Source organism: Wolffia australiana, chromosome 7 (assembly GCF_029677425.1).
Source record: "Wolffia australiana isolate 7733 chromosome 7, ASM2967742v1".
Classification (NCBI taxonomy): domain Eukaryota; kingdom Viridiplantae; phylum Streptophyta; class Magnoliopsida; order Alismatales; family Araceae; genus Wolffia; species Wolffia australiana.
Window position 1 is genome coordinate 10,441,604 of NC_135841.1, and position 71,410 is coordinate 10,513,013.

The following is a 71,410-nucleotide window of genomic DNA, read 5'->3' on the forward strand; positions in this document are numbered from 1 at the left end:
TAAATAATTAGGTTATCTTTTGTACAATAAATATTGATCTACAGAAGAGGATGAAATTCAGAAAGCGAAATAAAGCCTGCATATGGAACATACCCAGGCGTCAATGGATTTGAATCTAAGATACAAAGGCAGGTATCATCTTCGTAAAGCTGCACAGCAGAAAACAGAAAAAATATCAGCCCCAAATTCTTGATTTTATTTCAACTAGAAAAGATAGAATACTTGCAGGAAGCAGTTACTTCTACTACATCAACTAGGGTGCAGAGGATGAAATGATCACACATTAGGAACTTATACAGGAGTCAAATAAACGAGTTATAGACTACCTATAGAAAGGTCTAATCTGCGTTATTTTCCTATACAGTTTTTCTTAAATAGAATGGTCTCTTCTTTTGCGTTCCTTACAGAAGTAAGGCAAATACATTAGACATAGAAAATCTCCAGATTAATAATGTCTGCTCCTCTCTTGTGAAATAATACCAACCAACCAACATTCATAGATGTGAGCAACCAACATTCATGATACAAAAATTCATGCGCAAAGACATGATAACGCGAACTATCACAGAAAGGCAAAATCTCTAATTATTGATATGAGCTGAATGCCCTCATGAACCGCGTTGGCGTCAAAATTACAAAAGTACTTTACCGGCGAGACAGATTAATAGAAAACATCTAAATACGGATTAAACTCCGACGCAAAAAGAGAAATCGATGATCAACAAAAAAGACGAGTAAACAAACAGTCGGAGAAGTGAAATTAAACCTTAAAAGCAGGAGATTCTCCTCGAGCGATCTTGCAGAAGATGCAGTTTCCCTTCCAGATAGTGTCCGCTGCCCTACCTCTTCTACTCGCATCGCCGCCACTGCCCCCTCCGCATGGAGACGAATGAACTCCACAAGAAGAGATCGAGGGATTACCTTGGCTAAGGTGTGACCGTATCACTGCCAGTCGCCGCCCTTCCATCTATACCTCAACACTGTTCCCCTTCTCCATTGCAGCTTCAATTTCAGCTTCGCGAGAGATCGAAATCGAGGATTTGATGAATTTGAGGTTGCTGTTCTTGTGTGGAATCGGTTTGGATTGGCTTCCGAGGAATCGATTTTACGATGGCCGAAAATTAAAAAAGAAATAATCCGCGATTAGCAAGGTTAGTATTTATCTATGAACATGTGGCCGGGCTCATCGCGGAATTTAACGGCTAATTTTTAAACAAAAGCCCAGATAATTCTGAGGATTACAATTTCACCCCAACAGAAATTGTTTCATTAAAAACGAAATGACGTGGGCCCCCCTAACAGATTGCATAAATGTGCGGAAAAATACACAAATAAGAACCAATCATGAAGAAAAAAGCAAAATAGTTTGGATTTGTAGATAAAAACTACTCCGAGAAGTACTAGAATAATATCATGTATTGGTTGGACTAAACGATATATGTATAATGTATAAGTGTGATAGATTGATAAGTTGACATTGTTGAGGCCCCACGCGTACATAATGAAAAAAGATTCTGACCCTTTTCATAAACATGCTTGCAAATACGACTAAGAATTTTATAAAATAAGCAGCTATGCAGCAGCTACAAAATCAGAGTTCCATAAACTAAAATAATAAATCCTTAAGAAAAAAATCGCATAAATAAAATAATAAATCCTAAAGAAAAAAGCAGAATAAATTGGATAGGAAGATAGAACTGCTCCTAAGGCCTCACTCATCGTACAAAATGGATACATTTATAAATTTGTGATCAAAATTCTGAAATTATTCCAACAGTAGGCTTAGTGGACCCACCACTATATGAAATAAATAACCGCAAAAGATAGTTACAAATAAACAGGCTGGTGGAGTAAATGCGGGCCCACCTGGCGCGGCTAACGGACGCCACGTGGCGTGACGCGCTCCATCTCGACGACGGCCTCCACGTCGATGGACGACGCGTCGTCCGTCTGGTCGTCATCCGTGAGGGGGATGTACGGCGGGCGGGCGATCTCGGCGACGGCGGACCAGTTAACGCCGGCGAAGAACGGGTGCGCCTTGATCTCCTTCACGTCAGGCCGCCGGCGGGGGTCCTTGCATAACAGCCGTCGGATCAGATCCCGGAGCGGGGTCAGCTCCCCGGTCAACGCCGGGGCGCGGTGGAGAATAAAACGGAACGTCTCCTCCCTATTGCGGCCGCGGAACGGAGTCCGTCCGTAGAGGAGCTCGTAGAGGACGACGCCGAGGCCCCACCAGTCAACGGCGGAGTCGTGGCCGGCGCCGGAGACGACTTCGGGGGCGACGTAGTCTTCGGTGCCGACGAAGGAGTTAGACTTGGACGTTGACCAGGCGGAGAGGTCAAAGTCGACGACCATGATGTGACCGTTCGACTGGATGAGGATGTTGTCGGGCTTGAGGTCGCGGTAGACGATGCCGTGGGAGTGGAGGTGGTGGATGACGATGACGAGTTCGGCGGCGTAGAAGCGGATGACGGAGTCGGAGAGGGAGAGGTCGGGATGACGGAGGGGGAGGGACGAGAGGGAGCCGCCGGGGCAGGGGTCGATGACGAAGCCGAAGATCTTGTCGGTGGAGAGGAAGGCGTGGAGGCGGGGGAGGAGGGGGTGGCGGAGGGAGAGGAGGACGTCGCGCTCGAGCCAGATCCGGCGGAATGGCTCGTCGTCGCCGGTCGCGGCTCGAGTCGCCAGGGCCGATCGCGACACGGCCTTCAGAGCCGCCTCGCGCCCAGAGGCTAAGTCCCGGACCAGGAAGACCACGCCCTTGCCGCCCCTCCCCAGCACGCGCTCCGCCCGCAGCCTCCCCAACTCCATCGCTGTGGAGCGGTTGGAGTTTGGGGGGAGGGAGGTTTCTTCCTGGGTAAGGGAATAGTTCATTAAAGGCCCCGTCATCGGCGCGTGTTGGGATGGGAATTTAATATATAGTATTTAAGTACTGTTTGATTGGGGATTTTAATATATAGAAATGAAACTTCTTTTTTGCAGTTTATTTAGTTCTTGTATTTTATAATTTGGAAATGGCTTAGTATTTTGGAGTTTTCATGATCGGTGCATGTTGGAATGGAAATTTAATATATAGTACTAGTGGGGCCCGCTCTCAATGCTCATTTCCGTAGATAGAGATGAGAGAGGAAGCAGGTACATCCTCATCCTGGGAGAGAAGAAAATCACTATCTTGAATTATTTAAATTATAAATGTTATCAATAAATCATCATCAGATTTTGAGAAACTTCAAAAATCAACAAAGAGGATAAACCTGTATAGAGAGAGAAGAGAGAGAAAGCAAGGCCATCCTCATTATGGGATATAGGAAAAAATTCCCATCTTCAGCCACTCATACGCACCGCACAGAATTGAAGCTCGCAGACGGACGACAGAGAAGAAAACAAACGAAGGCTCTTTTGTTTGGGTTACATGCCGGGGATAGCATAGACGACGGGTGACGGAGTAGACCTCACATGGTCCCTCTGCAACAATGTTGCCCATTCCTTCTTCTCATCCAAGCTTCTCGCTGTGGGCACCGGCAATGAAACTCTGTAATTCAGATCCCCCAAGAGAATTATCTGGATTCAAAAGTCATTAATGTCATTTTCGGAAAATTAGACTATAATATTACGATCTGTATTGGGTGTATCTTGTGTCTTGATTTGGCGAATGATTCTCACTCGTGCTCGACGGTTTTCCTTGGCTACCAGCGGAGAAGGCGAGGCGCGAGAGGATCTTAATACTTAAATATCAAGATGCATGCAGCATCTTCGCAGCAACGCGATTGCATTGCCGCTCGTCTCCGGCGGCCCCACCGGATGACAAATGGCAACAGACTAAACTCTTTTTATGAAGGAAGAAGCTCTTGATTCATTTTCAATCGAAAATAGATTCAGTAGTCATTAATGTCATTAAAATACATTAAAATACATTTTCAGAAAGCAGATTCAAAACTCATAAAATAGATACAGAAGTCAACAGAATCTGTCGTTGATCCATTTTCAGCAGGAAATAGATTCATTTTCAGAAAATAGATTCTAAATTTCAGCCAAAAATAGATTCAAAATCTTAGAAAATAGATACAAAAGTCAACAGAATCTGCCATTGATCCATTTTCAGCAGAAAATAGATTCAAAAGTCATTAATTTCGTTAAAGTACATTCAAAATTTCATTAAAATTCATTTTCAACAGAAAACAGCTTCATAATTCATTAATTTCGTTCAAAATAGATTTATGTGGATTTCAAATTATTGTATTGCAGTATTTCACTGCCAAACATGTGGGGTACTTGATGGACACAGGGGAAAAGAGGGAAAAAATGCAGTGTCGCAGATTTATTTTGCTGTTGTACCTGCTTTTTGATCTCGAGTGGGCTCAAACGGAAAAACAGAGATGAACTGTTCCAGGTCCGAAGTTTTTTGGGTTTGGTGTTGTCTTTTTTTTAAGCATTTGCAGATAAAGCTCCATCAAATTGACAACCATTTTTTGAATTGGAATCTTACTATTCATCCTTATCCTTTCCCAAGCACTTGTGTCAGATAGTTCACTCAATGTACCAACTTCTTTGTTTCGTTTGGATTTCATAAAGGGTAGTATATTAAACTGATGAACCTCAACAACGATGATCAGAGAGTTCTTTGAAGAATTCATGATAGAATAGAAAGGTGAATTTTTATGGAGGCTGAATGAATGTTTTGACAGATGGTCAAAATTCAACCATGTCTGCCATTGATCCATTTTCAGCATAAGACGGATTCAGAAGTCAGTATGAGCAACATACGAGGACAAATTTTGCATGGGGGTAAAACTCCACAGCCGCTTCTTCCAGAACTCTATGGAGATGCTTCTTGTAAGTGCATCTCTAGAGGTAAATTTGAAGTTTCCCTCCATAAATTCCAAAACTGTGACTATTGTGGGAGATCTCCCCTTGTCAGTTTACTAGGTTGATTGACTAAAGTTTGCCCAAATTTCAAACGATTCCAAGATCATGTCGATCTAAAATATTTGTAATTTCTCTTCGCAAATTCCAAACCTATGAATATCGAGGGAAGATTGCAAGTTTACCAGGCGTAGTATTAACTGCAGTTTGCCCAAATTTTACGCGATTCCGAGAACAATTTAATTTACAAACGTAAATTTCTCGCCGCAAATTCCAAAACAGAAAATTTTGGTGGAGGATTGGAAGTTCACGCGGCTCTGAGAATGCCACGATCTACAAAGATCAATATCTCTCCAGAAATGTGTTGAATTAGAGCAAGCTGCAGCCACTAACTCGCCTAGCATTTGTAAACTCATAATTTTCCCCCAAAAATCTCGGCATTCACCAATAAAATTAGGAAAACCTACAGCCACTAATCTGCCTCGCAATTGAAAGCTCGCCCCAAAAAATCACCGTGATCATCGCGATGCTGAAACACTGAATGCAAAAAATACCCCAGGCGGATCATTACGAATGTACTTGATCCGCTTTCCCCCCTTCCTTCACTAGTGAACAAATACCGCAGACGAGCATTGCGAGCGTACTTGATCCTGACAAACCTCCTAACAGTTAGGTTCTAGAGGCCTTGACGAAGTACCTTTCCACAGATTGCATCCGTGATTTCTTGGATCCTAGAGTGAGCCGAGTCGAGCTGCTCACCTGTGAAGCCTCTAAACGTATCCAGGCGATCCTCGTCACGTTGGATCTCCTCCTTCTCGTTGACGAGCCCCGTTCTTTCTCCGTTAGTGTCCTTACGTCGTCCCGATCACGTCAAGAAGGGAGAGGGGTGTTGGGAGAGTGGAGAAGAAGGGAAAAGGCCCCTGAACAATTCTGACCTGGGTGAATTTCATTTAGGGCCTTCCCCTATTTATACTAAGTGGGTATTTTTCATAAAAACCCCCAAAACTTAAGTATATCTTCCAACGTCCAAAAGACCATTTGCGTGTGACCCTCTAGGCCCATGTATCAGTCTAGTTAACAACTCTAGCAGCCCAATAACCTTTATTGGCCTTCCAAATTAATTAACTATATCATCATATAGATTAATTAATGTTGGATCGATTTAACCCAATCAATAGGTCGAGTCTCCAACACGTGGGGTGCCAAGCTACACCTCGTGTTCTAGAAGATACAAAGGAGTGTGTATCGACTCACTCATGGAACATGTTCGTTATCGGTTACCGTTTATGTATAATCCCTCATCCACTTGATGCTCCTTGGATGACTTAGTGTATGGTCAACTGTCAAACCCTAATCGGTCATCCGAGTTAGTACTGATGCATTCAGAAATCATCAGAGAACTCTTCTCCGATATTTCACTGCCTTGGCCAAGGATTTCATCGCATCATCTTCCTTGAGCTGTCACCTCTTATACCGAGGGTGGGCGATCCCATCTTGACCACTCAATCGTCTTCATGAACTTCTTGATGTACCTGAACAAAGATCGTTTGGAATCCCATGATTAGAGACTCGTTGGCCATAGCCAAAGTATAATCGTCGGTCCACAAGACGTCTTTGGTGTCTCAGGTCTAAGGATCACTTACACAATCATGACGTGAATCAACCTGATGGATAGTTCAGTATAATACCATTCAGGGATTCGTACGGATCAATTCACTGAGCTCTTTCCACTAAAGAGCACCCACTATCTATCCTTAGTGTCTCCACACTAATGGCTACGGGAACGACCATACTCATCATATGAGTGAGGCTAGATAGTGTTGTTCTATCCGGATACTTCGATGTCCTTATCCTGTGTCCTTCGAATAGGAATATTGAGACCACATGCTTAAAGACTAGTGATCTCCATATTATGATCTCATCGTAATTTGCTAAGTCCAATCATGTATTCATGGACTTCATTGTAAGCATCACAGGTGCACTATAATGAATATATTCTATTAATGAACATGGAACAAGATGTGGAATGTGTGATTGGCTTGCTGGCCACATATATTTCTATCACAGACCCCTACTCTCTTGTGCATGATGTAATCCCCCGACCTGAGCATATCGTTGAAGAAATGCTTCTCTCTCTTGTGCACGACCTAACCTCTAGAACAAATGGTTCTCTCTCTCTCTCTCTTCTCTCTCACTCTCTTGTTAGCCAATCAGAGGCCAAAAGGGTACATGTATTCCTATTATAATAGTAGAGATTTTATTATTGTTTGATGGAGATTTTAATATATAATAATGAACATTATTTTTTGCAGTTTATTTTGTTCTTGTATTTTTATAATTTGGAGATGGTTTAGTTTTTTGTTGATGTCGGTGTTTTTGTGCAGTTTGCGATTTATTTTGTTCTCGTATTTTATAATTTAGATATGGTTCAGTTTTTTGGTGTTCTGGGTTTTGGGATGTGCCTCTGGTTTCATTGCATCACTGCACCACTCACTTTTGTTGATGTTGGTGTTTTGTGCAGTTTATTTCATTGTCACATTTTATAATTTAGAGATGGTTCAGTTTTTTGGAGTTTTGGGTTTTGGGCTATTTTTTTGCTAGGCCTCTAGTTTAATCGCATCACTGTTCCACTCATTTTGTGGATGTTGGTGTTTTTGTGCAGTTTATTTTGTTGTCATATTTTATAATTTAGAGATGGTTTGGATGTTTGGTGTTTTGGGTTTGGGTTATTTGTCTATTGGGCCTCTGGTTTAATCACATCACCGCACCTCTCACTTTTGTTGATATCAGTGTTTTACGGCAGTTTATTTTGTTGTCCTATATTATAATTTAGAGATGGTTTCATTTCTTGGAGTTCTGGGTTTTGGGTTGTTTTTCTGTTGGGCCACTGGTTTAATCACACCACTCCACCACTCACTTTTGTTGATGTTGGTGTTTTTGTGCAGTTTATTTTGTTGTCATATTTTATAATTTTGAGATGGTTTCCTTCTTTTGGTGTTCTGGGTTTTGGGTTGTTTTCCTACACGGCCTCTAGTTTAATTGCACCACTGCACCACTCACTTTTGTTGATGTTGGTGTTTTTGTGTAGTTTATTTTGTTGTCATATTTTATAATTTAGAGATGGTTTGGATGTTTGGTGTTCTGGATTTTGGGTTGTTTTTGTGTTGGGCCTCTGGTTTCATTGCATCACTGCACCACTCACTTTTGTTGATGTCGGTGTTTTTGGGCAGTTTATTTTGTTGTCCTACATTATAAATTAGAGATGGTTTCATTTCTTGGAGTTCTGGGTTTTGGGATGTTTTCTGCCGGGCCTCTTGTTTAATCACACCACTGCACCACTCACTTTTGTTGATGTTGGTGTTTTTGTGCAATTTATTTTGTTGTCATATTTTATAATTTAGAGATGGTTTCTATTTTTTGGTGTTCTGGGTTTGGGTTGTTTTTGTGCAAGGCCTCTGGTTTAATCGCACCACTGCACCACTCACTTTTGTTGATGTTGGTGTTTTTGTAGTTTATTTTGTTTTCATATTTAACAATTTAGAGATGGTTTTGATGTTTTGGTGTTTTGGGTTTGAGTTGTTTTTCTGTAGGGCTCTGGTTTGATCGCACCACTACACCACTCACTTTTGTTGATCTTGGTGTTTTTGTGCAGTTTTTGTAACTCATGTTGTTGTCATAGTTTATAATTTAGATATTGTTTAGTCTTTTGGAGTTCTAGCTTTTGCGCTTTTTCTGGAGAGTCTTTGGTTTCATATCATCACTGCACCACTCACATTTGTGATATTGGTGTTTTTGTAGTTTGTTTTGTTTTCATATTTTCTAATTTATACATGGATTAGTTTTTTGGATTTCTTAGTTTTGGGTTGTTTTTCTTCAGGGCCTCTAGTTTCATTGTATCACTCCACTCGATTTCGTTTAACTTGGTGTTTTTGCAGTTTATGTAGGTGTCATATTTCATAATTTAGAGATGGATTATTTTTTTGGATTTCTTTTGGGCTGTTTTTCTATAGGGCCTCTGGTTTCATTTCATCACTACACCATTCACTTTTGTTGAACATGGTATTTTTGGGTTTTATTCTTAACATGATTTGTTACTCCTGAAGTTATAAATAAGTTAGATAACTAAGATAAAGTTATACTTAATGTTGGGGCATGTTGATTGTTCTTTAGGATGCTTCTGCCCCGGATAAAAAATTTGATTTGGATGTTTTGTATGACCCATATGTTATCCACTAAAAATATTCAACTGTAAAACTCCTTATTTTAGATAAATATTTGACGGCAAGCTGAAAGAATGAATAATTCTAAAAAAATTTATTTGGAAAATATTACCTCATTTTCCCACTGTGGTCGTATGAGTCTTCCCTTTTATTGAGGTGACATAGGATGCTTAATGGGATAGTATGAGGCATAAAGCGAGAACATTACATTGGAATATTAGAAATATAGATATGAAAAAGTATCTCTAGTTTGGAACATGGGTCACTTCTGTGGAAAGATAAATCACTTTCAAATAAGTATTTATTCTTCCCAAGCTTGTCTGTAGAAGAGTAGAAGAGGGCTCAAAATAAATATGCAAGTTTTTACTTTTGATAATCATGAATCAGATGGAACATACCATAAACGATAATATAAATATAATTGCGACTCTTGGATACAAGTATTGTTATGTAACTGTTGCGACTCTTAGGGTTTGATTTCATCAGAACTAACACTATACTGAGAGATTATCGTCCTATTCACTTAAACTGGAATGCAGATTTAACTCTCGGTTATGCAGTAAATTCATAAACTAAATGTGTAGTGAGTAGTCACATCAAAGAAGATTAGAATGAAGGTTTTCTTTAGCAAAATATTATCATAAAGGTGTGTCTTTACACAATCTTCAAGAAAGAAAAAATAATAAATTTATGTGTGCCAGAAAATAAAATGAGCATCAATCCATTCATAGAGTGAGTGATATCACCCATAACATTTGTCAGCAATCTTCATTGTAGTATATGACTGAATGAAATAATGCTTTTTATCATTCATTGTGCACATATTTACATTATTTGTGCACAATTAAGGAGGAAAATCATGATGTTATTTTTAATATCATTGAAAATTTAATTATCATGAATCAAATTAAATTTGTAAGCATATAAACTCACACAAATTTGAATACAAATGAGATCATCTCCACATGGACTGGCCTTTAGAGATAAATTTAAATTTTGAGCTAGGGTTAGGTAAAATAAGATGATGACATATGTAATAAGAGGAAATAAGTATTTACCATGACAAAAATAAGGGATGGCGTAACAGTAATGAGATGATATTGATATGGTAGAAGACATATAGCAGAAAATTATATTTAGATTTTGAATTATATATAAAATTAATAAGAAAGAGGGATATTAGTTAAGATACTCTTCTTACTAGTTGGTATTCTTAGTTTGATTGAAAATTTTAATTAATAAAAGATCATATGTAATATATGAGGGATAAATATAGTATGTAAAGGAATATTGAGATTTCGGGGGTTATTGAATTGACGTATTTATTTTAGTAGAAGATAAATGGAAGGATGGAGAAGAAATGAGATAAGAATTAAAGTAGTATTAAGGAAGAGGTTACTAACTACATATACATAAATAAAGTAGCTCAAGATTTATTTATGATAAGAGTTTAAGATTATGAGGTGTGAGAGAAATTATTTTTAATTGTTTAGGTGGAATATAGGTGTTGGGAATTTCAGGGCTCCAATTGACATGATATGAAATCAATTGCACAGCAGAATATCAAATTGAAAAGGGATCTAAAAAACCAAAACATACGAAGACCAAAAACATCCCCTTTCTTCATACTATTTTAATTCTTGTCTAATTTTGTTTTCCATATTTCTGCTTATCTTCTACAAAAATTAATACATCTATTCACTAACTCCTTTAACCACAATATTCCTTTAGGTACTATATCTATCCCTCATATCTTACATATAATATGTCATTATTTAACATTATAATCATACCAAGAATACCTCTAGACATATACATGTGATCCTCATAGCCCTAAATCTCATATTATTCCATTAACTTTGCTATTGGAAATATTATTTCTTCTTTATTTGGAGTTCATTGGAAGTAATACTTAAGGAAGAGGAATATAAGAAAGAGGGGCCACTCGAACTCACTCACATAAGTATCAAATGATGATACCCCATATATTTAGAGTGTTTGGGGAAATTTTCATGACCTCCATGGGAAAATTTCACGAATGTAACTATCCTGGTGAATAATTAATAAATGTCTCTAACAAATTTATATCCATCAATGTCCAAAACCCTAGTGTGTGTGACCTTCCAGGCACGTGAATCACTCTATTTGATAAGTTCAACGGCCCCGTAACCTTTATTGGGCCGACCTTATTAGTGAACTATATCACATATACATTAATTAATCAAGGATCAATATAACTCAATCGATTGGCTGAGTTGTTAGCCCATGGTGTGCCAAGCCACAACTCATGCCAAGAATATACAAAGGACTATGCCAGATCTCTCATGGAACATTCACCATCATCAGTTAAGATATATGTATAATTCCTCATCTACGTGAGACTCTCCAATGACTTAGGGTATAGTTAATTGCTCAACCGTAATCAATCATTCTAGGTAGTATTGATGCATGGTGAAAACATCGAAAAACACCTTCTTTGATATGTCCCCAAACCATGTAAGATATTTATTTGTATCATCTTCCTTGACTCAGTCTCCTCTAATCTATGCTCCACTTACACTATTATGACACAAATCAACAGTATTGATGATAGGTATACTATCAACGATGCATTCTTACGGATCTTTCAAGTGAACTCATTCCTTAAAGAGCACTCACTATATGTCTCTAATATACATTCATCACATGAGGAATACTAGACTATGATATTCTATCAGGATATTTTTATATCCTCCTCGCGTATCATTTGAATAAGAACGTTTAGAACACATGTTTAAAAATACACTTCATCATTTCACGTATTCATGGACTTCAACGATAAGAATCACATGTGCATTATGATGAGTATATATTACATCAATGAATATGGACACAAGACGTGGAATGTAAGATTGGACTATATGCCACATATTTCCAACAATAAGAACTTAAGTAGAGCGGGAGAGAATAATATAAGATAATAAGGACTAGTCAGTGTTATTAAGAGATAAGTATTTGTATTATTCAGTGGTTAGGAAGTAAATGATAATAATACATTATGGCTTTTGTATATTTATTTGGATCTTTATTTGGCCTTCTATTGGGCCTCTTCTTTGGGCTGCACTTGATGGAAATATATATGACCGGCTAGTCAATCACACATTTCATATCTCATTCCATATTAATCAATACAATATATTGATTACATTGCATGTGTGATGCTTATAATGAAGTCTAAAAATGCATGATTATACCTAGTGAATTATGATGAGATCATAATATAGAGATCACTGGTTTTTAAGTATGTGTTCTAAATATTCCTGTTTCAAGGACATCAAATTAGCTTGATATAATAACACTATGTAGCCTCACTTAAATGAAGAGTATGGATGGTCCCAAAGTCATTAGTGTAGAGATACTGAGGATTGGTAGTGTGTGTGATTTAGAGGAAAGAGTTCATTGGATTTATACGTATGAATCTCTAACAGTTATTATACCAAACTTATCAATCATTTTGATTCAAGTCATAGTTGTGTAACTTATCCTTTGATCTAAGACACCAAGACATCTTGTGGAAAGACAATTTTTCCTTGAATATGGCCTATGAGTTCCCAATCATGAAATTCTAAACCATCTTAGTTTAGGTACAGTAAGACCAAAATGAGATCATCCACCCTCAATATAAGAAGAGAAATCTCAAGGAAGACCATACTATGAAGTCCTCAACCAAATATGGGGAATATTGGAAAACTCTTTGATAATTTTTTAACACATCAGCTTGGATGATCGATTAAGGATTTACTCATTAACCAATGATAATATGTTCCATGAGTAAGTAGATACATACTCCTTTGTATCTTCTAGAGCACGAGGTGTAGCTTGGTTCTCCATATGGTAGAAAGTCGACTTATTGATTAGGTCGAATCAATACACCATTTTGAATGCCAATAAAGGTTATTAGGCCATTGGAGTTGTTAAATATACTGATACATGGGCCAACAAGATCACACACAAATAGTCTTTCGGACGTGGAAAGATATTCTTAAAGGTTTGAGAGTTTTGTGAAAAATTTCCACTAAGTAGAAATAATTGCAATGCCCTGAGAAAAATTCACCCAAGCCAAATTTGGCTCTTCCCCTTATTCTCCCTTCTCTCCATAGCTCCTCTCAATTCCTGATGCAATTCAAACGATGTTATGATGAAGGCAGAGTGTGAACAGAGCTCGTCAAGGTGGAGGAGATTCAATGTTCCAATAATTACATGGATATGTCTAGAGGATGCACGCTTGAGAAACTCAACACGTCTCAATCAAGGATCCAATAAATCACATATTCAATCTGTGCCTTGGTGATTCAATTAATATTTCTGTTGATGTTGTTTTGATTTCGCTCCTGGTCTCACATTTTCAGAATTTCCATTGTTTCATCTATAGCAAGGCCCTAGAACCCATCAGCATGTGTGCTGCTCGGCTTCCTTGGAATATTGCTGCTTACATGGTGGTGCTCGTCGACTTTTGGAATGCTTGAACTCTCTATGCTTCCCAACTTTGGGCTGGGTTGAGTGATGTTTTGCACATAGTTGATCGAAAAAAACCCCCCTTTATATTACATTATTATTTATTTAATTATAAATTTATTTCTTTTATTCTCTATTTAATTTTAAATTTATTTCTGTAAAAATATAAACAATAGACTTGAGAGAAAGATTAAGCTCAAAATTATTTTACAAGCCATTAAAGCTCACATTATTATAACACATTTTGCTTGAAAATTAATTGGGCCTTTAAATTCTATTAAAATCGAAATAAAATTTTTAGTTAAAAAAACATTCTAATCAATGTATGAATTTGAAATTCCCTTAAAATGAAGATAATTATAAATAAAATGATGCTAAAATATACTTAAAATATTTCTGATTGCATGCATCAAAGTGGATTCATCACACAACCACATCATTTAAAATTTTTATATTATTTTAGGGATAGCCAATATAAACTATTGTCCATGAAAGGAAGACCATAATCATTCTGAAAATTCCTTGAATCCTTTCATTTTATGGATATAATGGAGTTACCATATTTTTGGCATTTCGAGCACTAGTATCTATATCATTTAAGTAAACCAGTTTCTCATCAAGTTTAATTTTGCTCTTTAAAGAGGTTGGAAGGATTATCATATACGCATTTCAGGTAAATGATTTATGGATTGAACTAGAGATATCCAAAACAGTCTAACCCAGTTGATTTCACATGTGGATTACAATTCATTAGTTACAAATTTAGTTGAGGTAACTCAGCACAAGTTGACTGAACCCAAACATCTCCAAACTCTTTTGAGTTATTTCAGGATTAGATTATGTTGCAAATGCCAATTTTTAGAAGGCTTTCAATGCCCCCCCCCCCCACATGTTCTCTATTCACAATATTCCCAACCAACTCCGTTGTTATCATATATAGAGAGGGAGAAGGATCAGCTGTTGTAGTGAAACCAATTTCTTATAGGCTGAGATGTGACCCAAAGAAAATTTCATCCAAGGTGTGTGATAAATGAGTGTTGGGAAAGGAGGGGATATGTATTTCACCAGAATGATCTCATGACATTTAGAATTATAATATCTTTAGAGTTGAGGAAAATACACTTATGAAACATTTAGATCAATCATAGACATTGGGCTGGTTATACAGCTATTGCCTTTTGTTTCGAACTGTATTTTCTATATGGCTAAGAGTGAGATGAGCATTTAAAATAGATCTTCATTCCACTTCTTTGTCATCCCTACTAACAAAGTTGAACATTTGAGTCCTTCACTTTGTAATTTGAATATTCATCTGGAATTTATTTGACTTATTAATCTGAATATTCATATTCATTCACCTTTACATGAGCTACTATCTGAAATGATGAGAAAGGTGATTTATTAGTGGTAAAATAAGAATCATGTGTTTTTTGAGTCTGAAATGTGTGTGTTAGATATAAGTGTACTAGATTATGGATCATAAGATAGCACTTTAGTGGTATGAGTTAAATATATAATGAAATTTGAATTTTTCATTCAATGTTCCCTATTTTATAAATTAGAGGTACTGAGGTTGTTAGAATTTGGGCAATAAGAAACCATTTTAGAGGAACTCCAGTATAATTCCATCATTTATGACACATTAATCACAAAATTTATAATTAAAGGTTTTATTATGAACCAGATTTTTTACTTCCAATAATATAAAAAAATGGTTTAAAAAAACTCATAATTACAACATTTCCAATTAGCATACAAGCTTCTCATCATAAGGAAAAGGATTGAGCAGAGTTAGGTTTTTCATCATGACAATCAGTCATATATCTGGTCCCAATTTTTTATTTTAACATCTATATTCATCCTTAAAAGATGGATGGTTTGGAATCTAAAGAGTACCATGGTGTGATCCCATTTGGGATGGAATCGTTTAAGGATGGTAATGGTTTGTGGATGAGTTTTCTTAGAGACACAATCACAACCCTTCCATCGATTACATACTAATTCTTGAAGGGACAGGTGAGGAGGTGGTGTGTAGCTTGAGCTCAAAATTGCATGAGAGATGAGCTTAAGCTCCCTTAAGTTGATGTTGAATAATAGATAAGCCTCCAATGCAGCTCTAGAGACACGCTTGAGTTGTACATCAAGTCTGAGAATGTCACCATTTCTAGTGTGTTCTTCTCCGCTATTTTCTTGGTTAGTTAAGGCCATGCAAGCCCCCTTTGGCTCACTGTCCATTTAAGTCCCATACCATCTCATCCAAGGGTCAAGATGATGGGAAATCTGAACTGAAACTGTTTTCTCAGTAGGTACCATTTGGGATACATGTTTTAGGGTGAGAAATGGAAATCAATGGGTTGGTAGAATTATACGGCATACAACAAAATATATATTCATGTATCATTTGAATTCATGAATACAAATAATATTCATTATTATTCAGGTGCCATGTTTATAATCAAGTCCAAGTATGATGATATCATACTACGGTGATTATGTTTAAACACATCATCCAAAATACTTGTTTTCGTATGATACTTTGAGCCTGATATCAAAATATCCTACTCAAATGGCACAAGGCATTCTAGATCACATGATGCTTAGGGTTGATATTATAATCATTCATGTGGAGATATTATGAAAGGATTGTGGGTGCCCTCCCTTTGGGGAAGGATCAATGAATTGATCTGTTTGAATCCTAGGATGGTTTTAAACCAAAATATCAACTAGGTTGATTCAAGGCAATTTTGGAGAAGTCCTTAGATTTGAGACATTAAGTAGGGATAGTGGGTATTCTTTAGGAAATTAGTTCACATAATTAACCTAGATAGATATCTGTATTGGTTTATACCTAGCTGTCAACCAACTCGAATCATGCCACAATTATTTAAGTGATCCTCAGACCTGAGATTCTATTGATATCATGTCGATGTTCAATTTTATTTTGACTATGATCTACAAGTCTCTTATCACATGATTTGGGATAATAAAAAAATCGATGGATTGCTAACTGACTTAATATCTGTCTCATTCTTTCTTATTTTTCAGATGCCAATACTTGTCATATTTCTACAGAGTAGAATCCTCACTTGAGCATAGAATTCCGCCTAAATGAACCACCCCAATGACAATGAATAAATTCATTCATCTAGAATCAAGAGAACAACGATAATAGTTACCGATAATCAGCTAGCAAATTTGGTACTTATGTCTAGTAACTTAACAACATTAAGTAACATTAAGAATATTTATTTTAATCGTAGTTCATTCATGTGGAAGGATGAATAACTTAAAACATATATGATTGTTGACCAGAAATTTAGATTACATGAGTGATAACTTAAAAGCATTCCTCACTATTGTTTACTCCTGAAAATGATTGAGAATATAACACATCGATATTCCCAATCAGACCCCATTTTCATGAGTAAACAATAGCGAGCAATGTATTTTTTGTATCATAGAAATACTCTGAGTTCTAATAATATTCTTACTAAAATTATTTTATAAAATAACCATCCAATCAGACTTTCCAAAGCTGTGGAAAAAATGAAAATGTATTACAACGGGAGCTTTTTCTCAGAGAGAAGCATCTCCTTTAATCAAAAGTGGTTATTGAGCAAAATATTCAGGTATAGAAATATGGTTCTCTTTGTTGTGTTTTTTCTTTAATGTTTTTACTTTCATTACTTGTAACAATTAATTGCCTAGATGGGGGTTTCCTAAATTTTGAGATATGGAATCATCAAAGTATAAAAGAAAAGCTCCCTGGATATAATCAGACCCTTACTTAATATTACAATTACAATACTATTTTGACAAATGATTTGATCAGTGTTGTGACGGCATCACCACATTCCTATTTAAACATAATATCTGTTAATTCTCCCAGTTATTCAGCTCAGCCATAGTTTTTCTTCGGCATTCCTCTGATCCAAAAAGCACAGCTATTAAAGTGAAACTCCTCTAAGATAAAGATGAATCAAATCTGAGCTTCAAACAGGAAGACAGAAGTCTATTCCACTTGTTTTATAAGTCTTTTTCTTCGACCAGTCAAATTAAGGCCTTTGTTCCACTCAAACCAGGATAAATGGAGAATTTCAAAACAGACTTCTAGTGAATAACAACAATACTTTAGATGGCCAAACTATGTCATAATAATTGACCCCATCCATGTGGCGGTTTGCGCCGTCCATGCGAAGCCCCATGAATTGGTTCACTAGCTGACGCGAAAACTTGAACTAATTGCTAAATGGAGAGTGCACAGATCAAAGGAATGGGTCTCTGGCCAATGCGTTGACTACGGAAGAAAATGGGAGGTAGGCTGCACTACTCGGCCTTCTTCCGGGCAGAAGGCTTTGACCGTTCTGCCTGAGAGAAGAGGATGAAGACCTGCATGAGGGCAGTGACAAGAAGCAGGCCTGAGCCCAGCAAGGCCGCGCCCTTCCAACTGGACAGGAGTGATGTCAGATTGAGGAACCAGAAGGCCCCGAGGATCAACGACACCGACCACACCACAACCACCTGCCAAGGTCAACGGTCAAACCCTAGTCAAAAGGAAAGGGTTGACTCAGCATACCCACCAGCAAAGATTTCTTCGGGCGACCAATTGGGACCCGCACGGCATGAGAGAACGTGTCGTCCGCCACGTGTTGATCGAGCAGAGCATCCTGGAAAAGAGTAAAGTCAACGGCAGTTTTCTTAAATTGGGTTCTTGGGAATAGATTTGCGGCAGGAGGCGGGGGCATGCCTTGGCTACGAATACGTCTTTGCACCACTGCGATACCCCAGATTCCCCCTCTGGCAGCTCTCCCATTGAATGGCGCTTAAGGTGGACGTGGACCTGCGAGAAGCCGCCGATTTAACTCTTTAAGGTCAACGCCGAGGACCAAAGATCCACCCGAAGAACTCACCACTGAGGGCTGACCCTTGAGAATCCGAAGCATGGTGGGCGGGGGCGAGGTCTTCGGGATCGCCACTGTGATGTCATAAATAGCCGGAACGAAGGCGCGCATGTTGTTGACCGCGGACACGAATCCCTGGGGGGCAAAAGGATTTGACTTTAAGTAAATTCATTTCAACCCTAAATTAGCTAAAGTAAGAGAGTAATTACCTTTGTTCGAGGAATTAGAACGTTTCTTGGGACAGGGAGCCCCTGAGAAGCAGCGTACTCTTGAGCTGCTAAAAGCTTAGTCTGCGTGAAACGGGTTCCTTCCACAAACAGAGCCAGCCAGAATGGTCGGGGAAAGTCCTTCAGCCGTTGAAGTCCTGACTGCACATATACCGCACATATGAGAATTTAACAGTCAAATATATGGTCAACGGTCAAAGGTTTGGTCGACGCTAGGGGTTTGATATTTACCTTTAAAGTTTTCTCGTCCTTGGCCCAGCTTCTCTCCAGGAAAAGATACTCGGTGAACCACATAGACCATCCGATGACCTATAAGAAGAAGGAAGAATAGTAGGCATTTATCATTAGAGATAACGTTTTAGTTATTGCTTATCATGATCGTTATAATTAAACCCTTAACGACCATTAAGCCGTTATCATATATGGTTGTCTTGCACAATAATGTAATCGGCGCCATTCTTGTTAGCAGTATTGTTTTCAATTTACCAGCTGACGGATACCAAAGACAGAAAGATAGCAGTATCAATAACCGATATTGTTATCAAGCAAGACGAAAGTATACGATAACAGTATACAGATCGACTTATCAGATATGAAACATGAGGCAGAGTGAAGGCTTCAACTTACGGGAAGGAACTTGGATGATTTCTTCATGACAGCCAGAGCACTGCCAAGGCAACCAGAGCGCTGAGACAAAAAAAAATCAGTGATCATTAGAATTAAAAAAAATCCACTGAGAAATGAAGCTGATAAATAAGTTGTGCAATCTTCGATTACAGTGTAAAGCTAAAGAGAGCAAGGTGTAATGCACCTGAGCCAAAACCCAACCCACGAGCCAATCGATGTCGCTTCTGTGATTTGAAATGACAAGGGCGTGTTCCTTACCTGAAAATAAAGGAGAGCCAACATAGAAACTAGAGGATTAGAAATTTTCAGAGACCAAAATTTCAATTGGAAAATAATTTATACATTTGTGATGATAAATTAGAGAGATTCAAGCTTTAAGTAAGAAACTGCGCTCACCCATATGATTAAAAATGTTTGGATCGGCAAAAAATTCAACCTGCAACAAATATAAAAGAATGATCTCGATTAATAAATTACAGGGCGAACCAAATAAAAATAAGATGACGTCGATATCCTTCTCAGCATAGAGGCAAGTAATTTTTTCCGAGGGAGGTGAAGCGATATAATCATAATAGAATCGCTAATCTCGATAAATCTGGGCACTCTAAATAACGTCATACGTCAAAAATTAGTGCCTCTCAGCGAATGTCTAAAAACGTTAATCGTCAAATAATAAAAGGGTTGATAGAAGTGACGAATATCTGACAGACCCATTTTTTTCTCCAACACACAGATTAACCGCAAACTAAACTAAAAATTGAACGAGTCCAAAAAACATCACAATTTTTTTTTAAATTACAACATCACAATTTATAGCTTCAATGGACATCATCTTGAACACAACTTTCCGAATTCTGATGAATTTGCTTAAGTATATCGATGAAATACTTTCATTCCATGCAAATCAGATATAAACGAGGGAGCCGTGAAGTTTTCGAGGAGAGTGGAAGAGTAGAAAGAAAAACCTGAACGCCGGCCCACCAATCAAATATCCAAACGAGCTGCAGCCACAGTAATTCTGCAACGATTCTGTTCAATTTCCTGTACGTGCTCTTCGAGAAGGGTCTCACCGTGGCGAAGAGGATCGCCTGAAAACGAATGAAAATTGCGCAAAGTTCCGCTTTTTCAACATGATTCCAAGAGAAAAAAACAACCGACGGTGAATTCAGAATCGAAAACACGATCCAGTTACAGGAATTCGTCAGATAAAGAACAATCCTTGGATGATTGTGACTGCAATCAACGCTGCCCCTTTTACGGAAGGAAAACCCTAAAATCGAACGAAGAGAGATTCAACGCATGCGGCCGGCGGCACGAATTCTATACCTGAATGAAATTGACGACGAGTCCGGAGAGGAGGAAGAGAATGCCAAGAGGAACCACCACCAGCACCGCCGGAATCGCCATCACCAGGTCGAAAACTCGATCGAGATAGTGATGAAACAGAGACGAACGCGATGCAATCACCGAGTTCTCTTTCCAGACTCGTCTGATGATCTCCTCAGCGGCCCTCCCATCTGCGGAAGATCGAAAAGGAAGCGTTTTCACTAGATTCAAGATGAATCCCAGAGATCTACAGTAAAGAAAAAACTCAAATCCAGTTCTTTCACAGGGAGAAAATCGACACATACCAGCCGGTCAATCGTCGAATCTCTCGTTTGGCGCGGAGTCAGAGATCTGACCTCCGATCTCGCCACCACCACAGTTCCTCTTCCTTGCACGCAGAATAAGATCACGAAATTGCAGTAATAACGAGCCACATAGGTAGGAAAGTTAGAGAGAGACATAAATGCAAAAAGGGATAGTCGGAGAGAGACATAAAGCTTTAAATAGGGATCTTAGAGAGAGACATAACGGTTCAAACTTTTGAAGGAAAGTTAGAGAGAGACATAAAGCTTTAAAACGGAAACGCTCTTCTCGAAGTTCTTCCTCTCCTTCGCTGATCTATCGCAAATTTGAAATCCAAATATTCGATCGCCTTCAATTTCTTATTCCGTCGATCCGAGGAAGTCGGAGGAAGATGGAATTAGCGAACGGGGATGAAGAGAGCTGGTCGCGTGACGCGATCATTTACGTCAATGGTGTTCGTCGCGTGCTCTCTGATGGTCTAGCTCACTTGACGCTTCTCCAGTATCTCAGGGGTGAATTCTAGCCGATATCTTGTATTTTGCATGAATCAATTCGTGTCTGATGCGATGAATTTTACGTTTCCGCAGATATCGGGTTAACAGGGACGAAATTGGGTTGCGGTGAAGGCGGTTGTGGCGCCTGCACGGTGATGGTTTCCCGCTACGATCACTGCACGAACAAGTCAGAGTGAGTGCGGCGTCGTAATCTGTTTATCAATTTGAGTTCTTCCGGGGATTTTCGAGTTTATCGTACTGATGGAAAACTAATCTGTCGAGTTATTTACTGTGAATTATGAGATTATGGAATCTTTTAGGGTGGATTTGAAGAAGTTTTGTTGTTTCAAAACCAAATCGTTTTCATTGATTAAATAGCGCACCTTCTCAATGGCGCGATTGCTTTGTGCTGCAGGCATTATGCTGTAAATGCATGCTTGACTCCCTTGTATTCCGTGGAAGGAATGCACATAATCACAGTAGAAGGCATTGGAAGCCGTCAGCATGGATTGCATCCTGTCCAGGTTTATTTATTTGCATTTTTAAGCAAATCTGCATGTAATATGCTTTTTTGCTAATTTCGTCTTCTTATTACATCACCTCAAGCAACCGGGTTCTTGCTGTATCTCCTCTCTTGTTTCTTTCGGCCGCTGTTTTCATATCTGTTTCTTTATTATTCTGCATATTCATGTTTGACTGCCTCATGGTATCATTCTTTCTTCCTATATTTATTTCTCTTTTGATCTATAGTTTTTTCTTTCTGTTTCTTTTCCTGTCTCTCTCAAGGTCTCTATATCTCTGTGTCTCTATATCTCTCTTCCGTTACAACCGTTCACATGAAAGAGCCGTTGAATGACATGGAATACTTATTTTATCTGTTCACCATGTCGTGGACAGTATACATTCCTTTGTATTTTTGAGAGACGCGTTTCTGAACTTTTTTGCGCCAAATTGTATGCTGGATTGACTGATCAATTTACAATTTTTTTTATCCAAATCCTTATCCAGAAACATCTGGCCCAAGCCCACGGCTCTCAGTGCGGATTTTGTACTCCTGGCTTTGTCATGTCTATGTATGCCTTACTAAGATCAAACAGAACCTTACCGACAGATGAAGAAATAGAGGAGACTCTGAGTGGAAATTTGTGCCGGTGCACTGGTTATAGACCAATTTTAGACGCTTTTCGGGTGTTTGCAAAAACCAATGATGCCATTTACACCGCCTCATCTTCCCCAAGTAACTTTTCTAATGGATTTATATGCCCTTCTAGTGGTCAAATATGTGACTGTGGTGCTGGCAATTTTTCTTGTGAGAGGACTGTAGAACCTATTTCTCAAAATGAAACAGATGGAACACTGTACTCAGAAAAAGAGCTGATTTTTCCGCCTGAGCTCAGACTGAGAAAACTGATGCCACTGAAATTAAGTGGTTCTAATGGGCTTCAGTGGTTCAGACCTTTAAAACTGGAACATGTTCTGCGACTGAAACTGCAATATCCAGATGCAAAGCTCATCTCGGGAAATACAGAAGTGGGAATTGAAGTGAAGTTCAAAAATGCACCGTACAGTGTTCTTATTTCTGTGTCCGGCATACCTGAGCTTAGTGAATTGAAAGTTACAGACAAGGGATTGGAGATCGGTTCGGCTGTAAAACTGACTGATCTCCAGAGTTTTCTTAAGAAAATGGTTCGAGAGCGTGATTCTCATGAAACATCAGCTTGCATGGCCTTTGTTGAGCAATTGAAATGGTTTGCTGGTAGACAGATCAGAAATGTGGCTTCTGTTGGTGGAAACATCTGTACAGCCAGCCCAATTTCTGACTTGAATCCGCTTTGGATCGCGGCTGGCGCAAAATTCAATGTGTTAGATCCCAAAGGAAAAATTAATACTAAAAATGCAAAGGATTTTTTCCTGGGTTACCGCAAAGTTGATTTGTCTCCAAGCGACATCCTCCTGTCTATTTTCTTACCATGGACAAGACCCTTTGAATTTGTGAAGGAATTTAAGCAGGCTCACCGAAGAGATGATGACATAGCACTTGTAAATGCTGGAATGCGTGTCTATTTCACGAGAGTTCATCCAAACTGGGAAGTTTCAGAGGCCTCCATTGTTTTTGGGGGAGTGGCTCCCGTATCCTTCCGGGCACTTAGAACAGAATCACTTCTCAAAGGGAAGCTATGGGATGAGAAACTTCTAGAGGATGCATTGAGCAGCCTAAAAGAGGAAATTTTGCTCAATGACAGTGCACCTGGTGGGATGATAGAATTCCGCAAGTCTCTGACTTTAAGTTTTTTCTTCAAATTCTTTCTGTGGGTCTCTTCTCTGTTGAACACAAGCACAGAAAACACAGACCACCAGGCCACCCGTATGCTTTCAGCTATACGGCCATTTGAGAGGCCACCATCAGTAGGAACCCAAAATTATGAAGTAGTAAGCCATGGGACATCTGTGGGACAGCCCAACGTTCATCTTTCAGCAGAGCTTCAGGTATTATCCTCTTTTCCTCGAATTATGTTTTTAACTTTTTCTTTTTTATAATTGTAGCTCTAACTACACCACATCATCCACTCGAATCATGTTCCTCATATGAAATCCCAATACCACATATTGATTTGTAGAATGTTATTTATATTCAGGTTTCAGGGGAAGCAGAGTATGCAGATGATATCCCAATGCCCCCGAATGGATTGCATGCTGCCTTCATATTAAGCACAAAGCCACATGCTCGAATACTCTCTGTGGATGACTCTTCTGCTAGGTCCTTTCCTGGCTTTGCTGGAATCTTTCTATATAATGATATTCCTGGTAGCAATCGCATTGGGCCAGTGGTTCTAGATGAGGAACTCTTCGCCTCCAGTGCTGTCACTTGTGTGGGTCAGGTATGAGACTTTCACATATGCCCTTTAACATGTTGTTTTTGGGATTCTTGGGGCGATTAATGTTTCATATCAGGTCATTGGGGTGATTGTTGCTGACACGCATGAAAACGCAAAGAAAGCGGCACAAAAAGTAGTCGTTAACTACGAGGAGCTTCCAGCTGTGTTATCCATATGTGATGCTATCAACTCCGCAAGCTTTCATCCGAACACCAAGAGAGTCCTGACCAAAGGAGATGTAGACTCGAGTTTCAAGTCTTGTGATCATGTTCTAGAAGGTGACGTTCAGATTGGAGGTCAGGAGCATTTTTATTTGGAGCCGAATAGTTGTTTGGTATGGACAGTTGATGGTGGAAATGAGGTTCATCTGATTTCATCTACCCAAGTAAGTTTCATGTGCTAATGTCTTTGACATTTCAAATGAAATAGAGTAGATGTTCATGTTGGGGAAGGGTGAAGAGGAGAAGAGTAGATGTTCATGGGGTTGGAAAGTACAACGGTAATGATCAGAGGATAGGTCAATTGGAGGAGGCAGGGATCAACCAGGGGCAAGCTGCCTGACAGTGCTGTGAAGCAGAGACGATCATGAGGTATGGGGATTTCAGAGGGCGAGATGGGGCTTAGACATCGAGGGGAGGATAGACTAGGGACTTCTACTTCATTGTTATTGCCAGCCTGCTAAGAGGGAAAGCTGCCCTATTTAAAGAGAATACATATAAAAAGCCAAATGATCAATCCACACCTAATGGGTTAAAATGACAAAACTAACCCTAGATATGCTGGAGGATACTATCATAAGTTTCATGTGCTAATAGGGTAAATCTTCCCTTTTTTATCAGGCACCCCAGAAGAATCAGAAATATGTGGCCAGTGTGCTCGGTCTTCCATTATCTAAGGTGGTGTGCAAAACAAAGCGTCTAGGTGGTGGATTTGGTGGAAAAGAAACCAGATCAGGTTTTATTAGTGCTGCAGCTGCTGTTGCCTCTTACCATTTAAAGAAGCCGATTAAACTAACCCTTGACCGAGATGTAGATATGGCTACCACGGGTCAACGACATAGTTTTTTTGGAAAATATAAGGTGTGTGGCAAGTTGGAGGTTTATTAATTAAATATTCTGCTTATCCCTTCATCCATCTTTCTTATTTCAGGTGGGCTTTGCAAACACTGGGAGGATTCTTTCTCTGGACGTTGAAATCTATAATAATGCTGGAAATTCGTTGGATCTTTCACTTGCTGTTCTTGAGCGTGCGATGTTTCACTCCGATAATTGCTATGATATTCCACATATTAGGGTTTCTGGTCAAGTCTGCTACACCAATTTTCCCAGCAATACGGCTTTTAGGGGTTTCGGTGGGCCCCAGGGAATGCTTATTGCAGAGAACTGGATTGAGAAGATTGCCACAGAGCTCCACAAACGCCCTGAGGAGATACGGGTGAAGTTTTTCTCCATCTATTTATCAATTTGAAAACATATATATTATTGCTTATTCATGCTCTGCAGTTTTTTAGAAATGAACGAAATGGGATTCTAGATATTTATAATGGAAAAGGAGAAGTTGGCTGCATCGTCTTTGTTCTAGTCTAAAATGATGATTGATTCTATAATCTTCACTCAATGCTATTATTTTAATCAGGATATTAAAATAATATGCACGGGGATGAAATATTATCATCAAATGAAAATAATGTAGACACAAGCATATTCATCAAGTATCAGTGTCATTATTTTTGTTTTAAAAAAAAATCAGTGTCATTATTTTCATAGACAGAAGTGAACTGATTGATTAGAAATCAAAGATAAAGATCAATATTCTAGATTTTCTTGCATGGCAGGAAATTAATCTTCAGGGTGAAGGTTATGTTCTGCACTATGGTCAACAGCTTCATAACTGCACCCTTGGGCACGTCTGGAGTCAACTGAAGGAATCTTGCAACTTTCGCAAGGCATATAAGGCAGCGAGGGATTTCAATGCTTCAAATCGGTGGAAAAAACAAGGAGTTGCACTTGTCCCCACAAAATTTGGCATCTCCTTTACAACGAAATTCATGAACCAAGTATTCAATGCCTCTACTTTTTGGTCGGTAGCCATTTTTCACCTTTTTCTTGAAACGCATTATGAATTTTCTAGTTATGTCTATCTAACAGGCTGGAGCTCTCGTTCAAGTGTATATCGATGGTAGTGTTTTAGTAACCCATGGAGGTGTTGAAATGGGACAGGGCCTGCACACGAAAGTAGCCCAGATTGCAGCATCCGCCTTCAATATACCTCTTAGCGCTGTTTTTATTTCGGAAACTAGCACTGACAAGGTAAAAGTTCAAAATTCATTTCGTGATTATAATCCTGTTGGTCATCCTTGAAGAAAAAGATCATGTTAGTCACCCTTTTTTTACCCCATAGGGAAAGATAAATGTAGAGCCACCGGGAGAAAAATATGTAGACAGAAGTGTGATACGAACCTGCTGGTTCGTATCAGGGAGAAGACGAGAAGGGAGGGAGAAGTCGCAGGGATGGTAGTCGGCATGCCGGGATGGACTATGGCAGGATAAGGGAAGGCGGAATGGACGTCGCCTACATGAGGGGTCCGGCGGAATGGAGGTCGCCGGAGGAAGCCAAACACATTCTTGTGATACTTCTTGACTGTCCTCCTCAACGGAGGGCTGTTCTATTTAAAGGGATTACAAATGGTCCAAATGACCTAAATGCCCCTATTGGGCTAAATGGCGAAAGAGACCTAGATACGTGGGGGTCGTATCAAAGTGTAAATCTGTACTTAAAAGAACAGACTCAATTATACTAGAGGGTTCCCTACCCTTCCATAGGGATAGGAATCCTATGCAATGTAAAATACAGTAATTCCATCTTCGATCACTTCTAGCTCCTAATCACATCCTTTTTTTTATCCAGGTACCCAATGCTTCTCCTACGGCAGCCTCAGCAAGTTCAGATATGTATGGTGCTGCTGTCTTAGATGCATGCGACCAGATAAAATTGAGAATGAAACCTGTTACTTCTCGGCTGGGAGAAAACGCATCGTTTAAGGACGTACGTTTAAAACATTCCATAGGTTTAATTAAGAGAAGATTGTTACATAAATTATTTGCTGTATTTATGCCATTCTTAATTTCATGTCTTCCCTGTTGGTACTTTCATTAAGAAAATATCCTTTTAAAGTGTAACCCTGCATCAGAGGTACTTCTTTATATTAAATTCATGTTGGGATGAAATTTAATCCCTGCCTTGTCTGTTCTATGATCAGGTGGCGATGGCATGCTATCTAGAGCGTATTGACTTGTCAGCTCATGGGTTTTACATAACTCCGGATATTGGATTTGACTGGGAAGTGGGTAAAGGATCTCCCTTCAGCTACTATACCTACGGAGCAGCATTTGCCTCTGTTGAAATCGACACATTGACCGGCGACTTCCTCACTCGAGACGCAGACATCATCATGGACCTTGGATATTCTCTCAACCCTGCCATTGATGTAGGCCAGGTACACTGATACTACTCTATGACACTGCAGAAGGGTATTTCTGTCATTTGCATCTAAGATAATTTCCCCTGCGTTAGATGAAGACATACTCAAAGTAGGGCACGGGGGAGAACATGAAGATAGATCCCCAATCTGGAATTCATTCAATAATCAGGGATCCCATCATACACCATCAAAATTTCCCTTTCGATTCCTCAAAATTATTGATCCTGACTTTAACCCTTTATTTATGGGTTACCTCTTGAATTGGGGCTTCAAGACTTCATTTTTTGTTCCCTTTTCTTAGGTTGAAGGCGCATTTATTCAAGGCTTGGGGTGGCTGACTTTGGAAGAATTGAAGTGGGGTGATGGTGAACACAAGTGGATCAAACCTGGGCATCTCTACACTTCTGGCCCTGGAACCTACAAGATTCCAACTGTAAATGATATTCCTCTTAAATTCAAAGTTTCACTTCTTCAGGTAATGTCTTCATCGAAACTCTGTTATTTAATCATAGCAGTATCTTCATGATCATCAAATCTTCACCTTTATCTGCTCCTTGCCAGGGCTTTCCAAATCCAAAAGCTATTCATTCATCAAAGGCCGTGGGGGAGCCTCCATTCTTCCTTGCCTCTGCTGTCTTCCTTGCCATCAGAGATGCCATTGCTGCTGCTAGGGCAGAGGAAGGTTATGAGGAGTGGTTCACACTAGACAACCCCGCGACGCCGGAGAGGATTCGCATGGCTTGCATTGATCGGTTCACAAAAGACTTAGTTGATGCTGATTATCGCCCCAAGCTGAGTGTTTGAGGAAGACGTCCACTTCAGGTCTATTCCCATCCACCTCTGTATCTATCTTTCTTTACCTCTCCACTTATTTAACTTAATGTGAAAAATCCAATAGTAATATGTATTCGGTTACAAGATAATCAGGTCTCAAGGACCCAATACGATGGGTCCAATAAGACCAGGTCTTGTAAGTGCATTATTACAATAGTAGGACTTGCAGGGGTTTAACAGAAAGAAAATAAATGTAAAGAAGCGAAGATATCTTCTGACACACCCCCTAAAGCTGGGAGATGAATATTCCGGAGTCACACTTGCCAACCAACTTATGGAAAATGCTCTCCGGTAAACACTTTGTAAGAATATCAGCCAAATGATTGGATGATCAGACATATTGCATCTTCATAATGCTCTTATCGATCTTCTACCAGATAAAGTGCTTGTCTATTTCAAAATGTTTGGTACAATAATGTTGAACAGGATTGTGGGTATGCTGATGACAAACTTGCTGTCACAATGACGTATAACAGGTTTGTCTTGGAGTAATCCTAAATCTGTAAGGATCACCCTGATCCCCAAAGCTTTACAAATCCCTTTGGAAACAACAAATAATGATGTTTTGGCTCTGGACCTAGCAACCACATCTTTCTTTTTTACTTCTACAAGTTACCAAGCTCCCTCTAAGAATGAGAAATATCATGATGTTGATTTCTGGTCCACAACAAACCCTCCATAGTCTCCATCAGTGTACACTTCTAGAGAAATGTCCCCTCCTTTAGTAGTAGACCTTGTCCCACCATACTTTTCAAAAAGACTAGCACTCGATGAATGACAATCATATGTGTTTCTTTGGGGCTTTGCATGAATTGGCTTAAGCTTCCCACTATAAAAGAGATGTCCAGCCTTGTATGGCTTAGACATATGAGTTTTCCAATCAAAAATTGATCAAGATTTCTGTTCAGAAGATTTTCAACTTTACAACTTCCACGCCTTATGTTTGGTTAATTGGAATTGTGGATGGTTCGTAGTCTAACGTATTAATCTCTTTTAGAAGATCAAGCGTATACTCTCTCCAAATCCTTCATCAGAGTAAGAAAATTTGATGCCCAAAAAAATCTCAAAAGACCGAGGGACTTGATCTCAAACACCTTAGATAACTTAGTGTTCAAATGATGGATATCCACTTCGTCAATGCCAATGATGACTAAATCACCAACATACTCTAGCAACCCCCCCCCCCCTAAAGTGGTATGTCTAAGAAATAGTGTGATCCTAATTACTTTGTCTATATCCTATATATTTCATAGCAATAGATAATTTTCCAAACCATGCACACAGAAACTACTTTAGACTGTATGGTGCTTTCATCAAATAACATACCTTCTTTTTCTTTGTTCGAGGGGAATACCTAGGTGGTATCTGCATGAATATCTCCTTCTCTAAATCATCATGAAGACATTCTTCACATCTAAATGCTGCCATTCCCATCCTAATATTCCCAATTATTCGGATAGTGTTCAATTTTTCTACATGGGCACATGTCTAACTGTAATCGATTCCATATAATGTGGTGTAACCTTTAGCCACTAGCCTTGATTTATAGTGTTCTAGTGAGCCATTGGAATTATACTTGATGGTGCATGCCCACTTATACTGGAAAATAATTATGTTCTAATACTTTTCTTTCAAGGTCCATTGCTTCCTACCACTTCATATCTTTCATATCCTCTTCCACATATCTTGGTATAACAGTCCCATCTAGATGGGTGATAAATATTGATATGAAGGAGTTTTTCATAGCAAGCAATTTAGGATATTGGATGCATGCTTCCCTAGTTGCATGATCTCTTGCTCAAGGAAGACGATGTAGAAAAGCTCTGGCCAAGGTAGTGGGATATTGGAGGAGTTCTCTGATGATCCCCAATACGCATCAATAGTAATCGAATGGCGAATTAAGGTTTGACGATCAACCATTCCCTAAGTCATTCGAGAGTCTCGCACGGATGATGGATTATACATATACAATAACCGATAACGATAAAGGTTCCATGAGAGAGTTCAAACACTACTTGGTATCTTCTAGAGCACGAGGTGTAGCTTTTCAACCTATCGGTTGGAAACTTAACTTATCGATTGGGTTAAATCGATCCTTATTTGATTAATCTATATTTTGATATATCTAATTAATAAGGTTAGTCAATAATTTTTATTGAGCTAGTAAAGTTATTAACTAGAATGATACATGGGCCTAGAGGGTCACACACATAAGATCATAGGGGTATTGGTGAATATATTTTACTTTCTAGGGTTTTTGAGAAAAATTTAAGTAAAATATAAATAGGGAAGGGGCACTCATTTCAAGTAACTAGGCCAGCCAGAATTGAAAGCCTCCCCCCTTTTCCCACTCTGCTCTCTTCTCCATTCAACCAAAGAGAGTGTCTTCATTGTGAGAAGATCTTCAAGATTTTCAAGGAGAGTTGAAGAAGAAGTGGTAAAGATCCAAGGCCAATGTGATATTGTGGATACTTCTGGAGGTCGGACACGTGAATGTCTTATGAACGATCTCAGAGTGGGAAAGTCAAGGGTGGAACAAGTTCCAGATATATATGATGTATTGATCTTATAGATCCATTGAGAATCGATTACACACTTCCGCATCATGGAAACCATGTTTACATGGTTGAACCAAGGTACATAAACCAATAAAGATGCCATAGGAGATAAAGTTCTCACCTAATTTAACCAATGGTGTAGATCAAAGAATATTCTTGAGCCTTTCACGTACCTCCCCCAAACTTCCTACCTCATTTCCTTGGATTCTTCAAACATGGATTTTCCTTTTTAGAGTACTCAGCTTCAAATTCATCTTTTAAATTATCTTAGGAAGTTATTGCATTTTCTTGGATTGTACAAGATGGCCTTCCATGCTTCTTATAATACTAATTGATATCATTGTTCTTATTGTTGTAATATTTATAGAATAGCCCTTCTCTAGATTCCCATTTTTGAGTATTTGGGTCTCCCTGAGATGGTGGATGCTTATGTAGCCTCTGTTGCACAATTCTGGTCATTAGGATTGCGCCATTCTCCCCTATAGAGGGTTCTAACACCACTCCAAACTTGTCTTCTTCTTCAAGCATATGTTTGATAGCCTCTTCTATATCAGGTACCTTCTTCCCATTCAATAGCTGGGTTCTCATTGGGTCATATTCCATATTCAGACCCATCCTAAATATGTGGAGCGTGTCTTTTATGACATATTCTCTCTCCTCTGAATTTGGATTTTTAACTGGATGATAGTGATTGATTTCTCTTTGAATCACTTGCAGATGGTTTGTATATGCAGCTACAGTCTTCTCTCCTTGCTCATGGTTTGTCATTTTTATTATCAGGATGTAAATACACTAGTCTCTTTCTTTAGGAACTCCGTTTATGAGTATGATCCCAAATCACTTTACAAGTATTTAGTAGTAAGATTTTTTTTACACTTGTCCCGCCATGCATCCCAAGAGGCAAGCTCAAATAAAGGCATATTTCTTCTTCCAATTTTTTGTAGCCCTCCTCCATTGGATCAAACACAACATAAAGATGGTCTAAAAGATCATTTACTTCAAGAATAAGTTTGATATATTGGACCGAGTGTAGAAAATTGAGGCCATCATACCTCAATGGTTCTGAAATACGTAGAAAAATAATATGGATCACTTCATCATTCACCTTGTGTTCCTCGTCACTTCTACAATTGCTTTCATTCTTTCTTGTTCTGGTTCTTTCTGCATTGTCGCCCATTGTAGGCATTAGATTCTCCCGACACGATGCCTCTTTCTCTCAAGAACCCTTTGCAGTCATAGTCTGGACTACATAAAATGAACGAGTATCCTCAAGATGGTGTGATAGGGTGGCTGGGTACAATAGGCTAAATACATATTAAAAAATATTTGATCTCCAAAAATAAATTTTCTACATACATATTCTGAGAAAACTGAATGACTCTTAAATGATTAATCTTGTCATTTAGGAATAGCTTTGAGGATTTTGGACCATTTTTTGAGAGAAATTTTAAATTTTTTGTCTTAAATTCAAAGAAACTCAGTTATATTTTTCATGAAACTGATTTTTTTTTCAGAATATTCTATGTAATTAGTTTTTTTATAATGTATATATGTATATATGAACATTTTTTAGCCTTATGTTACACAGTTTATAAAATTGACTTTATTAAAATATAAAAATATGAGTTTATATCTTGATAAAAATATGTGATGAAATTAGAAAAACTATGGGTTCTTTACATGTAATTTATTTTCAGATGTTTAAAATATAATAGTATTTTTTTAATTTTAATTTTGGTAAAAAACATTTAGACTGAAATTATACCGAAGTTTAAGCATAAACAAAAGTGAATGCGGAGCAGAACGTAATTATATTGAATTTGAATGGAATCCGTTCAATTTTTTTATGATGAGAAAACATAAATTGAAATTGAAAGGGAAGATGAATGAATTTTTGGTGACTTTGAGGGAGATATAGGATATCAGACATTAATTACAATAAACGAGATAGAAGAATTGAGGGAGAAAAGAATAAAAAAGGACAAAGTGAGTCAACAATTTTGCCAGTACACATGGTGCAGACATGTATCCCCGCAATTGATTAAAAAGTAGGAAGGACGTTGACACAGCACGCAGAAACAAGGGTCGTGTTAGCTAATGATGAGTCAATATTTCCATTTTTATGTGAATGACACGTGTTAGCATGTCATTCACTAGGAAAAGGGAAAAAGGGGAATATTGTGACGTGGTGCACGGCAATGCGACGCCACATCACATAATAATGGAATAATAAAATCTACTTTTTGGTACAGCTACACGTGGCGATTTTGAAGCGCACGATTGCAGAAGACAAGGCCATTGCACAATCATTAAAGCATCTAATGATTGGACATCTTAACTGAAACAGAAAAAAAAGAGGAGGTGTCAACGCCAATGATGAGGATAGAGAAAATGTGAACTACTAGGATTACTCCAAATTTAAAATGAGATATCTAACAATCCATAGGTCTGATTTAGCTTTTTTTTTCGAGATGCTTCATCTCTCCCTCCTCTCTCCATCCATACCCTCTGATTTATAATTAGAGGTGTGAATCACTATCAAAATAAACCTTAAACTTGCTTCCTACTCTGTGGGCTGACTGAAAGATAGTATTTTTTTGGGATTCATCAAGTGTAGTCTTGGTGCCTTGGGTGTGTGGAAGAAGAAACAAAGAAGAGGGAGACCTACACTCTTAAATCGCTGTGATAGTAGAGGAATGGAAGGATCTACAGTAAACATCTTTGCTTTACATTGTTATTTCTCGACACTGTGGTGCTTTTGTTCGCTTCTACACATCTCACCATTCTATCACCACTATACGTCCTGAAAATCACAGCTTACATGCTTCATATCATCATCGTACCGTTATTTTACTCATTAATAATCATATATGACTCATTCTCAACCCTATTCCCGTCACACCTCGTGTCATCGTTATTTCATTCTCGCATTCACTTTCTCGTCTCAAATTTGAATTATCACAACCTATTAACTACTCTTCTCAACTTAATATCATTATATCACCTCATATTTTCTCATCACTTTGATTTGGTGTTTAGTAATTATATCTTCTCATCTCAATAATCAGCATATTAAAAATGCTAAATCCTTAATCATCGTTTCTTGTATAGCTGATTCGCACTCATCACTAGCTAAGATTACTAAGTGACTACAGGTTTATATTTTTATTGAATCATATCAAAATACAAAGACTAATTAAAACCCTAATTTTGAGATTATCACTTGGCCAGCAAATGGCATGATGTCAGCACCAAAAAGATGCCCTGTTTGGGCACTTAAAGCTCACCACATAAGTTGGGTACATAATAAATAATGTTCTTTTGTTTTCAAATTTGGAGTCTTCCTAAGGACTCACGCTGAATTTATTGGGAAAAGAGCTGGATTTGTTGCTTGGAGCATAAGCCTCGATAGAATAAATAATAAAAAAATGGTTGTGTGTCATGATTGCATTGATTTAACCAAGGCCACATCATGGTCGGATTAAAAAACGTAAATCAATGATTGAATCATTATGGCATTGCAAATTGCAACGTCATGATGACTTGTTTTTCAATAAGTGGCAACAACTGGTCAAATAGGTACTGGCATGTGGTGAGCCATGATTGAACCGTGAAATATAAAGTAAATGTATTTGATAAATCTAGAAGTATATTTTCTGAATCATAAATAAATATTTTCTTAAGAAATTAATTGCCATAAAATTCTGAAAAACAAAACATGCATACAAATTGATTAATGCATTTTTTAGTTCCAAAACATTTTTCTGACTTCTAAAAGTAATACTTTAATCAATTTAAAGTCAAAAAAATATATAAAAACCAAATATATATATATATATATATATATATATATAAATCATAAATCACACTAAAGGTTTCTTTATCAAAATATGAATCATGATAACATGGAAAAGACAACAACTTGATGAAAATGTTCATGTAATATGCATCCTATTTTAATGGTAATTCGCATGTTATCAACAACACTTATTTGAACATTCATATATCTTGTGTTCTTTGCGAGCTCACAAAATATCATAATTTATTTTTTTAATAAATATTTCCAATGTTAAAATGAAACATAACCTAGGAAGCGGTGTCCTTGGTCACTGGTCCCACAGATATGAAGGCTGATAGTATATAGGTACATATGGCTCATAAGAGTATGCTAGTGGGAACCCTCATTGCAATATTGGAAAGTAAAAATGAGCAAATAGGGATATATGCTAGAAAGATGGAGTGAAAAAAACTAGAGCTATGGCTGATCTAGTTATACCCCTGGTTTTGATCTCTGTTACCTTAAAGAATCAATAATAGGCAAGATCATTAACTGCTCATGGTCTAAGAGCAGTCACTAGCTAACAATCGAGGGCTGGAGAAAACTGGTACAACACCCCTATATATAGTGCAGGGATGCAGACGGGACAGTTTTTTCATCCATGGACAAAAAAATCGCTCCGTCTCCGAGGTCGGATGAATAACGAGACAGAAATTTGTCCTGGGATGAAAAAAATGGGACGGTTTTTTTGACCTCAGACGAAAAAACCATCTCGTCCTGAGGCCTTGGATGAGGGACGATAAGGGAAGGACGAAAATTTGTTGTTTATTTACTTGAATTTTATTTTTTTGTATAATTAGTTTTCGCTTACATTGAATTGTGGGGTATGAAAATTATCCCCATCTAATTATGTTTAGGCATCTAATTCAAGTAAGTTCCCCATCTTGTGAGGGCAAAAAAAAGCATAAGTTCTTTCCTTCCATCTAACTATGTTTAGGCAAAAGTGAGATGGTTCGACAATATATTTTTCAACACATAGGAATGTGGCTGCAGATGGTCTAAAAATGTGTAGGAACCCTTTCAAACATAGGCAGTATGATCTGCTATAATGTTTCTCTACATGTTACGAAAATTCACTTAGCTATACGGTAGATCCCTCATCTGAAATGCGTAGAAGAGATGAGTTTATCTTGGGCACTCACATGGGTTGATCAATTTGAGGGAGAACCCAATCGCAAGATAAGATCTTTTGTGGCTTTCTGCGAGTTTTCCATGAAAAAAGCTTCAGAATTTGTCATGCCAAGCTTCGAATGGGATTTTGGCACCAGATGGATTCTGCTACTTTTGGGTTTCTGAGAGTATACGACAAACATAGGCATCCTGATGGATTCGCGAGCTATACCTCCACCAAGCCAAGAAGCATCGAATTTGTTTCTCATTAAGAAGCAGCAGAAAAAAATCCCTTTGCTGAGCTAGGCCATCGTCGAAATCAAAATTACCAAACTTTAAATGGAGAGTCAAAAGTTAGTCAAGAACAAGCAATTGACACAACAATTCCACAAGGCATTTTGCTTTAAAAGAAACAATAGCAAAAATTCCTTCACCGACCTAGAAAAATCTCCCATCCAAATTGACCATTGATAGACAATCCAAACCATGAAAAACTTTTGATTTATTATGATATACATTGATCATCAAGTAATTAAAAATACGCGGATTATAAATTTATGAATAATAAATAAAGGAACTTGCTTTCAATTTAACTTAGGAACCGTTGAATCGTTTCAATTATTCTTCTGATGTCCAATGAAAGTTATTTGGCATGCAAGAACTCTAAAATACACAACCAGAGTCGAAACCACAAAAGGGCGTACTAAATAGCATTTCCAGTATTGTCCTAGTATTGATTGCACAGAATCAATAAAATCCCCAAAATCAAACCCTCAACATTATACCAGAGGATAAAAAACTAGTCAAGCATTAGCTGATAATTACAACAATAAAATCAAAGCAAAATTCTTACACTTCAGACAACCATAACAACTTTAAACGCCCCAAAGCTTCAACTGTAAACCCAAAAAATCATCATATAGAACTAAATTAAAGAATTTAGAATGGGTGGGACACTCAACAAATAAAGAGTTTGTATAGTCTTCCCAAAAATGAATTAGTATTTCATTTATTTTTGAAAAACTGAATTACTCTTCCACTGGCTAACACAAACATCATACAAACCTTTTCGTCTTTTTCCTGCATATTAGCAAGAAAGAGGGGGGGAGAGAGAGAGAGACAGACTGTACATGAAGTTTTTAATTTTGGTAGGAATAAGCTTTTATCTACTAAAATGGAATATGAATGTTGTTTGTTTTTTCTCTAGTACATACGAATTTGCACCTCTATGATTTTCCATAGATAATCATTTTTGGGATAGTCAATACTAAGCTACATCTTAAATATCAATCATCATTTTTACAGATGGGTCAAAAGTTCTACAAAAGATATGAAATAATATTAGGTATGTATGCGCTCGACATTTTGATGAAAAATACAGTCCACCAACCTAAATATCAATCATCTCTAAAAAATTAAATAGTCATGCACACGAGATCATGGATAATCATGAGCATCATGTTTTCTTAAATGAAAGCATGGATTTGTGATATGCATGATTTCATATCCCAAAGGATTTTAAATTCAATAAAATGCATCATATATTGAGAACGGTAGAGAAAACCTTGAAACATTTAAACTGAATTATATGATTCAAATGCCTCTCTGCATGAACATATGGACCAAGAAAATATATCTAACAAATCATTCATTCAATGCAACAATTGTAAAAAAAACACAAACATGAGAGTGGTCAATAAGGACAACATCATAACCTTTAATTTTAGCATTCAGATGCATAAGTTTTATCACAATTAAATATATCTTACTTATTCAGAATTCAATCGTATGCGTCACGTCAAGGTTGAGCCAGTTTTTGGTGAAGTTGAAGGGGTTGGAGATTATGGCCGATTTCCGTGCTATAGAGGGATTGTCGATTCATCGCATGCCGCCGAGGGAGATTATGGCACAGTCAAATCATCGCATCATGAGGGAGAATAAGATTTGCAACATAAGACTTTAGCGAAATCGTAAAACATCATAAAAATGCCTATTTTCTGTTGGGTTCTAGATGCCTAGATCTGGATGAACAAAATAAAACGATTTGCAACAAAAGACTTTAGCGAAATCGTATAACATCATAAAAATCATTAAACGAAGGATCTATGCACTGATCGCATCCGTGATTTCTTGGATCATAGAGTGAGACGAGTAGAGTTCATCAAGTGTGCAACCTCTAGATGTATCCACGTGGCCTCGGCACGTCGGATCTCTTCCTTCTCATTGACGAGCCCCGTTCAATCTCTGTCATCATTGCTACATCATCCCGATTGCATCGGGAGTGGAGATGAGCCTTGGGAGAAGGGAGAAGAAGGGGAACGACCTTGAATAATTATGGACTAGGTGAATTTTGTTAAAGGCCATCCCCTATCTATACTAAGTGGATATTTTTCATAAAACCCCCTAAAACTTAAGTATATCTTCCGACGTCCAAAAGACCATTTTCTAGTAACCCTCTAGGCCCATGTATTAGTCTAGTTAACGACTCGAGTGGCCCAATAACCTTTATTAGCCTTCAAATTAATTACATATATCATCATATAGATTAATTAAAGTCGGATCGATTCAACACAATTGATAGGTTGAGTCTCCAGCATGTGGGGTGCCAAGCTACACCTCGTGCTCCAAAAGATACAAAGGAGTGTGTATCGACTCACACATGAAAGATGTTTATCATTGATTACCGTGTATGTATAATCCCTCATCCACTTGATGCTCCTAGGACGACTTAAGTTATGGTAAATTGTCAAACCCTAATCGGTCATCCGAGTTAGTACTGATGCGTTTAGAAATCATCTGAGAAATATTCTCTAATATTTTACTACCTTGGTCAAGGACTTCATTGCATCGTCTTCCTTGAGCCGTCACCTCTTATACCAAGGGTGAAAGATCCCATCTTGACCACTCAATCATCTTCGTGAACTTCTTGATAGACCTGAACTAAAATCGTTTGGAATCTTTTGATTAGAGACACGTAGGTCAAAGTCAAAGTACAAATGTCCACAAAACATCTTTGGTGTCTCAGGTATAAGGACTACTTACACAATCATGACGTGAATCAACCTAATTGACAGTTCGGTGTAATTTCATTCAAATATTCGTACGTATCAATCCAGTGAACTCTTTTCACTTAAGAGCACCCATTATCTATCATTAGTGTCTCCACACTAATGGCTACGGGAATGATTATACTCGTCATATGAGTGAGACTAGATAGTAATATTCTATTTGAATAGTTTGATGTACTTCTCACATATCTATCGAAGATGAATATTTAGAATACTTGCTTAAAGACAATTGATCTTCGTATTACGATCTCATTATAATTTATTAAATCTGCTCATATATTCATAGAATTTATTATAAGCATCACATGTGCACTATAATGAATATGGTTAATTATTGAACACTGAACGAGATGTGGAGCGTGTGATTGGCTTGCCGGCCACATATATTTCTATCATTTTTATGACCTATTTTTTCATCTCGAATGAGGGACGGGAAGAGTAAAACTCGAATAGTACAATTTGGGCCCAAACATGATGTGGACAAAATGTAGGGATATTGGACGAACCCTTGGACAATCCTCAAAAATTGAGGACAAAACTACAAAAATTGACGCATAGGACGTGATGATCTTCATTCTGTCCCATCCATCATCCCCATCCGAGACGATCCGGCACTATACCCCTGTATAGGATGTTACTAGATAGCGTTCAATTCAGGATGATTATCAATCAAAAGGGGAGGTAAAGTTGTCCACTAAATGTAAGCATATGGTGTATGCAAATGGTTGGCATGTGATGAACAAGAAATTAGGATTAAATATGTCATTGAATGCTTTTGGTTTATACAACCATATTTATAATTTCCTTATGATCATGTAGTGAGTAAGGATCAAATCCATAAAGACCAAGTATTAAATAGGTGAATTTTTATCTTTGATTTCTATTTTTTATAATTTTGATATTAATTCAAGGAAAAAAATCTAATTTAACAAAAGCAAACTAGTGAAAAGTAAATTAATATAATTTTAGGAAAGTCAGAAAAATATTAATCCAATTTAACCTAATTTGTTCAGATTTTATCGAACAGTTTTGAGAATTTTAATATGACTTTACAGTAAAAAATACTAATTAATGTTAATGATAAAATACTTTGGCCGACACTTAGAGAGTTTTGGCTGATGGTAGATGGAGATGGACGTGAGTGAAGTGGAGTGGATGAAAGAGATACCGTGCTGATTGCGACAGAGATGATATCAAATATGCGCCAATGAGCGGTGGAGTGGAGGCGAGCAATAACGATGTTAACGTCACTGGTGCGGCAGCGATGGAGGCAAACACGCGCCGATGAATAGAGGAGTTGAAGGTGGTGTGCGTGAGAGTGGAAACCTAGGCTATCGGCAATGATAATTGATAACTCAATATAAAGGTATTAAATAAGAGTTCATTAGGCACATTTTATTCACATTTTATATAAAATCCTAACTAAGAGCATATGCATTTGATGAAATATCATGTTAGAACTCTCCACATATTTTCATATTTCAAATAGTATAAAAGTATAGTTTTTTGTACTTAATGTGACCTACTTGGCCGATCAGCCAAATGGGCTGAATATAGCCTCTTCATGGAGAATTGTGGACCTTTTTTAGGATAGGAAAATTGATTTTATGGAAGGACCAAAGGACTCTTCATAAGGCCAAGGGGAACTCATTGGGCTAATGGGCCTCCATCTTGAGAGAAGACCTAAGAAGGAACTCCAAGAAACCCTTTTAAAAGATTCAGATCTTCTAGAAGGGCACTAATGGGCCTATGGCCTTGGCCCAAATTTCACCCGTCAAATTGATCTATTATCTAAGACATGCCTATAAATGCTTTAGACTCCTTTGTAAAAGACATCCTAAATTTTTATTTGGAATTTTAGTGAAAGGGAAAGATGATTATTTTCTTGATCTCTCTCTGTCTATAATTCTGAGAGGTGGTAAGGGCCAAGTTAAAGGTGAGTTGACAAGGCCTAGGTGGGAGAAAGAAGTCATTCTCTCTCTACTCCCTTTCCCATGAGTTCCCTCCTCTCTCTCTCTCCACATTGGAGCTCCCAAAGGATCCAAGAAGTGAGGAGTGTCCAGGATTTGTGGAGGTGAAAGAAGAGGCCTACCAGCTTGGTAAACTAATTATTTCTTTCTCTACCCTTATCTTCCTTGATTATTCTTAATTTGTTGTGGTATAAATCAAGATTAGGGGTACTTTCTCTCTCTAAACCACCTGTCCTGTGGGAATTAGGTGTTTTTGGCCCAAGATCACATACAATTCTAATCAAAACACTTGATAGGTCCCACAAGTTTGTGATTAAACATAATCTTGCAAATCTTAGTCGAAATTACATTTTTGACCAAGATTTGTTCAAACAAGTCCATTTTCTTCTGAATTTCTTTTTTATTAAATTCTGAAAAACTAAATCAAATAAAAATTTAGAAAAATACCTAAAATCACTAACAGACGTTTCGAACTTACTTCAGTTTTTTTACACTCATAAAGCATCATTTGCATGGGGAAATTCATAACTCACTATCGTTTACACACTATTTAATCAAATTTTAATTAAATACAAGTCCTAAAATTCTTAGATACCCATTTTTAGCTTAAATCTACTCAAATTTGGTCTATTTTCTCTTTGTTTTCGACCCTCACTCTCTTATTTGTGAGGAATATAAATTCCTTGATAAATCTAGGGAACTCCTTGACTCGATCTAAGATGGTGATACTTAGTATCAATAACCTAGACCCTTAGTTCTCAGATTATCAATAACCTAGGAAAAAGGACAACGTAAGTAAGAAAAGACGAATATCACATTAACCTTGTCGTCACTTGTCTAATTGGCCGAGAAGTACTTTTTCTTCAGGTGTCTTGATCTGAATGTTGCAAATCACTCTACCAATCATAATTAGGAACCAAATCTAAAGGTGTCTTTTCTAATATGATTGGGGGTTATATTCATATATTTAAGATGGTGGATGGATAGAGGAAGGAAATGTGAAACTGCCCTCAAAATTTCACCCTAAACTTCTTCTAGATCATTAGATATCATCTTTTCAATTTGGAGCGACCTGAGCCATCATACTTTCTCTCTCCTCCAATTTTCTCTCTCCTCTAAATTGTATGGTGGATTGTCAGCGTGGCACAAACTTTTAGGAATGGAAAAACCAACTAATTTATTAAAAATATTTAAATAAATTCATAATTATATTTTTAAATTATAAAATTATTTTAATTATGAATTTAAATTTAGAAAATTCCATAAGAATACTAGAAAATCCATAAAATATAATAAAAGCCTTTAAAATTTTAAATATATCTACATAGATATGTTCTAACTTGTGAAAGTATTTTATTCATCAAATTTACGTTAGAAAATTATGTTAAAATACCATAAAATAAAGAAAAATTGGAAATTCATTATAAAGTGAAATAAATTATTTTAAAATGTAATAAAATGGATTTATGATAATTTCAAGGAGAATAAACACAATGTACATGATATTATAATGAAAATTAGCATTTTATTTGTGATTATTAGCATGCCCATGTGCTCAATTCATTGTTGCCATGTGCATTTAGAGGCAAGTTGTGGCATTAGGAGAAAATAGTTCGCATAAAGGAACATCCTATATGATTGCAAACTGCGTTGGTAGTATGGTTCTCCCTATTGGGTTCGGTGCCTTGGTTCATCCATGGAAAACATGTTTCTATGGATGCAGAAGTGTGTCGATTGATTCACAATTGATCTTTTAAATAATATATTGAATATACCTTGTGGAAAAATTTGTTCCCTTATTGACTTTGCCGCTCCAAGATTATTCTAGAGCTGTTCACACGTTTGGCCTTTAGAAATATCCACGCGATCACTTAGCGCTTGAATCTCTACGTCTTCTTTTTCGATTCTTCTTGAAAATCTAGAAGATCTTGTCACCATGAAGACATTGCTGTGTGGAGAAGAGAATAGAGAAAGGGAGGGGCTCTCAAATCAGGCATACATGGGTGCTTAACATGAGACCCATTTCCCTCTTTATATTTCACACAAATTTTTTTGTCCAAAATCCTACAAAGTAAAATATATCCTCCAATGCCCTTATGACCTTGTGTGTGTGACCCTCTAGGCTCATGCATCATTCTAGTTAATAAACTTAATGACCTAATAATATTTATTGGCCAACCGTATTAATTAATTATAACAACATATAAATTAATTAAATAAAGATCGATTTAACACAATTAATAGGTTAAGTTTTCAGCCCGTGGAGTGTCAAGCTACACCTCGTGCTCTAGAAGATACATAGTAGTGTCAAACACTCTCATAAAACCTTTGCCGTAATCAATTATTGTCTGCGTATAAACCATCATCGGCGCGAAACTCTTGAACAACTTAAGGTATGGTTTATCACCGAACCCTAATCTGTCATTCGATTAATACTGATGCGTAACATGGATCATTGGAGAATGCCTTCTCCAATATCCTCACTATCTTGGCTAAGAAATTTTCTGCATCGTCTTCCTTAAAGCAATCTCCTCTTTTACCAATGGCGGATGATCTCGTGTCGACTACTCAATCATCTCCGTAGGCTTCTTACTACATCTGATCTATAACTTATTTGAATATCATGATTAGAGACTCGTAAGTCAAATTCAAAACGTACTCGTCCACTCACGAGATGTCCTTGGTGTCTTAGGCCAGTGGATCAATTATATAACCATGACTTCAATCAACCTGATCGACGTTTAGGTATAATACCATTCAGGGATTCATACGGATCAATTCAGTGAACTCTTTCTCCAAAGAGCACCCACTATCTGTCCTTAGTGTCGCCATACTAGTAGCTACGGGATCAACTATACTTATCCTATAAGTAGGATCAATTAGTGTTATTCTATCCGGATAATTCGATGTTCGTCTCGACTATCCATCGAATAAGAATATTTAGAATACATATTTAAAGACTAGTGATCACTGTATTATGATCTCATCATTACTCACTAAGTCATTACATGTATTCATGGACTTCATTATAAATATCACACGGAATAATAATGAATCTTAATATTGTATTCAATGAACTTAAATAAACATGTTAGTGTGATTGGCTTTACGACCACACAACGTCTATCATTCCTCACAAAGCTATTGACACCTTATGATGTCCTTTAAAATGCTTCCAAGATGAAAATGTGAAAAATAACATGTATGGAGCTAATTAAATAAGAAATATGACTGAGAATCTAGGATGACATTGTGAAATTTTTTCTCCTCACAAGGGAGTAGATCACCTTCTATGACTATAGCATTGATACATGTAGGATGATGTTGCTATAGTTTCTGCTAACCAAGTGCCATACCTAGTAATGATGGTGTCTTGGCACACTTTCTAGAAAATATTCATGAACATATCAAGCAAATGCATGTACTAAGATATCATCCATAAGGCGAGCTCACTCACCATATTTGTATTACTCGAAGGAGCTCATGGAAAAGTTCAAAGTCCTCATATGATACATGAGTTTCTTTTGAAACATATCTTGGACGTCATTGGAATGCCAAATCTTTAGGCTGCCCTTGTCCTGTGCTCAACATGATTTAGTTCAAGAAACATAGCGATAGCATCAAGGATGATTTAGTTGGCCAATCCATAAACCGTTGAACAATATGGGTTAATCTAGTACAATGCTGATATATGTAATGGTATGCTCACGATGATATAAGGTATTAGTTGCATTTGTCCTTCTAGGGATAAGCAAAATTTTTCCTACCATAATTATTTTCTGAACTTTCTTAGCGAGCCTTGAAATTTGATATTTAGTTGCACTGACCAAGATAGGGTATCCAACATAGTCAAAAAGCTGTCCTTGAGATTAACTCATGAAGTATTGTATGAGGCACATGCATTTGGTGGTAGGGGAAAGCTCCACCAAAAAACTACCATGAGGCATTGATCATATGAGATCATACCTCTCATATGCATAAATAGTACTCATCAATCCATCAATGGATATTTAGATATATGAAGGAAGAGTATCACATCATCAGCAAAACGACATTATGAGATAGTTAGACGACTCCTTTTTGAATGGTATGGTTGAATAATCCCTTGAATGATCACTTGAGAAAGTGGTTGATTGAGAACCAGTTCAACCATGGTAAAGAGGGTAATTTATGAAGTGTCACCTTAACTTAGACCTCATATGGCCATAATGAAATATGTGGACTGTCTATTCATTAATATGGACTAGTGATTTCCCCTTCTACAATCATCAATGAGATTGATGAACTATTCGGTGAAACCAAAGCATCTCAACAATTCATTAAAGAGATTCTACTCTATTTGGTCAAAGGCCTTCTACATGTCAATCTTGATAATGACATTAGAGCCGTGTTTGAGGTAAATGTCTAGCTCATGCACTAGTAGGATACTATTGTGAATCTACCTTGCCCAATCAAGGCCGCATATCTCTGGTGAGATAAGCCCATCAAGAGAAGTTCTCGGTCTATTTTTAATGATCTTATATGTAATACTGGTGCATACATTATAAAGACTAGTGGAATGAAAGTCTTTCTAAATAGTTGGATTTACCACTTTAAGGATAGGTGTACTAAATTTATATTTCCAATTTCAAGGAAAACTTTGGGGGTGAAGCTATGATATCCTTGAGAGTGTGGACAAGAATTTTGGCTATGATATTTTAGCAAGCTAAAAGTTTGGCTGAGAAATATATCACTGAAATGAGTTGTACAAGTTCCTGAAAGATATTAGACCTAAATGTCAATCAAATTGATCCATATCACATTTGTATAAGTGGTCCCTTGACCTAAGACACCAAAGGCATATTATCGATGAAGGCCTCATTTTAAATCACTCAAAAATGTCTAGTTGTGACTAAGGTTGTATCCATAGGGATTTGCACTTAGAGTTTTCCAACTTTCATCGACAATATGATACATACAGCTTAGAAAATCAATAAAACATTTAAGGAACTACAAGCAGCATGCCATAAGTATCCCATTTTTTCTGCTATATGAAATAAAAATAATTTTTAATGTTGTCAACGTTTCTTCTGAAACATGAAATCTAAGATTTCAGGACACATGATGTAAACACACCCTTCAATTTCAGGAAATTCTTTGGTGGAGTGCAAGCACCTTATACGCAAAACAGATCACATCAACTTCTTCGTAATTTTAAACAGTTTAGGACAAGTTTTCCAGCTTTTGTATAGTGGCGAAATGAATAACTGGAAGACGTAGCTGATACGGTTCCCATTAGAGCATTTGAGAAAAGAAAAAGAAGGGGGAGCTAAATAAAGAATGTTGACCAGTCAACAGGCAGCAGGGGACCTGATGCCCCATGTGGTGCTGACGTGGCCACTAACTCCCAGTCTTCACTGGGAGTAGTAAGGGAATGAAGGATACTTATAAATAAGATGTGAGACCTCAAAGAAAGGCATCTGTTGGCAGTTCGACTTCTTGAATGGTGTGGGAGATCTTGGAGAGACCAGCTGTATGCAGCAGGGGTCTCCTAAGGGCGTTCACACCAACAAGAGGAGCTAGCTACAGGAGGATAGGCGTCCACTGGGATTTCTGAAGAAGGATTTGGCTGTGGAATTGCGACATTACATCTGTAAGTTGCATTTCTTGATGCTTTTCTTACGAATTCGATACAGATCGTACCAGTAACTTCAACGCATGAGCAGTTGCGAAATCTGATGTAGCACCACACTTTCCGGTCTATACATGGGAATAGTATTACATTGTCCCATTAGATTGAGTATATGCTCAATCATGACATGAAATAGAGCTGATTTTACAGAAAGCATAATGCAGTAGATCATGCGATCTATGTAAACCACCACCTCCATCCATCGCTCTTCCTCGAACAATGATATCAGTTGATAGGCAGAAATTGTTTTTGCTTTGAAGAAATTGGCAGTAATTATATGCATGTATCTTATTACAGATCCCACTTTCAAGAACATATTTTTCAAAAACTTTCCCAGGAAGCACTTTTCAAAATCCAGAAACTCTAGGACTCCAGAATTCATCTCACTTACATTTCACATAATCTCTACCCATAGCATAACCTAAATGGTGTCTGGTATAGACTTTAGGATTATTCCAAGAGAAATGGCAACGCTCAGGTAAAATTTCCAGGTGATATCAGAATTCATGTTCTTTGGTGTTCATACAGATAATAGCTGAATTGAAGGAGTGCTGACAATATGACAGAAAAAAAACCCTGGAGCTAATGAAGGAGAGATGAGGGGAATACCTGCTGGCTAACTTATCACATCAATGTCACTGAATACCTCGAAGAGAGAATGGGGTTTGGTCTATACATCGTCCATTGCTTAGAACCATATTAGAGATCATCTCTGCAGTGGACAAAGCCTGCATATAATACAATCGTCATAATAAACAGAGCCTTAGCATTAGCTTGAACACATCAATAGATGGATTAATAGAAGACAAAAGGTAGATTAAGCAGGAAAAATCAACAAAATTGCCATATAGAGAAACACACACCATGCTGAGTCCACTTCCCTCGTGCCCAGTAGCTAATAGTGCTTTTGGAATGCCAGGGACAGGCCCAATGATTGGCTTACCATCAGGCACTGGAAGCAAATAAGAAGGAGAATATATGATACTAAATTATAGATTTGTATTTGAGTTGAGACGTTTCTCTGGATTGAAAACTGACCGTAGGGCCGCAGACCGATTCTTATTTGCTTGTGTATTGAGGGATCAAGAGGGATTCCTCTAAGTTGCGGAATAAATTCTTGAGCTCGCTCCCATATATGCTTGACGATTAGGTCATCTACATCCACATTGAATCCACAAAACTGGCGGCTGCTTCCTGCACAAAATACTTACGCTTGAGCACCACACAATGGTGGACATAAAAAATCAACCTCTTTGTCGAGAGATGAGAACATGTATATATACTCAGCATAATTTAAAAATAATGAAACTGAGATTTTAAGTCGGTGAAATCACTCTCCAAAGTTCCAGGTAAAGCAGCGCCCAAAACTTCATGCAAACATTTTTATCTTTAAGCCTATGCTCTGATAAAATTTGATCAAAAGTCAAATAGCATTTCCCACTAGAGGACAATGATAAATCAGCATCGTCCTTCTCAATCGTCAGGGCTAGGATGATGATGATGCCAAAAATTTCATAGTCACTTGTTTATGACTAGGATGATGATACTAATCTTCCCCCGACATACATGAGGAGGAAACACACGAAGGCCACATGTGCCGGTCTAAGAATGAGAGAAATAAACCAATGCTGACATCGATTTCTATAAATAAGAGGGAGGGCTTCAGAACAAGACACTTGATATTCTGTTGCTGAGGCGATGAAGAGGGCTTGGAAATTTTCCCATTTCTTGGTGGTTGGCGTAGGGAGATCTGTCCAATCTTCATTCTATCTAAATCGCAGTCATTGTGTTCTTTCCTCATCGGGATGCATCTTTCTAGAACTCTTGATTCAAAGGCTATTGCTACTGATCTTTGAAAGTTCTTGAGTTCTCGTCTTGGAGTCACTCTCCTAATCCTCAAGTTATAAGGGAGCGTATCAGATGGCAATGTCAATGACAATTTCCTCCTCCTCACTCTACCTGTGGAAGATATGAGCTCCTCGTCATCCAAAGAAGACTAACTTGTTTTTTTTTTCTGAAAAGATATTTAAGGTGGTCACCCAACAAAACGGTAACCACCCAAAGTTACATATGGAGGTAGCTAACTCTCCCCACAACCTGGCCAACCCCTCCCTTATCTGATTACCCCTCTAGCGAACCATGATGCCATGAGGCCCTCGACCTGGAGTCTATTAGAGTACGTGGAAAAATCAAATGCTTACCAAGAAGAAGGCGTCCCAAGTGATCAGTCGTTGCCGTAAATGAAATGGATAAGGAGTCTTGCTCTAAAGCAGGATCATCTTGTGAGGAAGAAACTGCAGAACGGCTATATGCTTGATGGTTCATATATCCGAACTCCATCAGGCCATGGTTCAGCTTTATGCCATTCAAATTCTCCACCTGAACCAGATGGCCCTAAAGACGAACAAAAAGCAGATAAGCAGAAAGTGAGATAGTGGCCTCAATTTCCAGTCACGAAAAGAACGAATCTATATAATCAAATACCCAAAAAAATGCGAAGAAGATGTAAGCGGAGAAACTAATTCATCAATCGACACAGCAAAGCCTTAAAATAAATTAGTATAAATTGGCCGTCATATTTCTCAAAGGAATACACCTTCCGAGGTTTCACTGGGACGTCCAAAGCCTTTTCAGTGTTCCAGAGGCCTTTGTCTAGGAACCCACTCCAGGCACCTGCTGAAATCACTACTGCTCTTCTACAAGACAAGATGTTATTTGAAGTCTGAACGCCTTCAACCTCTCCATTCTCTGCAGATCTAACCATTAAAGCATGGGAAAACTTCAGGTTGAGGCAGAGATAGGATACACTAATACACTCTCTGAGAAGAAAACATTAGTGACTCTCCATTTGAGCTGCATACCTGAGCAAGCGAACAGCAGGATCATTGAAAAACTCTGCATATCGTCCTTCTGATGCAAAAGACCTGTTCACCTGCATGTTTTTGATGATCAATTTATAAAAAGAACTTGAGAAAAAAACCAGAGAAAGAAACTTTTGTGATTATAATTTAGAATTACGGGTTACCTGTTCAATGTATGAAACGGCCCTCATGGCATCCAACTGACAGTCATCCGGCACGAATGCAGCTCCAGTATAGGGGCCAATATCCAGAGATGGCTCTCTCAAAGCAAGCGCTTTGGCAAACAAGAATTCGGCTCTCAAACCAGCTTTATTGAGCATTCTCACCCTTTCTTGCAGTATCTCAAGTTCCGCCATAGTTCTACCAATCAACAAGCTCCCTATTAACGAGAATATAATCGAAAACTCTTATGTCGGATGGGAACATAGACATAAAACTAAAGAACAAATAGTAAGTAACTACACGATGAATCTAATCTCGAGGTTGTGCGTAACTATACTGAGATAATGAAATCCGGAGACATTCAAGGAATCTCTGATGAACACTTATTTATTTTCCATCTTCGATTATTCATTTTGCTTGCTTCAACAAGTCAGTGCATTTCTTCATTAAAAAAAAAATCAGTACCTGTTTTCATCCATCCGAGGACTATTGAAGGATCCATGCCCTGGAAGCGTATACTCTCCGCTAAATCCTCCCACAACTGCTTGCCTCTCAGAGCGAGCTCCCAGGTATCGGATTCCGGCGTTTTATGCCCCATCCAAATATATCCTTGCCCTTCACAATCAAAAAATTAAAACAAAAGCATGATTCAAAGAATGCGAGAAGACATCATTTCCGACTCACCATGGACCTAAACTAAGAAATCGACATCTTCCAAATGCATACCAGCCCCAGTGGCACCGGAGCAAGGAACGCGAGCGTCGACGACCGCCACAGAGAGATCAGATCCGATTAGAAACTGTCTGGCGACTGTAAGACCGATGATCCCTGCGCCAATCACGACGACGTCGAACTCTCTGCTCTTCTCCGCCGTTACCGAACAGCGAAACCTCGATCGCCGTACCTCCATTGAAGAAACTCCATCGCGGTAGAATCTGCGACAATGGAGATGCCGATCTCCGAATTCCTCGTTCCTCCTCTTCAGATTTGCAGATCTGAGAGGAAGAACGAAGCTCGTCGCCATTCTCTTCCCCCCTTTCACAGAACAAGAAGAACAGTCCGAGTTGAGCGTGAAATCCAGTCCATTTCCCAGAATTTATTCTTATCCAACGTTGACTTGTCGTACAAATCTCTCTCTCTGACTTTGGAGTCAAAGGTCAGTCAACGTTTACGTGTCCGGCTCTGGGGCTTCCACGTAAGCATTTTCACGATTGGAAAGATTAGGGACCATGACAAGGAATACGTATTAATGCCAGAAGATAATGATGATGATCAGTGAATTAATGCCAGGATAATACTCTAGATTCGTCATCAGCCACGTCACGTCCCTGCGCTTTTATCGTCAGGAGAACACCGTTAGCATGAATGGAGAGAGAGAGAGAGAGAGGAAAGATAGAGACTCTTAATATAAAGAGCTTTTAAATGAAGCTCCACTAACTTGGTCTTAGAATTTCCTAGGATCTGCAGCTAAACAGTTGCAATAACTTGGTCATTCTCTTAACCCCAAATATTGGGGGGTGGGGGTGGGTTTTGATACATTCCAACTAGGGAACGGCGCGTCTGGGGCGTCTCGGAACAGATGACGAAACATGATGGACGGTGACGTGATGAAGTTTTTGTCACGTCATCGTCCCGTCACGCATCCTGTATATGGAGAAAAAACCGTCATGTTACCATCACCCGTCCCTTTGTGTGGCGTCCCATCACGTCCCTGTCACCGGACGGCGTCACTGTCACTGGTGACGTGAAAAAAACCCTAAAATAAAATTATTTTCAATTATTAGGGAAATTTGGAGGACACAGTATCGGAGGGTTATATCTCCCATTATTTATAGGTAGTGTCGGTTAGCGCAGGCAAAAAAAACAGGGACTTCTGTGTAAAATGCAAAGAAATCGAAATAGCAACACCACGTGGCAAAATCTCGGCGGTCGGAAAGCTTGAAAAATAATGATTTAATATGTATTTTCTGTCCATTTTTAACTTTTTTAACAATCCGTCATGGTCGTCATCCATGACGGTCGTTCCGTCACGTCCCCATCACAACCAATCCGTCATCAGTCACCGTCTCTGTCACAGACCCCTCATTCTGTCACCGTCACCATCACATCATCTGCCACTTTTCCGTCACGGTGATGTGAGACATGATGGATGACGCCTGCTGATCCCTAATTCCAACGAATTGGGAGAGAAGAGAGTAGAGAGGGACAGAGAGAGAGAGAGAGAGAGAGAGAGGATACGTGTGGCGGCGGTGGAGTAGTGGCGGCGGCAACAGCAGCAACGGCTGACGGGTGCCTGGGTAGAGGAGGCGAGAGAGTGAGGGAGAAAGAGAGCGAGAGAGCTTGAGAGAGGGAGTCATTTCTGTCACTTCCGTCATCCACGTCCTTCGTCAGGAACTAATGACTGAACCAGACTGATGACTGTCCAGTCCCATCTCGTTCGTCTGTAACCTTTACTCGTTATCCATCCCCCATCCCTACCTCCCTCGAGGGCGAAAAATGCGCTCTGCACAATGTTTTCTGTGCTCTACCCTAATCTGTTCTTATCCAGCGTTGACCAAACTTATAAGATAGTCAACGAAGGCAGTCAACTCCGTTGACCTAAGACACTTGCATTAAGGGCATAAAACATAGTCCGCAGAGTATATTCCAATCTGCGGTTGACTTGCCGTACAAGTTTGTCTTTCTCTGACTTTAGCTTGACCAACGTCCAGCTAGTTCGAACTGGCACGTGCAGTTGACCACACGTGCGGTGTTATTCCACGCGGAGAGAGTTGGCAAAGCGAAGGGGACACGTCACCACAGACACGGCACGCCGAATGGATAAATGCAAGGTCTACGTAAACATATAAATAAGCCTATTGAGAGAGGGAGAAGATGGATATCGAGAAAGAAAGAGAGAGAAAGAAGATAGAAGGAGAGAGATATATCGACAGGAAGAGAGAGAGAAGAGGATAGAGAGAGAGATAGATCGACAGGGAGAGAGAGAGAAGGGAAGAGGGATATCGAGATTGAAAGAGAGAGAGACGAGATAGAAGGAGAGAGATAGATCGACAGGGAGAGAGAGAGACGAGATAGAAGGAGAGAGATAGATCGACAGCGAGAGAGAGAGACGAGATAGAAGGAGAGAGATAGATCGACAGGGAGAGAGAGAGACGAGATAGAAGGAGAGAGATAGATCGACAGGGAGAGAGAGAGACGAGATAGAAGGAGAGAGATAAATCGACAGGGAGAGAGAGAGAAGGGAAAAGAGAGAGAGAGAGAGATCGGCAGGGAGAGAGAGAGAGAGAGAGAAGGGAAAAAAGAGAGAGATATAGATCGACAGGGAGAGAGAGAGAGAGAAGGGAAGAAAGAGAGAGAGATAGATCGACAGGGAGAAAGAGAGAGAGATAGATCGACAGGGAGAAAGAGAGAGAGATAGATCGACAGGGAGAGAGAGAGAAGAAGAAAGAGAGAGCGATAGATCGACAGGGAAAGAGAGAGAGAGAAGGGAAGAAAGAGAGAGAGATAGATCGACAGGGAAAGAGAGAGAGAGAAGGGAAGAGGGATATAGAGATTGAAAGAGAGAGAGAGTGAAAGAGATAGAAAGAGAAAGAAAGAGAGAGAAGGGAAGAGGGATATAGAGATTGAAAGAGAGAGAGAGTGAAAGAGATAGAAAGAGAAAGAAAGAGAGAGAAGGGAAGAGGGATATAGAGATTGAAAGAGAGAGAGTGAAAGAGATAGAAAGAGAAAGAAAGAGAGAGAAGGGAAGAGGGATATAGAGATTGAAAGAGAGAGAGTGAAAGAGATAGAAAGAGAAAGAAGGAGAGAGATAGATCGACAGGGAGAGAGAGAAGGGGGATTAGAGGGAAAGAGAGAGAGAGAGAGAGATAGAGAGAGAATGGTGGAGATAAGGGATCTGGATGAAGGGGTAGAGAGAGGAAGAGAGATGATGGGGAAGAGGGTGACGCGGAGGGATTTTGAGGAGTTGAAGGGGTGTTTGGACTTGGGCTTTGGATTCTCTTGCGAGGACGTTCCTGGGCTGTCTAATACCTTGCCGGCTCTGGAGCTCTGCTATGCCGTGATTTTACAGCTTCACCCCGAGATTGATGGATCCGTGCCCCGATGGACGATCTCCAAGCCAGGTGAACCTCTTTTTATCTATCTTGCCGTATGTCTGCCTTTCTCTTTCTTTCTCCCTCTCTATGCGCTTCTCTCTATCTCTCTCTTTCTTTCTCTCTCCCTTTATCTCTCTCTCTCTCTCTCCCTTTATCTCTCTCTCTTTCTTTCCCTTTCTTTCTCTCTCTTTCTACAGCTCGTTCTCTCTCTATCTCTTTCTCTTTCTCTCCCTTTCTTTCTCTCTCTTTCTACTACTCTTTCTCTCTCTATCTCTCTCTCTTTCTACTACTCGTTCTCTCTCTATCTCTCTCTCTTTCTACTACTCGTTCTCTCTCTATCTCTCTCTCTTTCTACTACTCGTTCTCTCTCTCTTTCGACTGCTCGTTATCTCTCTCTCCTTTTTTCTACTGCTCGTTATCTCTCTCTCCCTTTTTCTACTGCTCGTTATCTCTCTCTCTCTCTCTTTCTACTGCTCGTTATCTCTCTCTCTCCCTTTTTCTACTGCTCGTTATCTCTCTCTCTTTTTTTCTACTGCTCGTTATATCTCTCTCTCTCTCTTTCTACTGCTCGTTCTCTCTCTCTCCTTTTTTCTACTGCTCGTTATCTCTCTCTCCCTTTTACTACTGCTCGTTATCTCTCTCTCTCTCTCTTTCTACTGCTCGTTATCTCTCTCTCCCTTTTTCTACTGCTCGTTATCTCTCTCTCTCTCTCCCTTTTTCTACTGCTCGTTATCTCTCTCTCTCCCTTTCTACTGCTCGTTATCTCTCTCTCTCCCTTTTTCTACTGCTCGTTATCTCTCTCTCTCCCTTTCTACTGCTCGTTATCTCTCTCTCTCTCTCTTTCTCTCTTGCTCTGTCTCTCTCTCTCTCTCTTTCTACTTCTCTTTTTCTCTCTCTCTCCCTTTTTCTACTGCTCGTTATCTCTCTCTCTCCCTTTCTACTGCTCGTTATCTCTCTCTCTCCCTTTTTCTACTGCTCGTTATCTCTCTCTCCTTTTTTCTACTGCTCGTTATATCTCTCTCTCTCTCTTTCTACTGCTCGTTCTCTCTCTCTCTCTCTCTCTCTCTCTTTCTAATGCTCGTTCTCTCTCTCTCTCTCTCTTTTTCTGCTGCTTGTTATCTCTCTCTCTTTCTAATGCTCGTTCTCTCTCTCTCTCTCTTTTTCTGCTGCTTGTTATCCCTCTCTCTTTCTAATGCTGGTTCTCTCTCTCTCTCTCTTTCTACTGCTCGTTCTTTCTCGCTCTCTCTTTCTACTGCTCGTTCTACTGCTCTCTCTCTCTCTCTTTCTATGGCTCTTTCTATCTCTATCTTTCTCTCTCTTTCTTTCCCTTTATCTTTCTCTCTCTACTGCTCTTTCTATCTCTCTCGCTCTCTCGCTTTCTTTTTCTCTCTCTTTATCTCTAACTCTTTCTATCACATACTCTGTCCAGTTCTCTCTATGCGCTTCTCTCCGTGCGTGTTTGTTATCTATTTTCTCCGTCTTCGCTTATCTATTTTTCTTTCTTCCTCTCTCTCTCTCTCTCTCTCTTTTCTGCTTCTAGAATTTAGACTATCAGGTCATCGCCTCTCAATCCATCCATCTCGCTGCTTCCCTGACATCTTTCCCTTTCTCTTTCCATTGTTCGCCTTTCCTTTTCTCTCTCTCCTAAATTTCTCGCTCTGCGTTTCTTTCCGTCGCACAGCCGCAATCGTTCTACTTCTCTGCTTCTCGAACTTTTTCGGCATCTCTCTATCTCAATCCGTCTCCGCCAATCTCTCTATCTTTTCTCTCCATCGTTCTACCTTTCTTTTCAGCTAGTCTACGTCGTTATGTGTCTATCTATATCTATCAATATATTTATCTCTGTATTTTTATCAAAGTTCGTCTTCTTTATTCGGCGGAAAGAAAAAGAGACTGAAAACTAGTTTATTTTTTCCAGGGGACGATCCTGAAGAAGTTAAAGCGAGGCTGAGGCTCTGGGCGCAGGCCGTGGCCTGCATTGCTCGTATACGGAGTTGAGCTTCAAAACCGAGATAGATGAATTGTCGCGAAGGTTCATCAGAAGAGGATGAGAGAGACACGATATCTCTCCTTCCTTTCATGAAGTCAATGTTAATCTACAAGAAAGAACGATAATTATTCTTCTCCGATGGCGGTTGTCTTTCCTTGAAAGCTTTCTGAAAGACAACCGGCATATACTTTGAATGGCTATTCTCTTTCTGTTTTCTTCTTCTTTTTCTTGGACGGCGAGACTGCAGTCTAAGCCTTCGTCGTAACGTCACCTGAAGGACCTACACTCCTGAGAATATTCTACTGAAAGCAAAATCCAATGGAACAATCAAGGCAAAGGAAAAATCAAACAATGCAGGAAGTGGCGGAAGGATAGAATGCTGATGTTCCACTGTCATCGTAGGAGGGATTTGCATCAATTATTTCAAAAACAGGCAATCGATATTTCTGTGAAGATAGCGGTCTGGATTTGTATGGAAGCAGAGTGCTTGAAATTATTGTGAGACATGTTTGTAAGTTGATCTGTAATTAAGAGACATGTTTGTAAGTTGATCTGTAAATGTGATGCGAGGATTTAAAATCATCCCTTGAAGTACTTCACCATGACTTTAGAATTGCTACCTTGATGTGATTTTATGTTCTTATAATGGTGGGTTTCCTATGATGAAGATGTCCGCCTGGTTTTAAGGACATCGGGGCAGCCATAGCATCTCATAAGTATTCTCAGTCTTAGGTCAATATTGATCTATATATTATAAGAAGATACTACTTTCTAGTTCTGAAATATACAGGCGGCCTTGGGGGAGTACCAAGATATGAACATCACCCAGGCATCAATGTTTCCATGCCATCATCCTCTTTACGAGAGTCAAAATATGCCTGGAATTACTTCAGATAGACCAAGACATGCATTGATACTTCCTTACGAAACTGTTAAGGTTATAGCACAAGTTGTATCAAGAGTCCCATGGTATAAATAATTTATGGTTGTGGAATAAGATGTATCTTCGAATTTTAAGAAAGTTTAATGGTAGAATTTTCATCTTACAACAAAGGATCCCAGTCTCATTAAGTATAGAACAATTTTTTTTTTGAAAATACCATCTTATAATATGGTAGGAAAATTTATGCCCAATAAGAAGAAGGATGCAACGATAGAATTTGATAGGAAGTGATGATTCTAAACCTTCAAGGAAACCACGAATGCATCATTAATGTTAGTTGTAAGGGTGTCATCAGCATACACATCCATAATAACACTCTTAGTCATGGTTTCATTCCTAATAATAGAAAGATATAATATTTTTTGAAGCAATATTTAGCGTAAAATTTCTTAAAACTGATGAATTAATTTGAAGGTTAATATTTACCAAATCACTGTCCCAGGTAACTGGATATATCCCCTAAAGAATAAATCTTGGATTTCTCCTTGAGTACATGCCCACAGAAGTCTACATATATATTAAATTGTTATATGCATCAATAAAATTAAAATATCATCCTTTATAGATTATAAATAAAAATTACATGGTACCTTTCAAGCTAATATCATGTGTTTATGTACTTATTTTCATTGAAATGGTCATAAATTCGTGTGATTAAGTTTTAAAAAGATTTATTACACTTTTATTATAAATTTTCAGTTTTTTCTAATTTTTATGGCATTTTAACATATTTTTTTCACACAAAATTATGAATCATGAAATATAAATTTGGAATTATTTAAATATTTTTACGGGTTTATTATACTTTTAAAATAAAATTTTGATTTTTCCCCATTCATTAGTATTTTAATCAAATTCAATGCAACTAAATTCATAAAGAAGATAAGTTTATGTGAAAATATATAATTTCACATTTATTTTACTACTTTTGAGGATTTTTTAAACTATTTTTGTCTTCCTAAAATTGGATCGAGGAGAGACACAATTGGATGTCTCCTAATGCTCCAACCATCTGAAGGAGTTGCAAGTTGAAAATTTGAGGATTATTCCGCCTCTGCCTCTTATATCCGCCCACCACCACAAATATATAAGTAATACACCCCCACTCTTGTAAACAGGGATCCATGAATTTTTCTCCTAGTTACAATATGCGGAGACCTTTGCTCATCCATAATCTTGTCGGGGTCCATTCTTGCGTTCCTAGATCAAAGGATTGGAGTGGCATTCATATCAACACTTGTCAAGAAAAAGCACCACTAGGCCTGTTGGGCACATGACAACGAGGTTACTGTTATCTATTTATTATTCAAACTCTTGTCTTTTCCTTTTTCCTAGCTTATCATCTTTGATAGCATACATTTTATGTTGGGTTCTATAGCTTCATTTGGATAAAATAAAAAGATTACTTTCAACAGAAAACTCTGAACAGAATCAAAACGATATCTATAAAACGAATGAATATAATCACATGGACACAGAGTACATCCATGATTTGTTGGATTGTTGAGTGGGAAGTGTTGAGTCATTTACGTGTCAGCCTTTAGATGTATCCATGTAGTCCTTGGCACGTCCAGTCTCCTCCACCATGATGAACTCTGTTCAAGATCTATCATCATTGTTACTCCATTTTGATTCTATCGTGAATGGATATGATATATGAGAGATGGGAGAAGAAGGGGAGGAGCCCTAAACAATTACGTCCCAGAGTCAATTTCATTCAAACCCTTCCCCTATTTATACTAAGTGGGTATTTTTCATAAAACCCCCAAATACCTTAAGTATATATTTTGACGTCCAAAATAACCATTTGTATGTGACCCTATGGGTTCATGTATTAGTCTATTTAATTAATTTGATGGAGTATGTGCCAATCAAGCCGCATCACACCACTATGTCTTATTTAAGTTCATTGAATAAAATATTAGTTCATTATTATTTGAGTGTGATGTTAATAATGAAGTCCATGAATACGTACAATAACCTTGTGGATTATGATGATATCATAATACAGTAATCACTAATCTTTAAAGATGCATTCTAAATATTCCTATTCAATGTATATACAAGATGGGGATTGACTTATCCAAATAGAATAGCCTTATCTAATCCTACTTTTACGATAAGTATGGTTAATCATGTGGCTATTAGTTTTGCAACACTAAGGACAGATAGTGTGTGCTCTTTAGAGAAAGACTTCACTGAATTAATCCGAAGAATAATTAAATGACATTATACTTAAATGCCGATCAGGTTGATTCATCTCATGGTTGTATAAGTTATCCATTGATCTGAGACACCAAAGACATCTTGTGAATGGACAACTATGTTTTGACTATGGCTTACGAGTTTCTAACCATGGGATTCAAACAAGTCATAGCTTGGGTCTAGAAAGCAACTCACGAAGGTGAATGGTTAGTCAAGCCGAGATCCTCTGCCCTTGGTATATGAGGAGATTTAATCAAAGGAAGACGATGCAGAAAATGCCAGGTCAAGGTAGTCAGGATATTGGCGAAGGATTTCTCCTACGATCCTTGTTATGCATCAGTACTAATCGAATGACGGATTATGGTTTCACGTTCAACGATACCCTTAGTCATTCAAGAGTCTTGTGCGGATGAAGGATTATACATATACGGTATCCGATGTCGTTAAAATTTCCATTATAGAGTTCAAAAAACTATGTACCTTCTAGAGCACAAGGTGTAGCTTTGCACTCCACCGGGGAGAAACTTAACCTATTGATTGCGTTAAATTGATCCTTATTTAATTAATCTATATGTTGATATTATTAATTAATAAGGTTTTCTTAATAATTTTTATTAGGCCAATAAAGTTATTGACTAGAATGATACATGGGCCTAGTGGGTCGTACACTTAAGAAATCCTTGGCCGGTGGCGCAGGGCGGTCGCGTAGGCATTAGTGGCGGGGTGAGCTTTGGCTGCGGCTCGCTATAGGCAACAAAGATAGGCGTTGGCGGCGATAACGGTAGGTGTTCTTCCTGTGGCAGCATGTACTTCATGATGGTGAACTGGCAACGGCAGGTCGTCCCGCGGACGTCTCCCTTAAAGCTACTCTAGGAGATCTTAGCGACGGGCATAGGACAACATAAAGGCACCGCAACACAAGGCGACTGTAACAGGGTATGCATCGGACTTGAGCGACGACGATGTCTAGTGTCGCTATGATGACCATGACGGTTGTAAAGCTAGCTATCAGCAGAGAGAGGTAGGCATCGATGGCAACGGCGGCAACTGTTCTTCCTACGACGGTGCTTTGCGGCGGTGAATTGGTGGCGATGGGTCGTCGGTGGCACAAGTAGGGGCAGCAGCATAAGTCAGCACGACGATGGGCTCAGTGACGGGCACGATGGCGAGGACAGCGGTGAGCGCATGTTGGCGCGTGTAGGTGTGGAGCCGGGCGGGACGGTAGGCACGGTGATGGGACATGGCAGTGATTGCGTCTGCGGTGGCGCCTACAGCTACGCCAACGACGACACCTGTGGTTGTTGGCTAAGGCTGCGGCTAAGGTTGCGGCTGCCGCTACCACTACGGCGACGGCTGCGGCTAAGGCTGTGGTTGTGGATGTGGCTGTGGCTACGGCTGCGGCTGTCGCTATCACTACGGCGGTGACTACGGCTGCGACGGTGACTGTGGCTGTTGTTTCCAGTGGCGGCCATTGGCCTGGCAACTATCGGCCGTAGCTGGTGGCGGTCGGTCTTGGGTGGCAATATTTGACTTGTGCGCTATAGTGTTGCTTTGCCGGTAATATTTGACTTGTGGAACGATGCCCCACGGATCATGTGAACCTCGCAAGCAGAAGGTTGTTGATTGCCTACTCTGTTGTGACCTCTTGATCCTAGCATGAAGCTTGGGGGCTCCGCAGCCTTTCCCCTCTGCCACAGATCTGCATCGATTTACGCCATATCTGAGTATACTGCCATATCGTTGTCGGTGGCTATGGTGACTGTCGGGCCATGATTGGTTCTGCTCTAGTCGCTCTCTACCACGCCCAGGTTCCTGCTGCTGCTGATAACACCCTAATTTCGGTCTTTATTTCATGTTATTAGCATGATTTATGCATTTAAAAGGCTTAAATTTGGGTTGTTATCATATATTTACACAAAAATAATGCTTCCAAGTAATTTATGATTTTTCCCTATTTTTATGTTAATTATATGAATTTTTAAGGATTTATTGAAGCTCGAAATAATTATTTTTGGATGAAAATGGCACATTAAAAAGTTTATTTCGACATTTATCAGGGAATTCGCTAGAATTTTCTAGAATTTTTTACGAATTTTTAGGAATTTTTAGGAATTTTCTGGGATTTATTTCAAGAAGAAATGCATTTATTCTATGAAAAAAGGGCATATTTATAAGAGAAAAAAAATGTATTTATGCAATTTCTAGACTTTTGGGCCTTTTGCAGCGTTTAGTTGCAAAAGACCCTGAAAACAACTCTCGATGCCACGGCAGGCGTAAAGATCCTATTTAAAATCATTCAGGGTTTTATTGCAATTTTTAATATATATTTTTAATGTTTTAGGAGAAATCGGAGGAGAGAGAGTGCGCCAGGGGCATATACGCAATTACTTTTGGGCGGCGTCCAAAAGCAATTCCAGGCTTTTTAAGGACTTTTCTGCAAAAAGGAGGATTCAAAATGCGCCAGCCAATGAGAGAGCGACACGTCATTGCGTGTTTAAAAACGAAACTAATAAATAAATCAATTTTAAATCCAATGGATTAAATTGGTTTAAAATTGATTTATTAATAACTTTTGATCCTGAAGTCCGATTGAGATGATTTTTTTATGGATTTGTTCGTCTCGATCCCCTCTTTCTATCTGTATGGTTAGATCATTCATATCTAGCCTACATTGATAGATAAATATTAAGTACTAAACGGGGGTAAAATGGTGATTTTTACCCTATAACCTAAGTATAAAAGCTAAATTTCGAGAGGGGGAGCTCATTCTGGATGGTGCTCTATCACAGCTGCAAGACAGAGAGGAGCTCTAGCTTGGATCAAGTTATCTGGTACTTCTTTTCCTTGATTGTATTTGAACTTTTATGCATTTTGAATGAATTAGGTTAAGTTGTTTGTTTCTTCATCTCTATTCTGATCTGAACTTCTAAATCAATTGGCTTGAGCGGCATGTACAAGCCCTGATTAGGATTGAGAGGAGAAATTGAGGGATTTACCTTGGCATTCAATTGCATTCCAAAAGAAAACTCTAAAAAAATTAGTTTTAATTCTTAGGAGATTAAGATTTCCCTTTTTATTTCTGATTTAGCAAATTCTCAAAACCAACCAAAACTTAAATCAAAAATTTCTTCCAACCTCTCTAATTGAATTCTTTGATCCATCCAATTGGATCAATTAATTCAATCTAGAGCCCACATTTCTTCTTTTCATCTCATCTCTTCTACCCCCCTCTCTAAATTCTCACCTAATTAGGGTGACTTGATCCTCATTGAAGATCAAATTCACTCTAATTAGGATCTAAAACACCAAAAATAAAATCAAATTGAAATTCCTACTTGCCTCCCTTGGACAACACTCATACTTATCACTATACATATTAAGTAGAGTTTTATAAATTTTATTGCATAAGCCAAAAATTCACAACGACAAGGGCTAAAAATTTTGCGTAATTCTCTACCACGCCCAGGTTCCTGCTGCTGCCAACATCTTGGTCTTCTACCCCTGTTCCGATTCCTTGCTTCTCACCTACTGTGAAATTCATTGCTGTCGTGCATAAGTCGTGCCCCACCCCTATGTCTTGCACCACAGCTGCTCGCATTTGCTGTCCACCTCCGCTCACGCTAATCCCTCCCTTGGGTGCACCTGCCAATTTTGGCCTATCGCTTGAGCTGATTTGTTGTCATCATCGTCTCTCCTCATCTTCAACCTCCAAGTTCCCACTCTAGCTGTGCATCGTCGTTTTTTGTTGCAGCCTACAATGCTACTTCTGGCACTCTCTCTCTCTCTCCACGGCTGCCCACACTGGCGATTGCACCGATGAACATCTCGACGATGAGTGAGTGATGGAAATATATGTGGCCGGCAAGCCAATCACACATTCCGCATCTCGTTCCATATTCATTAATAGAACATATTCATTATAGTGCACGTGTGATGCTCATAATGAAGTCCATGAATACATGATCGGACTTAGTGAATTATGATGAGATCATAATACGGAGATCGCTAGTCTTTAAGCATGTGTTCTAAACATTCCTATTCAAAGGATACGCGAGAAGGACATCAAAGTATCCGGATAGAATAGCACTATCTAGCCTCACTCATATGATGAGTATGGCCGGTCCTGTAGCCATTAGTGTGGCGACACTAAGGATAGATAGTGGGTGCTCTTTAGTGGAAAGAGTTCACTGAATTGATCCGTATGAAACCCTGAATGGTATTATACCAAACTGTCAATCAGGTTGATTCACGTCACGGTTGTGTAAGTGGTCCTTAGACCTGAGACACCAAAGACATCTTGTGGACGAACGGTTGTACTTTGGCTATGGCCAACGAGTCTCTAATCATGGGATTCTAAACGGTCTTTGTTCGCGTGCATCAAGAAGTACACGAAGGCGATTGAGTGGTCAAGATGGGATCGTCCACCCTCGGTATAAGAGGTGACAGCTCAAGGAAGACGATGCAATGAAGTCCTTGGCCAAGGCAGTGAAATATCGGAGAAGAGTTCTCCGATGATTTTTGAATGCATCAGTACTAACTCGGATGACCGATTAGGGTTTGATAGTTGACCATACCCTAAGTCGTCCAAGGAGCATCAAGTGGATGAGGGATTATACATACACGGTTACCGATGATGAACAGGTTCCATGAGTGAGTCGATACACACTCCTTTGTATCTTCTAGGACACGAGGTGTAGCTTGGCACCCCACGTGTTGGAGTCTCAACCTATCGATTGGGTTAAATCGATCCGATGTTAATTAATCTATATGATGATATAGTTAATTAAGTTGGAAGGCCAATAAAGATTATTGGGCCGTTGGAGTCGTTCACTAGACTGATACATGGGCCTAGAGGGTCACACGCAAATGGTCTTTTGGACGTTGGAAGATATACTTAAGTTTTGGGGGTTTTATGAAAAATACCCACTTAGTATAAATAGGGGAAGGCCCTAAACAAAATTCACTCAGGCCAGAATTGTTCAGGGGCCTTTCCCCTTCTTCTACACTCTCCCCACACCCCCTCTCCATCCCTGATGTGATCGGGATGACGTAACGACGCCGATGGAGAAAGAACGGGGCTCGTCAATGAGAAGGAGGAGATCCGACGCGCCGACGACCGCGTGGATACGTCTAGAGGCTGCACACTTGAGCAGCTCGACTCGTCTCACTCAGGGATCGAAGAAATCACAAATGAGATTCGTGCAAAGGTAACTCGTTTCAATGTTTGGGTTGATGTCGTTCGATTCGCAAAGAAACTTCCGCTGCACATCGTTTAGATTTATTCATCCAAGTCAAGGCCCCTAGAACCCAACAGTGACGCCACCGACGAGGTATGCAATCTCCTTGCTCGTCAGTTACATTACTTTCTATAGTATATTTTTTGCTGCACTCCACCGCGCTCGGACTAGTTAAGGCAAGAGAATTTATTGAGAAAATTGTGAATTGAGTGAATTCTTTGGTACTGGTCAAGCCCATCTGTTACATGCGAGTGTCCATAGGAAGCCTTCCGTTCGATGCCATAGTCGTTGTCGTCACTTCGACGAGGCTCAGAAGGTCACCGTCACCATCATTGGACATCCACCCGAAACTCAGAGCTCGGCAAATTCCCCACGAGTCGGGGCATGCAGATACACCCACCTAGGATTCACATCATCATGTAGTTACATCTCCTAATGAATTACCCATCGGATGACGTCCTCGATGACGTCCGGCATCATGTGGCTTGCGGCCACGACCGGCGGTGACCGTTGGTTATGCTTGCGGTGCGAGTCTCGATTGTCGTGGCCGCGGCTTGCGGGCGTGGTCAGTTGTGGTTGTGATCGGCAACGCTCGCAATCAGCTGTGGCCACTATCGGCTGCGGCCATAGCTTGTGGCTACAGCTGTTGCGACCGCGGTTGGGGCGGCAATAGCGGGAGCCGTTGTGGCTGGCAGCTCAGCCGCGGCTTGCGGTGGTGTGGGAGGTTGATGGGTGGCGACGATGGCGGCGCCGGCGATGTCGGCGGCAGCGCTCCGGCAAACATAGGGCTCTTGACCTAATTTCCTTATTGAGAGGAAATTCCGTAATTATCTTGAACTCTAAAACTAGACTAAAAAACACATAAAAAAATCAAGGGACAACATTTTTTCAATCTTTTCTTCTTCGCTCTTTCTTCTCCTATGATACCCCCCCCTCTTTTAGGGGAAATATGGGCCTTCCCCCTTAGAAACAAAGAGAAGAAGGCCCAAAAAGTTTCATAGAGGGCCCTAATGAGAGAAAGCTCCACATACACGCCCATACATGGGCTCGCCTACGCGCATAAAATGTATGACCACACTTGGCCCACACGTGCAAAAAAAAACAAAGAAACTAAGTCTTCGAGGCTAGGTGGTCCCCCAGCACATTGGTTACTATGTATGTATTGACCCTCATGGACTTAACGCTCTTCGGATGACTACGGGTATGGTCAACTGTCAAATCCTAATTGGTCATTCGAGTTAGTACTAATGCACTCAAGAAGCCTCAAAGGACTCTTGTTAGATGATTCACTACCTTGGCCATGGACTTCATTACATCATCTTACTCGAGCTGTCTCTTCTTACACTTAGGGAACCTAAAAGATTATTGTTTTCAAATCCATGATTAGGAACTCATAAGTCATAGTAAAAATACAACCATTTTTCTATAGGAATTATTTTTTGTCTTAGTTCTAAGAACCATTTTCACAACCACAACATAAACTAATTTGATTGACAATTAGGGTTCAATTAAGTCCTTCGTGTCTCCACACTTATGAATAGAGGACAGACCATACTCATCATATGAGTGAGGCTAGATAGTGTTGTTGTATCATGATACTCTGATGCCTTTCTTGAGTATACTTCAAATAAGAATCTAGAATACATGCTTAAAGACTAGTGATCTTAGTACTATGATCTCATCATAATTCATTAAGTCCAATCATGCATTCATGGTCTTCATTATAAGCATCACGTGTGTATTATAAAGAATAGCTTGTATTAATGAACATGGAACTCTATGAGGAATGTCTGATTTGCTTGTCAGCCACATATATTTTCATCATTTTCAATATTAGGACTCCCCTTTTGATGAATGGACATGTATCTGCCTACATCACTGTCACCACCACCAGTGGTAAAATCTGCATCACTCGTCCCACTTTGCCCTTTTCGAAGCGTATATTCAGCCATCTATGTAAATATTTATGATAGTGAAAATTATCTGCTCCCTTCATTCATGCCACTGTCACCGAAGCACTGGCCAGCGTCCTCATTTAGAACTAATTAGTATTTTCTACTCTAAAAATCCACTAACTTATTAAATTTATGTTATAAATTCTGGATAAATTTACTTAATTAATAATTTTTATGTTCTCATCATTTTAGATTATTTCAATTAATTTACAATATTGGATTTTATTATATTAACTTTAATTTTTTAAAATGATATGCAAATCGTAAAAATAGGAATTAAATTGAAATTTGAAATTTGAAATTTAAATTCACTTAGAATGTTTACCCTTATTTGTGTTGTTCTTGAAAGAAAACTTATGAATACTGTTGTATAAATTAGAATCCTTTATTGATGCAAATTAACCCCAATTTTGTGTTTATCAACAAAGTACTGATAGGAGGAAGACATGTAAACACATAATATGAATGTATTTTACCATTCACTGAATCTTATATTGCTAACAATGCATATACTTTACATCATTTATTTATCATCATTGTATGCAATGGAATGATCAAAATAGAGGATGATATCATTTTTTATACATATTCAAAATTTTCACACAGAAACATATTTTTTTACAATTCTATGCACCAAGTTGAAGCACAACAAATATTATTCATTTTTTCTTTATTTATGATTTTAGTAGCTTTTAGAAAATATATTATAAAATTGTAGAAAATATTTTATAAGTGAATATTTATTTAATCCATAATATATATTTAATGGGTCATTTATATTTATTTTATAATTATTCATACTCAAGAGATCTGCGAAGTGGACCACGGGGTCGTGGGGTTGGGCTCACAACCAATGGGTACCTACTGGGCCGATGGGTCAACAGATCTTGCGAGTAGGCCAAAATGTACAAAATCATGTAAGACAACTCATCCTACGACTGAGTCAACCATGGCTTAATAAAGTCAATGCATCCCATACCATGACATCTGGATGCAGCTTATTAGTTCAAGCCTAGTCAACACAAAGTCTAACCAATTATTTAACTTGGCTAAATCAATTTGGAGTCTAAGAAGGCGTTGCCGCGACCAAGTTGAGACAGTCCCAATTGAGCCAAACATGCATTTAGGATCATGGGGGATACTTCATATGTAGTTATCAATCCACTTTCTGGCAAAAGGCTTAAGAACCTGTAGAAATTTTGCCACTAGATTTAAATTGAATAACAAACCTTTCCCTATAAAATCAATGTGTCTTTATAGTTATTTTAATGTTATAATACACTTTGATTTGCATGGACCTGATAACGAGAATATTTAATTAATGAACATGATAATTTTTAAATGTTTATTGTATGCATGTATTGTCAAGCCTAAAATGATTAAATGTAATCTAATACTGATGCTTTGAAATTTTCAGATATGTGGGTATTTTTTGGGATTTTCTGATGTCATATGGTAACATAAATTAATTTTGAGTCAGAAATATGATTTTCTCTTAATTTTATTGCACTAAATATCATATTTAATTTTTATATTAATTTGAAACTCAGAAAATACAATTTTCATATCTGTATAACTCATATGTGATTTATAAACAATTGATAAAGTATTTTCCAGGTTAATATTATCCCAAGCCATGTGTAGCCATTCAATTCATTCAATAGCAATTGATCACCACTTTTCACAATGAGTAGTGCAGCTAATCATTCAAAAAAGGGACATTATGGCATTGTAAATTGCAATGACATAATGGCAAATAATAATTAACACTTTTTTACTCCCAGGAGATGACATGGCCTAATTAAAAAATGACTCAAATTTATTGTAATAAGTGTGATTTCAAAAGGTAAGAAAGAGGAATAAAAAATCATAACTTTATCCCTTTTATTTGTTTTGACTCATTATTATTTGCAGCTCTGACCACTTGGAGCCACATTGTTGAATCCACATATACATGTGGTGCTCATGTGTATACAATTTTCCCATGTGTTAACTTTACAGTGGTTGATAAAATATAATGGTGATCATGGGGCACACTAATGTGATGCCACATCACACACTCATTATCATTGTTATATTATGTTGTTCTTTGTCTATTTACATGAACGGATACTTCACACTCTGTGGGAGGTTGATTGAAGAGGAAGAAAATAAATCCTGTCCAAACATTAGGGAGAATTTTATAAAATTAAGGAATAAACCTTAGGCGTGATGTGATAAGGCCAATGGTGATGAGGAGAGAGAAATTCTTGGATTAAAATAATGGATGAGAATCATCCAACTTCAAATGTTAATATCTGACAATCTAGAAGGATGATCAAACTTTAATTTTGAGGGTAGCTTAGTCTTTCTCTCCTTTAACCATCCATATGATTGAATCTATAAAATGAGACCTTGATATCTGATAAAAGATATCTTTGTAATTGCTCCCTCCTAGAGAGGCCTTGATGTCGGACGTCGTCAAAGACTTCGTCCAATGGGTAAAATCGCTAAAGTAAATGTAACTACGTGATGCGATGTATCCTAGGAGAATGTACGTGCCGGCCCCGACTCGTGGTGATTCGCCGAACTCCAAGCTCCAAAGCAGGCATCCGGTGACGATGACGGTGACCTTCTGACCCTCGTCAAAGTGACGATGGCGACTACGGGGCCAAACGGAGTAATTCCGTAGGGGCTTGCATGTACCGTAGGCACCGAAAGAAAGCTCGGCCCGTACCTAAAAAGACGCTCAACACATAGTTTCTTGATAATTTCTCTCACTTAAACTAACCGAGTGCGGTGGAGTGCAGTCAAAGATATACTGAAAGAGATAATCTAACGGACGAGCAAGGGACGGCGTACCTCGTTGGTAGCGGCGTTCGTCGTTGGTGTCTTCGTCGATGCAAATATCGGTTCAGACCGATGTAGTGAAAGACATGTCGGAGATGGTTCCGATGTGACTCGACAGGTGGCGAGGGTGCGGTACTAGAGCGTGTCGAGGAAGGTCGGAAGCGAGGAAGAAAGAATCGTGATGACAAGACAGCACGGGCAAATGGCCGGGGCTCGACGTCCCACATCCATTTCGGTAGATCGGACGGCCAGAGCGGGTTAGTGAAGTTTGTCGGTGCCAGAACGATCGTCGCGGAGTACTCGGCCATCAGTAGTGGTGGCAGCGGTAGCCACGGGAAGCACTGATGTGAACAGACAGTGCTTTGATGGTGTCTTCAATAGGCAGCAGGCAGGCTTGCGCGGGGAGACGCTCGGTTGACGACCAAACATCAGGGATGCACCCAATGATAACTGGGATGGTGCAAGCATGAGTTGGCAGTATTGCCGACAGAGTCAGGCAAGCCCAAGTGACCAGGTGTGGGCGGACGTAGTCACTAGAGGCAGAGAAAAGCCTTGGTGTAATCCGCGAGCGCACAATCGGTCGCGAACGCAATTGCGTTGACCGACGCGGGGTTGATACCAAGTCACGAGGAGCGTCACTCGTTGGAGAAGGAAAGACTGTCCAAAGAGTCACGCTCACATGCGTTAAATCTTCAGGAGTGCACCAGGTTATCTAGGAGCTTTGATCCGATGGAAGACCACCTGGGTGCACGGGCGGTGGAAAAGATCTGACGGAACGTACTCGCATGCACGTGAGTGCACGGGTGGTTGTCAGTAATGGTGTTGACCGGCTTGAGTGTGATCCTCTTGCACGGGCATACGAACTTGGACGTCTGGGTTAAAAGAGTTGGCCGCTGTGTGTTTGGAGGTAATTCCCAACCGGCAATACTGACAAAGATTGGCCCTTCCTTCTACTTCCTTCTCTTCTCTCCTTCTTCTTCTTCCTCTTCCTCTTCTCCTCCTTTCTTCTTGGGGGTGAAATCTGAAACGGGATAGTAACATCAACACAAAGAAATTCCAGATCTAAGATTGAACTTGGGGCCATCATGGCCTTATATAGGGCCATGATGGGCCCCTTACAATGGGTCCAACAAGGGGGGTCCAATAAGAGACCCCCCTTTTAAAACACAACTAAAGGACATAGGGAATGAAACGACGTGAAAATAAAACAATACGGACGTAGACGAAAGCACAACGATACGAGCGCAGGCATGCTCTACCCGGTGTATATAAACCTGGGCATCTTCACGGATGCTTTGGTGTGCCGGTCAGGCTGGACACGGACCGGCGGTGATGCTGATGTCGACGAAGACGGCTCCGATGACGTGTTGTCGATGATGCTTGGGTGCGCTCCATCAGGCTGATTTAAAGAGAGTGAGGTTTATGAATATCCTCTTGATATTGATGGAAACATATTGTTGCAGAAAAGCCAAGAAAAAATTCCATATCTCATTCAGAGTTAATTAAAATAATATATTCATCATAATGCATGTGTAATGCTTATGATAAAGTCCATGAGTTTAAGACCCCACTTTATGAAAAATAATAAGATTATAATAGAGAGGTCACTAATATTTAACCATGTGTTTTAAATATTTCTACTCATGGGATACTTAATAAGGGCATCAAAATATCTAAATAAAATATCACTATCTTGTTTCGCTCATAGAATAAGTATGGTCTTTTAGGTTCTAGTGCCTTGATTGGATGATAGAAAACATTCATCGACTAGAAATCGATATGTAAATAATAAAACATCAGATGTACCTTGCGGGGAACTTGTTCCACCCTTGGCTTGCTCCCTTGGAGATTGTTTGAAAGCCATTCCTGTGTAAGGCCTCTACAAGTATCCATGGCATTAAGTTGCTCTTAGATCTCCCCTTCTTCTTCTCCAACTCTTCTTAAAATCTATGTAGACCATCTCACCATGAAGACTATCTTCTTGGATGAGTGGAGAAAACATAGAAGGAAGAAAAGGGGTGTGGAAGGTTTGGGGGGGGGGGGGGGTGGAGGGGGGCTCCTGGCTTTGGCTGGCCTGGGTGTCTAAATTGGTGTCCCTCCTCAATTTATGTTTTACTTAAGATTTTTTATAGAAAAACCCATTAAGTAAGATATATACACCAATGCCCCTATGATCTTATGTGTTTGACCTTCTAGACCCACATAACTAACTATATCATTCTAGTTAATAACTTTATGATCTCATTCTAGTTGATAACTTTATAGGCCCAATAACA

The 71,410-nt window shown here is 38.9% G+C and overlaps 6 protein-coding genes across 9 annotated transcripts in view; 2 read left to right on the top strand and 4 right to left on the bottom strand.

Moving 5' to 3' along the window:
- The window catches only part of HINT3 (histidine triad nucleotide-binding 3), a 5,922-nt gene extending 4,707 nt beyond the window's left edge, over positions 1-1,215 (bottom strand). Inside the window, exons 1-2 of the mRNA XM_078577861.1 lie at positions 767-1,215; positions 94-149 (exon numbers count right to left, since the gene is read on the bottom strand). Of these exons, the coding sequence (XP_078433987.1) occupies positions 94-149; positions 767-967 (257 nt within the window). The 5' untranslated portion in view covers positions 968-1,215. The remainder of the gene's footprint in view (positions 1-93; positions 150-766) is intronic.
- A 503-nt stretch (positions 1,216-1,718) lies between these two features.
- On the bottom strand, positions 1,719-2,880 carry LOC144705269 (serine/threonine-protein kinase OXI1-like). The gene has a single exon (XM_078577860.1). It carries the CDS (start codon positions 2,869-2,871, stop codon positions 1,876-1,878), a length of 996 nt encoding a protein of 331 aa, XP_078433986.1. The 5' UTR covers positions 2,872-2,880; the 3' UTR covers positions 1,719-1,875.
- Positions 2,881-17,551: 14,671 nt separating this feature from the next.
- On the bottom strand, positions 17,552-21,118 carry LPAT2 (lysophosphatidyl acyltransferase 2). The gene is made up of 12 exons (XM_078578695.1): positions 20,961-21,118; positions 20,656-20,846; positions 20,295-20,417; positions 19,726-19,765; positions 19,514-19,587; positions 19,330-19,389; positions 18,934-19,011; positions 18,685-18,843; positions 18,485-18,610; positions 18,322-18,414; positions 18,155-18,241; positions 17,552-18,095 (listed from the first exon to the last, which is right to left on the bottom strand). Exons 2-12 carry the CDS (start codon positions 20,734-20,736, stop codon positions 17,901-17,903), a joined length of 1,116 nt encoding a protein of 371 aa, XP_078434821.1. The 5' UTR covers positions 20,737-20,846; positions 20,961-21,118; the 3' UTR covers positions 17,552-17,900.
- A 131-nt stretch (positions 21,119-21,249) lies between these two features.
- On the top strand, positions 21,250-32,076 carry LOC144705854 (xanthine dehydrogenase-like). 4 transcript variants are annotated; one of them, XR_013582124.1, is made up of 16 exons: positions 21,251-21,470; positions 21,546-21,645; positions 21,868-21,976; positions 22,461-23,939; positions 24,089-24,331; positions 24,405-24,713; positions 25,168-25,407; positions 25,478-25,762; positions 26,163-26,384; positions 26,476-26,637; positions 27,236-27,373; positions 27,588-27,824; positions 28,111-28,284; positions 28,371-28,631; positions 31,664-31,755; positions 31,919-32,076. XR_013582124.1 is itself a non-coding variant. In XM_078578693.1 (15 exons), exons 1-14 carry the CDS (start codon positions 21,350-21,352, stop codon positions 28,611-28,613), a joined length of 4,062 nt encoding a protein of 1,353 aa, XP_078434819.1. In that variant the 5' UTR covers positions 21,251-21,349; the 3' UTR covers positions 28,614-28,631; positions 31,919-32,076. The 4 variants fall into 4 exon arrangements, 3 of the variants coding, with proteins under 3 accessions (XP_078434820.1, XP_078434819.1, XP_078434818.1); XM_078578693.1 differs by lacking the exon at positions 31,664-31,755; XM_078578692.1 differs by lacking the exons at positions 31,664-31,755; positions 31,919-32,076 and having other exon boundaries at positions 28,371-28,732.
- A 15,259-nt stretch (positions 32,077-47,335) lies between these two features.
- LOC144705665 (FAD-dependent oxidoreductase family protein) lies at positions 47,336-50,957 on the bottom strand. The gene is made up of 9 exons (XM_078578437.1): positions 50,608-50,957; positions 50,347-50,496; positions 49,884-50,098; positions 49,720-49,790; positions 49,455-49,614; positions 49,060-49,252; positions 47,897-48,052; positions 47,722-47,810; positions 47,336-47,586 (listed from the first exon to the last, which is right to left on the bottom strand). Exons 1-9 carry the CDS (start codon positions 50,903-50,905, stop codon positions 47,494-47,496), a joined length of 1,425 nt encoding a protein of 474 aa, XP_078434563.1. The 5' UTR covers positions 50,906-50,957; the 3' UTR covers positions 47,336-47,493.
- Positions 50,958-52,753: 1,796 nt separating this feature from the next.
- Positions 52,754-56,184, top strand: LOC144705941 (uncharacterized). The gene is made up of 2 exons (XM_078578809.1): positions 52,754-54,002; positions 55,894-56,184. Exons 1-2 carry the CDS (start codon positions 53,759-53,761, stop codon positions 55,971-55,973), a joined length of 324 nt encoding a protein of 107 aa, XP_078434935.1. The 5' UTR covers positions 52,754-53,758; the 3' UTR covers positions 55,974-56,184.
- The last annotated feature ends 15,226 nt before the right edge of the window (positions 56,185-71,410 follow it).

What these genes read in the sequence shown, in the direction of transcription:
- LOC144705269 (XM_078577860.1), bottom strand. Translation starts at nt 2,871, where the DNA reads ATGAACTATTCCCTTACCCAGGAAGAAACCTCCCTCCCCCCAAACTCC.
- LPAT2 (XM_078578695.1), bottom strand. Translation starts at nt 20,736, where the DNA reads ATGGCGATTCCGGCGGTGCTGGTGGTGGTTCCTCTTGGCATTCTCTTC. An exon ending in AGGACGAGAAAACTTTAAAG is followed by an intron (nt 18,844 to 18,933) that starts GTAAATATCAAA and finishes GTATATGTGCAG; the next exon opens with TCAGGACTTCAACGGCTGAA. An exon ending in AAGACGTATTCGTAGCCAAG is followed by an intron (nt 18,242 to 18,321) that starts GCATGCCCCCGC and finishes ACTCTTTTCCAG; the next exon opens with GATGCTCTGCTCGATCAACA.
- LOC144705854 (XM_078578693.1), top strand. Translation starts at nt 21,350, where the DNA reads ATGGAATTAGCGAACGGGGATGAAGAGAGCTGGTCGCGTGACGCGATC. An exon ending in CTGTCACTTGTGTGGGTCAG is followed by an intron (nt 24,332 to 24,404) that starts GTATGAGACTTT and finishes GTTTCATATCAG; the next exon opens with GTCATTGGGGTGATTGTTGC. An exon ending in CGGAAACTAGCACTGACAAG is followed by an intron (nt 26,638 to 27,235) that starts GTAAAAGTTCAA and finishes TTTTTTATCCAG; the next exon opens with GTACCCAATGCTTCTCCTAC.
- LOC144705665 (XM_078578437.1), bottom strand. Translation starts at nt 50,905, where the DNA reads ATGGCGACGAGCTTCGTTCTTCCTCTCAGATCTGCAAATCTGAAGAGG. An exon ending in CCTGCTGTTCGCTTGCTCAG is followed by an intron (nt 49,615 to 49,719) that starts GTATGCAGCTCA and finishes TTTAATGGTTAG; the next exon opens with ATCTGCAGAGAATGGAGAGG. An exon ending in AGGGAAGTGGACTCAGCATG is followed by an intron (nt 47,587 to 47,721) that starts GTGTGTGTTTCT and finishes TATTATATGCAG; the next exon opens with GCTTTGTCCACTGCAGAGAT.
- LOC144705941 (XM_078578809.1), top strand. Translation starts at nt 53,759, where the DNA reads ATGGTGGAGATAAGGGATCTGGATGAAGGGGTAGAGAGAGGAAGAGAG. An exon ending in ATGGACGATCTCCAAGCCAG is followed by an intron (nt 54,003 to 55,893) that starts GTGAACCTCTTT and finishes TATTTTTTCCAG; the next exon opens with GGGACGATCCTGAAGAAGTT.